Raw genomic sequence first — 70,728 nt, 5'->3', positions numbered from 1 at the left:
GTTCATTCTGTTTCTTGCCAAGCCTTTGCTGAGGCCTGTATTTCACTTTAGACTTGCCACTCTGTCACTTCTTAATTCACCTACCTTAATGCTATTAATTACTGTGATAATTATTGCAAAAAATAAAGCAGTCTGCAGAAGGCAACTATCTTATATCTGTTTAGAAACTTTATCAACCAAGCCAATAATTTATTGAAAAGGAAAAAATCAAGCTTCTTTCACAAGACTTTTTTCCCTGTGAATAGTGTTGACCCCTATTATTTCCAATGACACTCTCTATTGCTGACTTCTATACTAATATTTCATTACTTTGCCCAGAATGGCTGGCTGGCTGGCTTACTGGATGGATGAATTACTTACATTGCCCTAGTGATTTTTTTTAATAATTTACCCAAAATGCAGCATTCCACCAATCTTCTAAAATATTTGCAATCCTCCAAGATTAAGTGGGAGTGGGTCAAAGATCCCTTGAGCCAATTCATTACAGTTCTGAAGATGACAGTTGTCTGGACCTGTTAAGGTAATAATGTTTGTCTCTAGTAATGCTGTTTAATAGCTTCCTTGGTTACTAATGGGATGGAAAGTGCATTGTCCTCATGACATTTGTGCATGGTTCTTCTTGTTTCCAAATTCAGAACAAAAATATTTATTGAACACCTCAGTCCTTTTCACATCATCGTCAACAATTTTACCATTTCCACCACGTGGTTCAAGTGTTTTTGAAGTGAGGATCATCTTAAATGTAAACTAGAGCCAAATGGCGTCTTATTGCCCTGTTCTATTTAATGTACTTGTGGCTGATTTAGGACTTGACTGTTCAAGACTGCAGCAATATGAAAATCCCACTGAAATCCTAGAGGATCTTCAGGGGTGAACTCAACCTCCCAGATGCTATTTGCTGCCAAAATCACTTAAAAGATTAAAATAGGCAATGACTGACACAGCATACCAATTGGCCTTATCGATTTTGTTAAAGCTAAAAATGGCTACAATTCAAGTTTTAAATTAGTCTGAAAGGCAGCACGGTACTTTTATTAAGGCAATGGCATCCTTAAATTTATTTTCCAACAACAAGCATCTTTGATACAATGTTTTTAAAAGCTGGTTTCTATGCACAATCCTTTCTAAGTGTTTCTAATGTTAAAAAATTAACCAGCTGTAGCTGAGAGAGGGAAGAAAATTGCTTGACTGTGATAGCACAGCACGGAAATGTCAGAGAGCTCCAAAAGTGCACTGCAAGTGCCTGATGGCCAGTGACATCACTGCTGCTGCTGTTGTCATCTACAGTCTGTGACCTAATCTGTGACTAGGGCTGTGAAGGGACTGAAACACCTTCATGTGGGCTATGTTACAGCAGGTAGACTTCTCTCTTCCTGGGCACTCCTGGGCTCAAGCTCCTTGCTGCTGTGAGTGCTCCCCACCAGCACAAAATCTCTCCTGCTATTCCCTGTGCAAGGGCTCAGTGGGCACTAGGACTGATACAGCCCTTTGGGTCCTCCAACTCCACCCCCCTTTTCTGTAGGGAAATATAAAATGTTTTAAAGGATAACTGTTTGGGAGGGTTTGTTGGGGTTTGGGTATTTTGAGGTTTGTGTTTTTTTGGTTGGACGGTCGGTTGGCTTGGAGGGTTGGTTTTTTTAACCCAAAGCAGGAAATGCCATCTCTTTGAAAGGTGGTGTGCCCATTTCTGTTTGCAAGGCAGATCTGTAAGGGCAAGGAAGTCTCAGCCATGCCTCTGCATGATCCTTTATCCTGCAGGGTGGAACAAAGTAACCTGGCAAATTATTGGCCAACGCTCTAGGCAGAGTTCAAAATGCTTTCAAGTATTAACTGGAAGTTTCGAAAGGCCTTTTGTGCCACCGGTACAGTATTGTATTGCTTATTTTCCTCCCTTGAAAGACTTGCAGTAGACATTTGCATAGGGTTTGCTGAGCTCACTGTGAGAGGGCACGGCCAGCTCTCGGCAGAGTGTGTTAACCTCAGCTCCTCTCCTTGTCCAGACGTGTCCCCAGCAATCAGCTTATGGCTCAACAACAGGGCCAGCCAAAAGACACACTGGAGGATTTCCTTTTCATCTTCTCCCTGTGCTAATAAGACAACTTGTTATAAATGTGATCATTTTTCTGCTCAGCTATTACCAGTCCAACAAAGAGAGAAATTATTGACCATGTCATCAACCTCAACTATTTTCATCAGCTCTCTCCCCTCCTCAGTTTATTGTCATCTTAGATAAATTCCTGCAAGACATTATCTCTGGTTTACTTTGGGTGTTAAAGGGATCTGATTTACAGCCTTGCCAGGTATACACCAGCTTCTGCTGAATGATTATTTGTATTAGAGGAGTGCTGAGAAGCTCAATGTATAGCACAAAAACAGTACTTAAGACAGTCCCTGATTCAAAATGGTTGCAGTCTACTTGGGAACCAAAGACCAGAGGCAAAGCTGTGAAGTGGGGCAATTCTTGCTTCCCACCTATTGTTGCTGCCTCTCAGTCTCATGTGAGATCTACACATACTTTCCTCAGGATTTTTTTTCTCTTCTTGCATTTTCTTTTGTACTTGAGTTTTGCTGACCATCCAGTGTCAACCACATCACTTGGAGAATCTCTTCATGGCATCTCTCTGCCCTGCTGGCTCTTCTGTTCCCCACCATGTGTTTAAGCTGATGCATATGCAGGCCCAGGTACTGAGAAATGTCTCTTGTAGAGAGTGGGGAAAATAACCCTCGGGAATGAATGAGAAATTAAGATAAAATACAGTGCTAATGAATGTTTCTGCATTCAAAGTTAACTCATGGTGAGTGGGCGGAAAGCTCTAGGATGTTTCTTCAAGATCCCAAGAGCAGAAATTTGGCCTGTAGCAGCTGGTGGCAAAGGCAAGATGAGGGTAGGCATGACTGAGACAGGGATGTGCTGTGTTGTGCCCACTGATGTGATGCAGAACCTATTCTGCATGTCCCAGGACAAAAAAAAAAAAAAAAAGATAGCTAAAATCCTTTAGTGAGATTTAGTAGCATAATCTGTTCTCATCCCTAAGTACCCAGCCTGTGGGCAGGTGTGACCAGCAATGTCTGGTGTGGCAGTCACTGTTTTTTCTAGAGATGCTGCTTGCTGGTTTTATCAACCTCCTTTTCTCTCTGCAACCGCTGCCAGGGAGGAGCAGGAGTCTTTGAAAAAAGGAGAAACCTGCACTAATCTGCTCTGCCACAGGGGAAGGAGAGGCATCAGTCAAAGCTGGTGACTGGATCCTCGTCAGAGCTCCTGCACCCTCTGATATTAGACCTGGCCAGAAAGCTACAACATGGTCCTTCTGACTGCAGTGGTCAGATGTGGTCAGATGTGGTCAAATGCGGTCAGATGTTTTAGTTAAAGCTTTTCCTGCAGAAAATGCAGTTCAACCCCAAACACTGAAGCTGATTATTAACAAAGGGAGTTGTATGGTGCCATTATCTCCCAGCAAGCATCAATCCTATAGGTATAGGTATTGAAAGGGCCCAGAATTTTATTAATCTCAAGAAAAAAAAAAAGTGCAAGATGGTGAAACTTAGTAGAGGTGAGAGGCATTCCGAGTCTTTTCTGGACAATTTAAACAAAGCAGCCTGTGTGTGTAGGAAATGAACAGTTGCTTCATGCTTGGCAGATAATCAAGACTGTGGTCCCTCTCTTTTTTGTTCAAATGTCACTTAGCCTTCCTCAACCAACTGTCTCAACCTCCCACAATTAATTTTTGGGAATTAATTTCACCAGCATGGAAATATCCGGGAACCTGAGTCTTGCTGGGAGTGTTGCAATGAATGATATAGAAATCTGTGCCCAGCTTACCTGAGAGCTTGTTTCAGTCATGATCACTCTGTTTACTTGAAATGAATGGACTTGCTACTCATATATGCCAGCTGGTGGATGGGGTCCGCCGCTTGGGACCCAGAGAGCCACAGCCACCCCAAAGGATGTCTCGCTAGAAACAGCTCCTTGGGGGGTCAGGGCGCTCCTCAGCTGGACAGAGGGGCTTCTCAGCATCGGGCAGAGCAGTGATTTTTCAGCTCAGTGATTTCAGCTTTCAGTGATTTCAGCCCAGTGCTCTTAGCTCATGCCCTTGTGAGTTAGCCCCTCTTTTAGCCGGCCGTGGTGAGAGAGAGAGAGGTCTCGTATGGAATTTCCACAGGTGGTACTTTATTGAGAGGGTACCAGTGAAAGGGATCCAGGGACGAGGAACCTCTGCCAACCAGAGGAAACCCAGGGGTTTTTATGGGACACCAGGGTGGGAGGAAAAGGGTACAGAACCAATCAATTGTAACAGATCTACATAAAATTCTGAGGGGGCCTGTGGGTCTCCAGCCAGGTCGCCGTGGCTAGGAGGTTTGTCTTTGTCTTAGGGGCTCAGGGTGAAGTTGCGAAATTCTTCCTTGACTCCTCAGCTTGGTTCCCTCCAGGGCAGAGCAGCCGGGGCTCCGCCCACCTCCACGCTCAGAAACTCTGAGCTGAGAAGGACAGCCACAAGGAATGTGTGTGCAGTCAGAAAATGTGCATTTTTTGCAGGGTTTTAAGACGATTTAATGAATGTGGAACACATGGCAGTTCATGCACCTGCTGACTAAAGAAGATTATTCTAAAGTATCCTGAAGCTTTTAAGAATCAGCATGTAATGAAGCCACTACTGCATCTCAAAAATACTGCTCTGCTAGTCTCCTGCTTGTGGCTTTTTTTCTCCAGTGGTGCTGGTAATACAACTGTTTTCCCCAAAGAAATAAATATTACTCTGATGAGCTCTCATAAAATGCCTGACAAGCATATAAATCTCCAGCTGATGGCTTGTATGCTATAAATTACTAAAGCTGCCCCTACAGTTGACCCCATCAAAGCAGGCTGGCTCCTCCTGACACTGCTGACCTTCTCTTCCACATTCATAGCATTCTTCCACCACTCTCAAGTGAAGAAAGAGCATCATTAAAGGTCATCACAGTGGAGTATGGTTTTAACTTCACAGGGCAGAAAATGTGTGAATCTCCAAGTGATTCAATAAATTATTCCCTGCAGGGCAGCAAATTATGAACCTTCTCTTCCTGTAAGGCCTTGGCCACTACACTGCATATTACTGAAGACATATTCTTCAATTTAAAGGGAACTATATATTTTTTACATATACCTATTAAATATTTCATCAAAGCTTTTCATTTTTCAGGCAAAAATGATAATGCAAGGAACCAAGAAGATAGTTTCAAGCAGAACTGACATTTTCATTAAACCAGTGGCATGATCAGCAGCCGCTGAGCAAACACTTGTCTACAGAGGCAATAATGACTGCTTTAGAGATGCAACTGTACTGTTACCTAAAATGTTCTTCTTTATAACATCAGCAAAAAAAGTTTATTGGTCTTGGATTTCCAGTAAAGTGCAGGATTTTGCTCAAATCATGCAAGAATGACTTCTTTTCCACAAGTTCTCATTCACCTATTGCTGAGTCTCTAAGTCTTGTCTTAAAAATCCTCTTAGGCAAGGAGCAGCCTTGTGTTGTTCATAAATCAGTGAGATCCTGTTGAATGACAATGTTGGTTTTATTTAGTGCAAACTGATGTTTCATTTTGAACTAGGATTTTTATAATCCTCATGAATTTTCATCAAATGGCCACACTGAACTAAATATGAAGAGGATTTTCCTAAAAATGCAGAAAATTGAACCAATTGGAGAAGTCCTATAAAGAATATTCTGACTAAGTGGGCCCTTGGGAAAAGGTAGAAGAGGATCACCTGCATGGAACAGAATTTACAATGAATGTGTTTGCAAAATAAACCTTGGGCCACATGTGAAAATGTGCAAGTGCATGAGTGGAGTACCAGGGGAGAGAAAGAAAAGAGGTAGTTACTGCAGCAAAAACTGCTTAAGGAAATCCTGCACTTCTGGCATTCAGCCAAATATTCCTGCCTTTGCATTATAATAACAGCAACAGAGGAAGAGGAGAAAGAATTTGTTCATGGTTGGGAGGGCAAAGTACAGGCCTCTGGCCATGTGAGTTGTGTTGTGTTCTCCAGGCCATGTGAAATCATTTTTCTGTTTAAGTAGCCTTGTAACCTTTCTCATAAGAAATACTCACATACATGAAAATTAATTGAACGAATAAGAGGAAAAAAACCCCTGAAACAGAGATGATCTCAAGCTGCCTGTTGTTCCCATTCTCCCACACAGGAGGCCTCAAAACCCTGCTGCTTCTCTTATGAAACCAATCAACTTTCCCTGAGAAGCTATTTCTTTAAATGTGATATTGAAATGGCACCGACTTGCCATAAGGTGATTCCCATTTAAGATGCCACACCATACAACTATGTATAATCTGACCTAATCTCATCAGACAGCACGACATCATCATTGCCGAGCTTTTACTAATTAAACCCCCCCAAAATGAGATCACTTAAGCGTATGTTTTAATTCTTTCTGTGAAGTTTTATACCACACAGATCCTAGATGAGACATTCTGACAATGTTCACACTAAACCAGCTCCATTCTTTTATTGCATTGATAATTCTTGCTGCTCCCCTGCCACAAGTTATGAGGGTCATAAATTAAAAATAGTTGTTCAAATTCCTCTCCGTAAGAAAAATAAAATATTTTTTGTGGGTTAACTGGGGAATAAAAGAAGACGACTGGAGAAGGCCATACTGCACATTCTGAAAAGAAGCGTTAACACAAATGGGGTTTTATTTTAGTAAATTCCATGGTAATAAAATTAAATTTCATGTTGGTATGTAGGACAATGCTGTGGGGGAAAAAAACCCAAAGCAAACCCCCAAGAAAAATTCTCCAGCTAGTGTAAAACAAAGATGCCAAACTAAGGCTGTTCTGGGCAATGCTACCACACTCCAGCTAAGAATCTGTCCCTATAACTGGTTAATAAACAGGTTAAAACCACAAGTATTGTAAAAAGCCGTCTTGTAGAACCATCCAAGTGACAGAAGCCTGTCCCAGTCAGACTGTATCTCTGCAAAAATTTATGCCAGGGAATAACCATGCACATGAATGGTCTTATTGTTTTCCAGTTGACTGGGCAGGGTTGGGGCCTGTTCCTGGCTGTACAGGAGACGAGAATGTTGGCAACCAGCACAACTGAGGTACTGGGCAGAGCAAAGGATTGGTGCTTAGGCAGAGAGGAGGGGCAGATTGCTTTTGCTGGTCCAAACTCAGTTCAGCAAGGTTTCTAGGCAAGCTAAAATTAAGATAAACATCCATATAAAAATAACTAGTTTTTGTCATTTAAAAATCATTAATCAGCAAGAGATGAACAAACAACAACAATAACAACAACAAAAAACCCCAACAAAACAAACAAACAAAAAAACTCCAACAAAACAAAAAAGGAAAATATTTTCAAAATGATACTTAGAAGGTATATATTCAGAAGGAGGATTATTTGTATGCCATGCTGATCCAGCTCATGCTGATACTCAGAACCAGTGATGAAAAGCTTTGGTCTCAGGCTCCACAGGAAAGGGCTCAATCCTACCCTTTTGCTGGCAGCCAACAGCACCTTTAACTGTGTGAAGTACACAGCTCCAGACCTGCAGCATTCTCTTGCAAAAGACCACACCACCATAATTCCTGATTACAGTAAAAATCCAGGCAGAAATCCTGCCCTGAAGAGAGAATGCTGCAGGCACACATCTCCCTGCAGCAGGGCCCAAAGAACTGGCATGGGTCCAATTTTGGCTTTCTGGGAAAGAAAGTAATCACTGAGGAGCAGAATCCATTCGAATGAAGTGGTTAAGAAAGCCTGTGTGACCTACTTGTGAACCTCTCCTGATGCTTCTCAAAGTGAGTTAACAAAGAACAAATGAAATAATCTCAGGGAACAGTGCCTGACAACTACTTCTACAGCCCTTGGATGCAAAATAGTCAGGAATTCAATATCTGCACGTGTGCCCATGAATGTGTGTGCATGCAGCTGTGCACACTGGATTTCAGCCAGCCTGCAAAGAGTTAATCAGGCCACATTCACTTAGCAGTCCTGCACAGCTATATTTGTAAGCTACCTACCATGCTGATATCTAGGCAATAACCAGAATTTTTTTCCCTTAGCTCATGGACAGGGAACACTGCCCTTCAAAGGGGAAGCCACACAGGACATCTGGATCAGGCTATGATCAGTCTGGAACAGAAGTCTCCCCTGCAGCAAGATGCAGCTCTTGTTTGGCAACTCTGTCAAAAATCTCCCTCCCATCAGAGCCTGCCAGCAAAAGCATGATTTATTTCAGCTCCTTGGGGAATGGTGGGATCTTTGTTTTGAAGCAGGGATCTGAAGTGGTTCTGCTCCAGGTTGTGACAGCTGTGGGTTCAGGGTGTCAGACAGAAAGTATTTCAGTGGAGCAGATGACCTGATTCAACAGCTCTGGATGCAGATTGCCTTGTAACCTGTTATTCTGCTGCCTGGACATTTTACCTTGTCTTCAATCTCCTTCTTCACTGGCAATATGAGTGCTCTGGAACAGGGACTGGTCATGACTCTGCATCTGCACAAGGTACAGAGCAGAGAACCTCCTGCCCCCTGGGCCATGCAGGTTCACACAGCTGAGAGCATGTCCCCTGTACCTGAAGGTGACAATGCTGTAGGTGAAGGTAGAGGGATTTGCATGATAAACATATACCCCAAATTTAGTGTGAGCCACTCTGTGCTGCTGCTACATCCAACTTTGTGACGTCTTTCCCCCACTTTTCCTCCTCCCAGCAGGGAGAAGTGGTTTTATGTCACTTCTGTGGTGTTGTGTGTTTGGCTAGCCTGGGGGGTTGAATAGCCCAAGGGCTACACTACCTGCCAAAAGGGCTTGTTTCAATAGCAAAAAAAAAAAAGTAAAACTCCAAGTACAGCACTCAGTACAAGTGCAGCAGCTTGTCTTCCTCATGGACACATGCTCTGACAGGGATTTAAAGATGACAGTGTAGTACCAGGATATGCTGCCCACACTATTTTTTTTTTTTTTGAGGGGTGAGGAACGAGGAGAAGGAAAGACTCCACTTATTACCTTTTTTATTCCTTTTAGATCACTGGAATAAAATAAAGAGGCTGTAATGTAGCATTCAGCCAGGCCCAGGGTATTGGCCCAGACTGCACCTTCAGTCAGGCCAGAAGACACGTGGTGGGAACAGGGACTTTTTTTTCCCGTATAAATGCTGAAGTACTGACTGACTGCTCAAATGAATACACACGGATAAATACATGGTAAAACTGGGCTTGAAGAGAGAGTAAAGCAAACACTAACCTTCTTATAGCAACTTATAACAAAGATTTGCCTAGATGGCAGGCTTGTATAAAGAAGTAAATTATCCTACTTCCTTCGAGGCGTAGAGAGATGCTCTACAGATCAGTTCATAGAGCAGCCTCTCCAGTAACTAGATGTAGTTCAGAAAGAAGTGAATAATATCTATAAAAACTGAAGCTATAGGTCAGTTAAATCAATAATAAAACATCATTCAATAACAGGATGAGCTGGCAAAATAGGGTAAAGTCTATTTTTATTTATAAAGGATTTCTATTACTTCATGGCAGCACTCAATATAAAAGCCTTCAAAGTGCTGTGGAAGTGGCAGCTGCTCCCTCCATCCTCTTGCCTGGTGTCTGAGGGACACAGCATGCTGCAAGGGTGTGGTGCTCTGCTCCAAGCAGAGACCAAGAGCACTCCAATAAAACACAGATGCTGCAGCTCAGCCAGCTTCAAAGACTTTGAAGATAATGGTACCTTGAAATCATCCTGAGGCATGACGTATCTGCCAAGAAAGAAGTCAAATATTCATTAAAGAAGGCAATCATACTATTAATTAAATAATAACAAAGTCCTACTGCTTTTCAGAAAGAGGAGGAAAAAGAAGAAATTCTGTTTTCCTTCCCTCCTTACAGTCCTGCTGTAGTTCACTTCGCCCTTCCTGGCTCCACAGTCTTGCAGCAAAGGTTTAAACCAGGAATAAGTTCCACAAAGTGATGTGACTAATGGGCCATCCCCTGCAAGTGGTGTGCTGGACCTGTGTTTTCCATGCCATCAGACTTTGTTAAGATTACATCCTGGGCCAAAATTCCAAAGTACACACCACTGAAGACACCAAGAAAAGTTCTTGCAGGTGACGGAGAAACGATATGCAACCCCAAATACACAGTGTACAAATGCAAAGCTGTCCTTCCAGCTGGAATAAGAGCCTGGACAAACATCACTATGAACTTGGTGCCTTCCTATAGTCTTCCCTTAGTAGCCTGTGTCAGCTGGAGCCAAGGAACCAGCGTTAAGCTGCTGCTCTTTGCAGCTCCACTGACATCTGCAGGAGCTGGGGCTCTCTTGAGAAAGCTTTACCATGATACTCAATGCTCCTCACAATGGGAGAAAAAGTTGTCATCGCTTGCTGCATTTACTGTTGTTAAGAATTTTCTAGTTACGTACAACTGAAAAGAACTCATAAAATGGCATGTCCTTTCCCAGCACCCATTTCAGGCTGTTCTTCCAAGGTTAGATGCTCAAGATTAACTCACTCCTGCCAACTGCATGTACTGCCCTGCAAGAGGACGAGGAGTGTATGTGGAGATGGATGCCAACCTGCAGCCTGGTGGAGAGTGAGAGAGACTGCTGCTGAGGCTCACTTGGGTGGCTGGAGAGGCTGTGCTGGGACTCGGGCTGGAGAAGCAGCTGGCGTTGGGACTTGGGTGGGAGAAGGGGCTGTGTTGGGGCTCACTTGGGTGGAAAAAGCAGCTGGAGTTGAACCTCCCTTGGCCTGGTGTTGGGTCTGGTCCCAGTGTCTAGCAGAGGCAGCATCTCCAGTCCCACGATATCAAGATTGCATATTGGACCTTCCCAGGTCAGGGATGGCTGCACTCTGGTCAGAGAGGAGCCAGAGGCTCTGCTGGCATTCACTGAGCCCCTCTGAGACCCTGAAGAGAGGGATGCTGAACCAGGGCACGGCACTGACACAGGCTTCCCGCAGAAGCTGTGGATGCCACATCCCCGGAGGTGTTCAAGGCCAGGCTGGATATACCTCTGAGCAACCCGGTCCGCTGGCCGGCATCCCTGCCCCCGGTGAAAGGGCAGATGACCTTTAGGGTAGATGACCTTCAACGCCCCTTCCAACGCAGCCCGCGCCACGGTTGCGTCCCGCGGCGATGCCAACGACGCGGAGGCGGGCCGGCACCTGGCGCTCAGGTGCCCCGCGAGCGCCGGCGAGGCGGCTGCGGGCCGGGCCGCGGAACCGCCGCCTCCCCCGGCCGGGCCCGGCAGGGCTGGGGCCGCCTCCTGACGTCGGGAACCTGCGGCGCGGGGGCGGAGCGGGGCGGGCGCCGGGAGCGGCCCGCGGGGCAGGCAGAGCCGGCTGGCGGGGCGCGGTGCCCGGCTGCCACCGCGCCGAGGGCCGCAGCAGGTAGGGCGGGCGGGGGCCGGGGGGCCGCGGGGCCGGCGCACAAAGGGCTGTGCCGGCGGCTCCCGGCTCGCCCTCCCGGGCGCTTTGTCGGGGCCGCGGCGTGTCGGCGCCGCCCGCGTGTCGTGACACGGGCGCGGCAGCCCGGAGCGGCGGCCCCCGGAGCGGCGGGGAGGCGGCGGGGCCGTGCGGGCTGTCCCCGGCCCCCGCCGAGGCCGCTCAACCCCACCTGCGCGCCCCGGGGCCGGGGAGGCGGCGGTCGGGCCGGGGAGCGCGGCGCAGCCCGGGGAAAATGGAGATCTCCTTCCCCCGGTGCGCTTAGGAATGCCGCTGGGAGCCCGGGAGGTGGGTGAGGGGAAGGCGAGAGCCTGGCGTGTGCCGCTGAATCCTCCTTGCTTCAGCCGGGGAGAGGAAAATGGGATGTTGTGGGAGAGGCAGGCGGAGAGGCCGCAGGAACAGGCTGCTCTCCGCCGGGCTGTAGCAGCGACAACAAACAGGTGTGGCCGGGAGGGTGCCCGGTGAGTGCCGCACGCAGGTCACAGCTGCCGCCCCTCCGCCTGCCAGCGCCGAAAGCCGCGGTGGGAATCGCAGCCTGTGCTGCCTGTCCTGGGGTAGCACAGCGGTGTGGTGTTCGGACCAGCCGTGCGGCGAGCGAGGGCGGGAGGGAGGAAGGATTTGTGGGCTCCCAACTTACATTAGTGTGGAAGTGGGATGAGCAATAGGGAGGTTGGTCTCCTCCCTCCCAGCGCTGGTGTAAGCGCTCCTGGGAATGCGCTGGGAAAGGTTAGAGGAGCCACGTTATGTCACCTCACTGATGTGCTGATCCGCATCTTTGATGATAGGCGAGGCTCAAGCTGTGTAGCACTGTGGTAGCAAAGAGGAAATGTTCTGGAAAAGAGATCTTTGTTGTTTTCTCTTTTTTCCCCTCCACCGTATTTCATCATTTCATTGATTGGATTCAGCTGGATGCTTCAATTTTTTTAAACAATCCTGTCTTCAGATCCCTAGTCTTACTTTGCCGTGGGAATGTTTCCAGGGCTGCAGAGCTCCTGCACATGGCTCATGGGCAGCAGGTCCTGGCAGACACTTCACAACTTCTTGTCACCAGAGATTTAAGACAGGAACACAAGTGCATGAGGCAGCTTTGGGTCCTATGGTACATGGAAATTTGGCAACGGCGGCTACACACTGTTGTACTTGCACACTTCATTAATAGCTCACTGTGTCCTGTGATTCTTTCTGTGTTTAGGATGTATAAAGGTTAAGTGCCAAGCGCCAAAATGAGCGTGACTTCGTGGTTCTTGGTGAGCAGCACTGGCATTCGCCATCGGCTCCCTCGGGAGATGATATTTGTTGGCAGAGATGACTGTGAACTGATGCTCCAGGTAACATGGCTTTTTTTTTTTTTTTTTTTTTTTTGTAATTATTTCTTCTGAAGCTGCACTAGATGCGCACATAATGCTGGGGATCTGTAGAGATACTTGATGCTTCCTTCAAATGACACGTTTTTAAAGAACCTTCTTTTTTTTATCCTGAGTCTCTGTTTCCCTTGAAGACTTCGTGTTTGTGACAGCGCAAGTGAGGTTTTCAAATTGCCATGTCATCAGATGGATAGGATCCGTAGTGGTGGGAGATTAATCAAATAGATTAACTGTCTTGATGCTACTAGAAGCAGTAAACAAAGACATACCATTCTGTCCTGATCTGTGATTATGCTGCTGGGTTTTTTAGCTTCTAATACATGTGGTGTTTACATGTGATTTGAATGCAGGCAGGGTTTTTTGTTTACCTGTTTTTCCCTTTAAGTTTGATTAAATTTTTTATGCTGGAATTTCTCAGGTGTTTTTATCATGGTAAAAAATACTGATGTTTAGCAGAGGAAATCTGTTTTGGTGGGCTGAGTAGGCTGGTGACCTCTTCCCAAAGTAATTGTGTTACTTGGGCAAACTTTCAGCTTCTGTTAGTGCTTTCCATACCAGCATGTGTCTCTGCTGGACCTAATCCAGCATGTCTGAAGTGTTGACTGTGGTCTGATGTTTGACAGCATAATGTAGTAGATGTCACTCCAGACAAATGAAGCTGGAATCTCACAGAGCTTTTGACAGGAGCAGTTTAGCTCAGGAATTTGTAGAAGCTCAGAATTAAATTAGTGCTTCTGCTAGACCCATGCCATGGGTACTTAAGTGCACAAAAAACATTCTGCTGCACCTGCTCGTCCCCCTTTTTGCCCCTTTGTGAAGGTGACAAATGGTCCTGTTGGCAAAATGAGGAAGCTGCCTGCACAATGGAGGCTCCCTCCTCATAATTTCCACTGCTGACCTGATCACAGGTGTGTGATCTACTAAATGCTGTGCTGATGATCTACTGAGGAGGCTGCGTTTGTAGTTACTGCAGGGAATTTGTATGGTATGTTAGTAGGAGGTCTGTTTGGAGAGGTAGAAGTTCTTGTACGAGGTGTACTTAAAGGGCAAGGTGCTGTCTAGCTGTAATAAAATGTCAGTGTCCACAAGAGGAAGGCTTGCAGTGTTTGTCCTGCTCTGCCTGCTGGCAGTGAGTGGTGAGGCTGTGCTGTGGTGGTAGAGTCAGGAGCTCCTGTTCCACAGCAGATGATTTGTTTGGGTTCTCCCATAAATCACACTATCTCTTGTTTCATGTTCCTACATGTCTGGCTGGTGAGGCATGTAAAGGTGAGACATTAAAAATATTTGCTGTATGTCTGCATTTGGCTGCTCAGGAACCTGATTGCCATCTTCTCACATGACTTGGAGGGAGAAAACACACAGTGGCCCTGGTTTCCAGAAATTGTGTGAGTTTTAGGCTACCCTATCTTAATACCTTGTTAATACCTTGTGAAGGAACCTGGGGTGGTGTTTTTTTTGTTTTTTTTTTTTTTTTTTTTTTTAATACCGTCAGCTTTCAGTTTTCTGACAGTCACATCTCAAGCTATGTATTTTAAAATAAAAGTACCAAAATACCAGTTGTGCTTAAAATGCACAGCTTGTTTCTCTGGTTGCTTATGGGGTTAACTGGATGTTGTGGATTGTGAGCCACTCCATACCCAGAGTATTTCATGCCTCTTTGGAAGTCTGAGCTGGCTTGTCAGTGTTGCTTGTGGAGTACCCAACCTTGTGATGCTCTTCATTTGCCATGCACTTTTATACAAGGTAAATGAATTGAGGTTCCTGGAGGAGCCAGGAGTATCTGTGAAATGGTTGTATCTGGGAACTCATAGATGGTGGGTGGCATTAAAAGAGGTTTCCATTATTTCACCAGAGTGAAGGCTCTGGATTGTCTATAAAAGCCAGCAGCTTGTGTTCATGGGGTGAGCTGCATGTGACCCTTTGTAACCATACCGGTCTGCTATCTCCAGTAGTAAAGCTTTTTCTAGACTGACATGTAAGGTCTTGTTTTGAACAGCACAGCACATTTTTTTCCTAGCCATTTGCTTATAAAGATGTTTTCCAGAGCTACCTGGGCCTCCAAATGAGACGGTTGTAGTAAGACTGAGTGCAGAAGAGAAACTGTGAACAGAGACTTGATATCCGGGCAGAATTGTATGTGAGCAGATGGAGGATGAGATCTAAAAATAGACTTTTTCCCTACTGTGACTGTCCATGTCACAAAATCGTTGTGCACACTGGCACAATCATTTGTCTTGGGGGAAGCTTAAGAAGCAGGGCAGTTATCAGAGCAGATGGACAGAGCTCTTGTGGCAGTTGTTTGCACCTTGTAGTATTTCTGTGGTACTGACCCTGAAACTGTATATTCACTGCATGGTTATTTTCCATATATATTTCAAGATATTGGCATTTAATCCTTTAAAGTGCACAGCTGGGAACAGACTGGCAGTGGCAGGGTGACCTGGTCAGTGTTTTTTCATCTCTAAGGCTGTTACTGCTTATTGATTTCATCGTGATATGGTTTGTGGTTCCCTGTTGAGACCATGTGTAACACGGTGTTCAAACATACGACACAGAGATAATCATTGTCCTGGAGACCTACAGTCTTGCCTTTCTCATTTTACTGTTTTAGGAGTGTCTTGTCTTTTGGTATTTTCTTAGAATGTGCTGTCTCAAGGTATCAGATCTCTAAAACAGCAAGAAAAGGATGCCTTTGTGACCAATCAAGCTTTAGTTTTGTCTTGTTCTCTTATTTCATAATACAAGCAGTGGATTTGCTTTCTTATTAACAAAGAGGTGAAGAAACACAGAGTCTTTAATCTTAAAATTGAGTAGGTCTGATACTGGGGAAACATATTCTACCTTGATATCCTCTATACCTACTAAGAGGATTAGAAATATTTTAAATGTTTTTGCAGCCCTCTAAAGCTCCTAGTACAAGTAAATGCGAGATTTACATTGGGTTTGAATGTTAATGCATGGGTGAAAATGCCATGAAATGTAGCTGTAGCTTGGCATGCAGTGTTGCTACCAGAGCCAAGGGCTCAATTCTGCCCTTTTTCTAAGAAAAGTGCTTGATTTCTTCAGCAGCCTGGCTGGTTCTTTCAGGTAACAGTCAACAAACTGCAGGAGTGTGGAGATCTGGACGTTCAGTAACTTGAACTGGTGTGTGTTTTTAATGTGAAACTTGGGGGTGGTAGGAGGTAATGCTCTGAAAAGATCTACTGTTTTTTTTTTTTTTTTTTTAATCAAAAATAAAAGAATTTTGGGACCATCTTGAAGAAAATAATTTTTCCCTCCCCCCAACATCCTTCTTGGGAAATGTAGCTGACATTTTTATCAGCTTTGATCACTTGCTTAATGTGATGAATACCCAGGGGACAAGCATTTTGCAAACTCAAAAATTTCACTTAACTGTTAAAACATTCCCCTCTGCTTTTAAACAAAACTTTTTTTTTGCATTTTTGCTAAATGTAAATATTTAACAGAATGGAAAGCAGTGTCATGGTTTCCCTGTTTTGGTTTGAGAGTGATGTTTACTGGAAAATTTGGGGAATAGAAATGTTTAACCAGTGCTCCCATGAGTATTTCTCTCCCTTTAGAGTGATGCTGTGGGCATGTGATTGTCCTGTGCCAGGTGAGTTTGTACACGAGTGTGAATTAAGCAGGAAAAGGTGCAGGCAGGATGGTGCTTTCTGTTTTATGCCTTTATCCTGTATGTCTTTTGAGACAGCCTGATATTTCCTATCAGGAGACACTGCTTGCAATTGCTTATAACTCTGCTAAACTTCGTAGCTGTTTGGGATAAGATTTATTTTCCAGGCGTCCGCTTTAGGCAGTGTGTTTCTGGATGCGATCATTTATCTCCCTTCTTTGGTCTTTGCTGTGAGCAACTCGGAGAAAAATGCTATTTTCTTCAGGTCAATTATTTAAAAGTATATTTATCCTGTTCTCTGAAGTTGTGGCATTGTAGTAGAGCTGGGTCAGTGAAGCTTTTCAAGAGTGAGTGACTAGGTTGGAGATGGTGGTTTATTGGTTTTTTTCCCTTAATCAATAATCTAAATGTGTTTGACCAAGTTCCAAACCTTTGAATAAAAGCTGGAGTTTGAATGTGGTCAGCAGGGACTTATTTGATAGTATTGCCTTAAGTAATTTCATCTGGGAGTGAGGTTGGCAAGAGGATGGAGTAGAGAGAGAAGTGTTACAGGTCGGGCAGAGAGGAACTGGGTGCAGGTATTCACAAGGCTGTGGTGTAGATGTAACAGCAGCTGTGCTAGATTATATCAGAGTACACCTAACTTGGCATCCTGACTCAGTGGTCAAAGCAGCTGTCGAGGAAAGGGCAAGGAGAAGCCAAGAGTGTAATGATACTTCCAGAATGCTTGTTCAGCCTCTTCACCTGTGTTTCAGGAAGCCACAGGTCAGATCTTTGCATATAGTGGTTGGATTTCTACTCTATAAAGCTTCGCCAAGAGATGAAGATTTGGCCAAGTGAGGAAATACAGTGAGGATTGTGTTTGTGCAGAGTGAGAGGAGGAGCAGCAGGACTTGGAAGAGTGGAGAGGGTGGTGCACATAGGGCAGAAGCCACTCGGAGTGGGCGAAGCGGGCATTACAGGATGTGGCTGCTGAGCAGCATCGCCCTTAGGCCTGAGATGGGTCAAGACTTGCTATTATTCTGGTGTCAGGAGAGAGCTGTGAAAGCTCCTAGCCAAGCATCTGTCACTGGTCCAGATGGGACTTTGCATGCTGCTTATGATACCAATTAGTCAGTTCAAGTGGTAGGGCCTTGTGAGCCGAACATACAAGTTCATTCTGGTGAATCACATAAGGTAACAATACTGAATTTTCATATTTTTAGCTTGCTGTTAAAAAGACAAGGAATTACAAGCATTCTAGGCACTGAAGGAGTACTCTTATGGCTGCTAAGTCAAGTGTTTATAACTGCAGAGTGGTTACAACACACTCGTGTGAAGGCTGCTGAAGGCTGCCTGTGTAATTCTGCCTCTGCCCCTGTGTACATAGGCATGAAGATGCAATCTGTTATTGTGTCGTTCCCGGGTATTTTACCCCGCAGGATCTGTTCTGTGTCTGGTATGCAGGGTGCACGGCGTGCTCCACAAATAATAGAGTGCAAAAATGAGCTCTGCCTGTGTGTGTGACATCTGGTCAAATTAAGGTTTCATTGACCTGATGTCTCCTGCCTTCCCTGGGCCATACTTGATAATACCGTGTGTCTCCTATGTATTTTAGTAAGTGCATACATAAACAAGTGCGCATAGGTGTGGTGCAGGTTGTCTACAGTGTTATGCTGGGAAGAAGCAGATGGTGGGAACCTGGTAGATGATCTTTTTCCTGGTCCTCCTGGGTGGATTCACTACAGTGCAGAAATTGTATCCCTCTGTTCACACATTTCCAGCACTGGGAGCTCCCAGAAGGAGCCGTGAGGAATCTCTGCTGGTTTTTGTGTCTGGACCTTTTTCCCCATGGAAGTGCTGGGTTGAAGTGGGAAGCTGTAGTCAGGACAGGGATATGCCCCACCCATGCTTTTTGCTGCAGTTATCTGGAGGGTGTGAACAAGCACCTAAGTTAGTCCCCTGGGTGCTGGGAATTGCCAAGAGTAATTCGTTAGGTGTCACAAAGGAAGTAAGTGTCTTACAGAAGGGAATGGATCTAGCCTTGGGAAGGTACTGCTTTTTGACAGGTAGTGTTTCCAGGTGCTAGGACAGCAGCTGTGGGAGGAAGGATGCACATCCTGTATTTCAAAGCCTAGAGTTGTTTTTCTTTTGTCTCCTCCTTGTCCCATTGTGTTCTGTTAATGTGCAGTTGATGGGAGGAGGTTATGATGCCTGATGACATACCGGTGTAGGGGGCTGGAGGCATAGCAAGACTGACAGACCTGGGAGGGGAGTTCATTGCTGGAGGTAGAGTCAGGAGAGGGGTGATGGTGGCACTGAAGGTAGGTGGTTGTTGGGGTTGAGAGGGCTTCACGCAGCTGGCAAGTTGCTAGAAGCCTGGACTGCCAAAGGAAGGGTTTGTCCCACTCTGGAGTGGGCGGAGAAGAAAGGGAGATGTATCTTCCTTGTATGAGATCCTGATCCAGGCAGCAACAGCTCAGCTGCACTATAAAAATTCAGGTTTGTGTCCCACCTAAAACAATGCTTTTCCATTTTTCCTGGGTGGCCATATAAAACAAAGGGAGAGCCATTGCATCTGTGGGCAGCATGCTCCCTGCCTGTGGTCAGGATCTGACCCTGGGTCACTTGAACCAGTTCACTTTGGGAATGGGGAACCAGCAAGCAAAAACCCATTTTACCCCTAAGTAATGGGTTAAGTTTTTGTGGGAACCGTGCCAGCCTCCAAATCCCTTTGCCAAGCTGTGGGGATTACAGTTTCATTTTCCTGGGGGATTTCTCTCTTTTGTTCAGTGCCTTGTTTTTTGCCTGAATATTCAGGCCCTGGTTCAGCCACAGATCCGCAAAGTCCATGATTTTGGCTGCAGCAAAGCTGAAGGCAAGGGCCTCTGCAGCCTGGGAGCTGTAAAGCAAGTCCAGCCCCAGGATGAGGTGGCTGCACTTGCTGAAGAGATTTGTCTGCTTAGGCAGAGTCATTAGAAGCTGGCAGCAGCTGCCCCTGGGAGCCATCAGACTGCCACAGGGGTGACACACTTGCAACCAGCCTAGGGCAGGATGGAGCATTCACTGATATTCTGGAAAAGTACTGAAGGGGCCAGTGCACACAGTGCTGTGAAATGCTTTGTGGTGAAAGAGAAGGACCCAGTGTTCACATCTGTCATTAAATGTTATCCAGCTTTGTACTTTAGAGGGGCAAAATTCACATTTCAGGCCAGAATGCAATGGGATTTTCTGTTTTGGTTTGTTTTTTGTCTGTCTGCATTCTAAAGTGGGACACCAGCAGAGGTTTGTATTTCCTTACTGGGACACTTGTGCAGATCACAGTACTAGGCAGAAATGTAACCTGTTCACTATGGAAAGTATTTGAGCAACTGTTTTATTGCATGCTGCCACCAGAACGCTGCAGTTATTTTGTGCCAGAAGTGCACAGCAGACTGCAGTGAGGAACAGGGAAACTGCTCATGTTTGTTTATTTTATCTCCAATACCACGATGCCTCACGGCACTGGCAGGGCTGAGGTCCAAATCTCAACCCCAACCAGTAGGTTTTCATCTATGGTAATTCTCCTGAGAAAAAAAGTAGCATCTGTATCTGCACAGACAGCTGAGCTGCGTCTGCTCCCTGGCCCTGTGGGGAAACGCAGGCTGTCTGCCTGTGTTTCTCCTCCTGCCTTCCTAAGCAGGTCTTTTTGCCTTGTGGATTTTGCTTGGCATCTTTGGAGCTCATGCTTTCATCCTGAGTGCCCTGTTCTCTGCCTGGATCAGACCCTTCACCAAACACAAAGCTATAGGGTATGTGCTGCACACAAAGCGACAGTGTTATTTATGCCTCTCTGGAGATCCCTGCAAGCTTTTGAAGCTGATTTTGCTGATTCAATGATGTGTGCAGGTTTGAGAATCACAAGCAAGCTGCCTGGTTGTATGGCTGATTGGAGACTTGTGATCCAAGGTGTTGGTACCACTGGTACTGGCAGACCTACAGGTACCATTCCTGTATTTTGGACTACTCTGCTTAATATGATCCTGGAAAAAGGAAGAGCTATATATAAAGTACCTCCATCCTCAGTTATGTGCTGTGTCTGCATTTCGTCTACTAGGTATTTAAAATATGATGCATGGTAGATAGTATGACAGAAAAGCAACACAACCTTATATTAGGAAGTGATTTGAATGTCTGGAAATTCCAGCCCTGGATGAGAGCTGAGTGTAGTAACAAATCAATGTACATGTTTTCCCTGCAGAGAAGAGTAAATATTCTTAATCAGAAAAGCACACGTGTTTTCCTGAGAGTTGTTTTTGTTTGATAACAGGTCCAGTGTTGGGTCATGCTGAGAATGCTATGTTCTTCCTTCATTTCCAGCCTCTTGGAGTGTAGCCTTGTTTCTTGCCTGAAGATCACCACTGCTTAGGAGGACACCTCACTTCCTTCTTTTCCCCTTCTCAGCCTCCTCTGAGGTGCTCCAGCTCCAGTTTGGTTGTTTGAATCTCTTTCCCGTAGCTCAGGACTGCTGCTCACCCCATCACAAGTGTTTTTCTGGTGAAACAGATTAACTGCAAGGCTGTACTGGTTAGTTTTTGCTTTTGACATCTAGATATAGGTAATTGAGGTTTCTTATTAACACTTTATTGGAAATTCTGCTGGTGTTTTTTTTTTTTTTTTTGGACCCCTTTGTCTACTCGTGAGGGATCAGTCTTGTCTTTTGTTGTGGATGTCATGTCTGATCATTAAGCAAGATTCAGTGTTTGATGCACGTGTGCATTTAGGCTAGAAGTCCTCTTATGTTAGAAATCCAGTCAACTTAGTTGCAGTTTTTCAATTTATAGGTGCCTGAAATCTGTAAAGTTACAGATGGCTGGGAGCTCTGCACCCATGGGCAGCTCTGTAATGTGTTGACTCAGCTTCTTAAATCACTTTCTGTGATTCAGCTGGTCACTCCTTAGGAACCAGTGGCCTGCTGGGCTGAAGTGCCTGTCCTTGGGCTCACAGCTGTTACCAGCATGGAAACTGTTCAGTCTCCTCATGGGAAGTGGGATTGAGGGAGCCTGCTCCTCCCTGAGACAAAAGCACCATCAACCTCTGGGTTGCTGCTGTCACTGCACACGAGAGCAGTTTATGTTAAATGTGACTGATGTTGAAATAAACCACACCTCAGTTCTGAAGTAAGAGTGACCTTTGGCAAGTCTGCATCAAAATAAATAAGGTGTGATTTTAGTTATTTTAAGTTGAGTTTCCTTGGAGACAGGCCCCTAGGAACTCCTGCTGCCAGTTCCTGTGATGTTTGCTAGCTTAACATAAACAAAACTAAGAAAATTCCTCTCCGCTCCACAAAACCATGAAATTCCACAGAAGTGCAATCTGTGTAACAGTTTGCCTTTTTTCTGATGTGCTCTTAAAGAGATGCTGAGAGGTTGTATGAAGACTGTGGGTCAGATTTTGCATGTTGTTTTGACTCCTTTTGCCTTGGGCTTTCTTGAACACAGCTGAAAGTTCTGTGGAAAGTAGGGTGGCATAAATTGGTTCCTTTGATGACCTCTTCCTGCATTTATGGAGGAGGATATCATGTTGCTAGAATACATGTCTGCTCCCCTGAGATGACCCTCATCTGATTGGAGACCCCTGAGTGGCTGAAATCAGCTGTTGTAGAACACAGCAGACCAAAGGCTGTGCTCACTTAGATCAGGGTCAGATGCAGGGCAAAGTAAATTTTTCAGAGACAGCTGGTTCCCAGAAATAAACTACTTTTTAAGTGACCTGTGATACATTTAAAATCAGATACCAGATCCGCCCCAATTTTTTGTCTGGGTTAGCTTTTTGAGATGGAAACCTTTCTGCCCTTGGAAGGGGGCTAAATGGTTTGTTCTGCCTTTAGAATCTGTTAATCTTTAAATGAGCCTCCATGATGTGCTCTAAAAAGCTAAAGCAAACACTGCTGCACCAGTTAATCAGCATTCCCTTGTATATCATCGGGAGCAGTGACATCCACAATTTTGAGTAGCAGGGGGATGACAGGGAAAACAGACATCTTCTGTGCTGTGCAGGCACAGTCACCTGTGCATGGTTGTCTTTGATTCCAGTGGCATGAAGCATAAATACCCATGGACAGGGAGAGGGGATGGTCATCTCCTTCTGCTTTGGGAGGTGTGGTGAGCCTTGCAGGAGCCCCAGTCCAGAGCACTGCTCAAACAGCCAGATTGTTCTGGGGACAGACTCTGGGCTCACATCCCTCCAAAGGGTGTGAGGGACCATGTGACAGGTCAGGAACAATCCCAGCCTGTGTAGCATCATCTGCTGTGGTACCTGAGGCTGTGCCTGGAGACACTCCTGTTCTCAGGGCCATGTGCTGAGGTGCAGGGCCTGGGCAATGTCCCTCAACTATCCTTACCTGAACCATCCTTACCTCGCACTGCGCACACCTGCCGCAGCCACTTGGGTCATTGAAAAATGCACTGAGGAGCTGCATCTGGTGTGGATAATAAGAGAGAGAAGCAGTAGCTTCACTGTAAATGCTTAAGACCTGCCCTGCCTTGAGGTCAGGGGTCAGACACCAAGTGTGAAGATGGCATGGGGGTGAGGGGTTTGTGTGTGTCCCTCCTGGAGGGCATTGCTGTGTGTTGCTTCTCATATTTAGTGCTCAGCATAGCAGGAGGCACAGGTGGGCGTCCCCAGCCACATTGTCTCTGCCTGTCCCATCTCTGTTTGTGTCTTTGGACAGCTGATTGCTCTCCAAGCAGCATCAGGTTGGCAGCTAAGCAAAAAGTGCTTCCTTTTAAGTCCAGCAGGAATGTGGATAACTGTATTAGTGAGGGAGCTGGAGGCATGGGGTCACTTGCCCCTGTCCTCACTGCCTCTGCATGGAGTGACATGTCATGAATACTGTGAGGGACATTGCAAGGTGGAAGGGCAATCTTCTGGCCAGGTGTGTCCTTGCTTCATATTGGTACTTCAGGGTTACTCTGGAGGATGTATCTCCTGGGCTGATGGATGCTCTGCAGAGGAAAGAGATGGCATTTCTCAGGTGTTGGGTGACATTGGCAGGGCCAGAAGAAATTCCTGCAAATAGTAGCAGTTTGTGTGGAAAAAGCCTCTTTTGTTTTCATCAAGGAATTCCCTGAAACAATCTTTGCCCCTGCATGCTTGCAAGAAGCCAGATAATGGCTTGCTGAGAGCGGTGCTGTGGCAACCAGTGTGTTTATACTTGGCAAAAGGGAAGGACTTTCAGCAAGAACTTGTTGGTTGGTGCCCAGGAGGATGAGGATTAGCTGGTGCCTGGCTGGTCTCCTTCCTCTGGTAGCCTGCCCTCCCTTCTCCTGATCTGAGATACCGGGGAGGTCTCAGTGCTTGTGTGTAAGTGCTGATAGAGTGACTGCTCCCATGCTCTGCCTGAGGTCAGCTTCAGCAAGGATTCAAGTTATGAGAGGCAGCAGGTCTAAATACAGACAGTCTGGTGTCTTTATAGCTGTAACACACCATATTTCAAAGTTATGCGTAGATCTTGTTCTAGCATGTCTTCAGAAGTCTGACACAATGCCTGCTCAAGTGTCACACTCTGTTTTGAAGATAAGGTGCGTTACTTGTGCATTGTGACAAAGCCAGTGGCACCAGATCACTGTCAAGTTCAGTGTTCTCAAACCCAGCTTACAATTTAAATTTTCCTGGAGTTACTTTCTTTCTCATTCCAGGTTTACTAACCTCTCTCTGACTTGGAACACATCCTAGAATTTAAATCAATTCCAGGACATAATCCTGGGAACAGTATAAATTTTTGGGAACAAGTTTGGTTTGTAACTCAAGAAATTTTTTTTCTTTTTCAAAAAGAGGAAGAAATGATCCCACATAGGGGCACCCCTAGTGATGAGGCCATTGGCCTCAGCGGTTGAAAAATGGAGCTCTTCTAGCTCATGCTGGCTCAGATCCTGGCCCCCAGGCTTTCAGTTTGACTGGTTTTGTTCAGTGTGTATTGATATAATTTTCTGAAATTATGGCAGAGTCTTGACAGCCTTCAGCGATTTTTTTAAAAACTTTTTCTTTTCCCTCCTCCATGCAAATTGTGTTTTGTCTTCAAACTCTGCAAACAACCATGGAAGCATTTAGTGCTTATCCTTCAATTACTTATAGTAGTAAATAGTATTTAATCCTTCCTGCTTTCTCTCTCTGTCCCCCTAGCCCATATCAAGGCAGTTTAATGTCTCAGTGTTGCTCTGGATAACAGTGTATCTTTTGCCTGACCGGTCTCACGCTCCTTGTGCTTCCCTTGCCAGTCCCGCAGCGTGGATAAGCAGCACGCTGTAATCAACTATGACAAGGAGAAGGATGAGCACTGGGTGAAGGATCTGGGCAGCTTAAATGGGGTAAGTACCAAACCTCCCAGCTGGCAGGGGGGCCTGTGCTGATTCTGCAACTACTCCTGTGCTCGCTGAATCCTGCTCTCAGACCCTTTTGGGTCACTGCAGCTGTTGGCATGAGTTAAGCCAGACATGCATAATTATTTGCAAGGGCTGAGGTGGAGGTCACATAGAATCTCATCTTGGGAGGGGAAAGCTTTGGTGGATATTGTATTGCTTTTTCCCTCTCTACTGGTGTCCTTGCAGAATGCTTCAGGGCCCAGAAAATCATAAAGCCTCTTGCAAAAAGGGAGGAAATAAATTCAGTTTCGTGGTTGAGATGTTAACTTTAAACTGGTGGAGATTCTGAAGCAGCTGTTCAGCATGAGCAGGGTGACCTTTTGGTGGTTCGACTGTCAGTGCATGGAGTGATTTATGGGATGATGAGACATTTAATTTTGTTGGGGAGAAACTACTTGAAACTGCCTCTTTTTTTTTTTCTTTTTTTTTTTTTATTAATAAAAATTGCTCTTTTGCCAGCCTTGAGCCTGGTTTGCGTGAAGACTGAAGAATAATGTGAGCACAGAAGAGGGGACTGAATCTTAACCCTTGCTCTGGTCTGACATAGGCAGTAGAGCTAGACAACTGAATTCCAGGATATTTAAATACACCATTGTTGTTAAAAATTCCTTAATGTCATAGCATGCCTCTGTTTTGGCAGTTTTTTCATACAAGTGCACCTATTCCTCTGCTGGAGCAGGCCTAAGCTAGATTCACGTAATTGTCTTCCCAGTGGGGGTTTTACTGCAGCCATTGTTTTGGACTTAGAAGCCCTCCTCCATCACAACCACAAAACCACAAGATGAGCCCAGAAACTTGTACAAAAACAGTGGCTAAAGCAGCCCTCAACTATTCTGCCTCTTCTGGCATCTGAACACAGCAAGAATGAGTGCTAAAACTCATTTATCCTTCTCAGCCTAATAGCTGAAGGCATGGAGCCCTGCTGAAATGGGAATATTTCCAGTAACTGCTCTGGACTCTAGCTGGATCCCTGGTTCAAAAGCTATGGTGTTTAACTCACGGTGGTAAAATAGCAGCTGAAGATTCTGCTTGCAAGGGAGGGAAGGCTTGTGCCACTAATTATTTTCTATCTTCACATGCTAAAGCATATGAATTTACAACATTTTAATAGTAGACTTATGCTTAGAGAGACAGTGGAGTAAAAGGGAGTTACAGCAGCACCTGTCTTCTGCAGCTGATCAAACACCTCTGTTGAAAAAGACTTGTGGCCAAACCAAATTTTGCATGCAAGAAACATCTTTATTTGAAAATTGTCACAAAAACTTGTTTTCCCACCTGAAACTGAAGAAACCACTTTTGAGGACCTTGGTTTTAAATCCACTTTCAGAATTTCCTTTTATTTTGTGTTTGAGTTGTCAGCAATGCATTATATGGCTTTGCTGGATAATCTGGTTCATATTAATTGTCAAAGTGTTTTATATTGTTTTTATTATAATGTTCAGGTAATTCTGCAGTCTCTATTCAGTCATTTTTGTTATTAAGGGTAGCATTTCTATCCAGATTAAGTGCTTTAATGAAGTTACTTTAAATAAAATAAACATGGACAAATAGGTAACTATCATAATGGGTTCTTGCAGACTGTTTTGAAGAAAATTCAGCACACACTTATTCCTGTTCCAGATGTGACTGTTGCAGGTTTTTTAAATAATTAAAAACTTTAATGCAAATTGGAATTCTCTGCCTTTTAACTAGCTTCACTGTTTTTATTCTGAAATTACAGGCCTGTTTCCCAGCTCTTCTGTAAATTGCCAGGAAACTGGGGACTGTTGTCTGCAGAGGTTCTAGTTTCCTGCTCTAGCATTTCTTTTTCCTCTGTGGTTAATACTAGGTTTTATCATGCATGTTTGACTTGGCTGAGGTGAGAAGGCAGAAGGAAGAGATTGTGCTGCAGTCATGAAAACATGTAAATTCATTTTCTAGCATAATTTTGTTTCCTCAGCTGCATTTGCATTAACGGCACAAAGCCCCAGCAGCAAGTTCCTCTTCTGGGAGGCTGGGTGAATCCCACCTTGCCAAGTGGGGTAACTCCTGGTGTCTGACTGCCTCAAATCCAGCTGTGGGAATGGCTGATCCCCATCAGCACTCTAGGGCTTCTTCAGCCCCTTCTAATTTTTATTTGGCCCAGATCATTGCAAACCCATTGCACGGCTTTATTTGTGAAAGATGTCCATGCATGCTTGATTTGATCCTCGGTTGGTCTGGGAGAATTATTTCATAGTGGGTCCCCTCAGGAAGCAGAGACATCAAAGCCATTTATTCTCAGCTGTGGAGCTGTGAAATACGTGTCTTGCACCTTTAGAAGGATGTTAGTTTCTTTCAGCCCAAATTAACTGCCTGGAGCACTGGGAAAAGGAGTGTGTGAATTTTCAGCATGAGGGGTTTGGTTATCTTGGACAGTGTGGCCTCAGGTGTCATGGTGATGCTGCTGCAATTTTTCCCATTTCCCTGTACATTTTCATTTCCCCTTCGTCTGTGATAGTCTTTGCTTGTTAAATTATCATTCCTTGGGGCTGACACCAGTCTGGTTTGCCATCCAGCAGGAAGCTGATTCCTAGCTCAGTAATTAAGAGTGTGAGTTGCAACTGTTTGCTGGTTGAGATTGGTGTAGGAGAGCCGAGAGCATTTGAAGTTCCTAACTTGAAGGCACCTCATTTACCTGTTCAAGTCGGGGACTGAAATTGCATTAGCAGTTGGTGTAAAGGTAAACCTCCCTGGAGGTCCCTTCACAGCACCTTGCTTTTAAGCATAATTGCGGGTGCTCTGACTTGCCCATGGGAGCGACTTGCTGGTGTTGATTTTTCCAGGGAGCTTAGCTCCTAGCTCTTGACATGGTGCTGGCACATTCTGAGTACATGCAATGACATCAATGGATGGATTTGGGTGCCCTTCAGGAGCACCATCCATGAGATCCATCACCCTGACACCCACTCCTGTGCTTCTCTCCTGCAGACATTTGTCAATGACGTGAGGATTCCTGACCAGAAGTACATCACCCTGAAACTGAATGATGTAATTCGCTTCGGCTATGATATCCTTTCTGAAGAGGATTGGGTCTCTGGCTTTGTTTGGGATTTGTGCTGTTGGCTGCATGAAGAGGAACCAGGGCTAATTGTGACTACCAAGTAAGGTTTTTGTTTTGCCTCTTGGAGCCTTTGGATGGCTCATAAGCTTGTGTTTCTCTACCATGAACCTGAATCAGAGCACATTAATCATGATCCCTGCTTTTTCATTGGACTTTGGATCAGACCCTGCATTGGCAGTACTGACTGTGGAAGTGCCTGTTCAGTCTCCTCCTAAAGAAAGGTTGTGTTTTTTTCTTTTTCTTTGGGTGGCCACTGTAGCTAGTACCAGCTGGGAACAAACATCGTTCCTATGTTTTTGTGTGAACTAACATCTTCCTATTTATTTTTTTATCTGATTTGCCTTGTTTTGTTAGTCATTTCACCCAGATGCTTTCTTTCATACAATTTTCAGACCTTCAGCCTTCAACATCTAGCTGTGGGGCTTGTGGCCAGACCCTCGACTCTGTATCGATTGAAGTTTGCCCGTGCAAATTGCTTCTGCCACAAAATGCAAGAGTAAATCTCTCTTTAGCAATAGCACATTTCACCTCTAGCAAGGGGAAGCTAGGCTGCCATTACTGCTTTATTTACAGACCACAAATCCTGCTGGTGTCTGCTAAAATACCTTTGCTTTCATCCCTTTCCTTTTTTATCCTGATGTGGCAGTATGGCTAGCTATAAGCATAGCTGTTGACATGCCTTTTTGAGCCTGAAGAGCAATAGTGGTAAGTAGAGGCTCCTGTTGCTGTCTTTTCATGTAATCTCATACTTTTTTTTTCACTTTTTTTTGAGTTGTTTCTATCTGCCAAACTTTGCCCACTCAAGCTGAATTTAGAAGTAGCAAGTGTCTCCAGGTTGGGTTTTTTTTTTTTTTTTTTTTCTTTTCTGGGGAGATGTCAGTTAAAACAGTCCAGACATTTCCAAGAATAGAGGCAGAGACTAAGTTTTACCATTTGGTGGGGGCAGATGTTTGTCTGGAAAACTCTTGTGCATCCTTGACACCAAGGCCACATTCTTGCATCTTTTGCTGTCCCCATGATGATCCATTTGTGCTTGGCCATGCTTTAGGGCTTGAAATACTCCAAACCCTTGAGCCTTACTTGTCTTCCTGTGATCTGGTGTTTCAGCCCTCAGCAGGAGCACTCACTGTTGCAGCCAGGATTGCTTAAACTTATGTGTGTGCCATCCTGGATCTGCAGGAAAAGAGGGTTTTCAGGACCATGGATCATAATTTGGGCCTTGGTCACTGTCGTCTGGGATCTTACCATTAAAGATGGTGTCTTGCTGCACATGGGATGAAATCTATTACAGTCCCATGGGCAACCTCAGTTGAAGCTTTTCTTTACTTTGGTTGTGGTTTTTTTTTTTTTTTTTTTTTTTTTTTTTGATGTAGCTGCTTGTGTATGTTCTGGTTTCTTGGTGTGTGAGGAAATGCCCAGAAGATCTGCTGTGAGCTTCAAAGGGAAGGCAAAAATCAGTGCCTGGAGCATTGGGGGGGTTTTAATGGCTGCAACACCAGTTTAAACTTCTTACAGAAAGCAATTCTCAGCAATGAGCAGCTGAGTTGAAGTATTTAGTCCTGCAGCCTTTTCATGGATATTCAAGTGAAATGAATGATTATACTTATGAACTGCAGAATTTATTGCTCTCAACAGGAAAAATTTAAAGAATGTTGGTTTTAGAGTAATCTTTGTACTATGTACCTATTGCAGCTATAAGGTCTTTCACTGCTTTGCTGTTTTGGTACCACTCTGTTTAGCAGAGCTTTCTGTGCACACTGCAGTCAACTTGGTGTGGATGGCAGCATCTCCTGAGGTCTTGGAGTCAGCTGTGTCCTGTTGCATGAGAGCATTTCTCTTTTCCATTTACAGTTTCACTTAAAAGGCTGTGCAGAGTTTCCCTGCTAGGCCAGGATCACTTGGTTTATTTTTAGTCTAACATTTTCCATCTTTCCTTTTTCCTCCTCTTTGCTTTCTGCTGTGCTGATTGGGTTGTTCATGATGACATTCCAGATGCCAGCTCTTTTTTTTTTTTTTTTTTTCTTTAATACAGCGTTGCTGAGGATTATTGCCTGGGCTCAACCATGTGAATGCCTCCTTTCCTAAGAGGTCACAGCAGTTCATGGCCTGATTTACTTTTCATCTAGAAAACTGCAGTGATGGAAAGGCCCTGCCAGGGCAAGAGAGCACCATAGTCCCAAGCATTAGAGCAAGGAGCTGAACTCTACTGCTCTGTTATTCAATGTATGAGACTGTCCCACCTTGGCCAGGATACTGAGTGGTCTGCCTGAATCCCCCTTCCAGGTGGAGAGGATCAGGGTGTGAGCTGAGCTGGGGCTCCAGCTGCTCCCTGAGATCCTGCACAGAGTTGCTGGTGCTCCTCCAGGCTTCTCTTGCTCAGGTCTCCATGTCTGTTGCCCCTCAGCTGTTGTGGATCTGGCCAGCAAACATGATTTTACACTCTCACAAACTGCACAACAAAGACCATGCTGGGCTGCAGCACAGGCAACTTTTACTACCCTGTGAATTTTTAGACTTTCTGGTTTTATGATGCTGTTTTATTTCTGTGACTAAATGCTAGATTTCTCTGTCTGTCCAATTCCTTTGTATTTTCCTTAATGAATTCTGTACATTCGAATATGTATGTCCTGGAACAAATTCAACACAAAGTCCCAGAAGAAGCATTAAAGGTAAGAGGGGCTGGGTGCAGTGTATTTTTTAAAAAAATCAAAACTTTTCAGTACTTTAGTGATGGTCAAGCAGAGTGAAATATTGAAATACTCTTGATGGCAGTGAAATGTTTCAAAATATGAGGCTCTCTTTGGATTTGGACTTAATAAAACTCTCCTTTGAGGAGAGATACATTTCCCAGTTATCTCAAATTTGATCTCTCCTATCTCTGTGCTAACGTGCAGATCAAGTTCTTTATGTTTCATGACTGCCAAGAAAAAAAGGGTTACTTAAAGCTGTAACATGTTAAAGAACAGCCAGCACATGAACTTGTGGGTGAAGCACAGCAGAACTTACTCCCTCCCAGAAGTGGAGCACAGATGTCTTTTTCTGAGCATGGTGACTTATGCCAGCTCCACCACACCTCCTCAATCAGGCTGAATTTTGCTTAATTTATTCATGTGTACCATCTCATTTTTGCCTTCAAGCTCCCAATTTTTACTTACTGAGCAGTCAGTCCTCTTAGGAGTGAGGTGTTTTTTTAAACACTGCTCAGTAGCAGGTAAGAAATATTTAAGCATCCGCTTTTCTAAGGCAGAAAAGCAACCTTCTCTAGGCAAGAAAGCTATAATGTTCAGCTGTGAGACTGGGCTATCAGTGCCATAGCTCTTGGCTAGCAGATACTGCCTTCTTAGTCCTGGTTCCATGTTTAGCACTTGGTGAGGATAGGAAGTCTAACAGCTAGAACTGGGCAAATGATTCACTGAACTTACTCAGGGATAATCTGGGTGGGTTCACCCTTTTATTAATTTACTTGTAATAAAGCACCTTCTAAATAGCTCAATTACTATGTTTATATGGAACCTGTTTTAAGGTAGAATCACTTTCCTAGCTGGGGAGAGGATTTGGAAAAAAGTAATTAAAATAGATTCCAGTTGCCTTTGCCGAAAACCTGAGATAATGCAGATGAATGCCCTGAAATAATTTATGATGTTCCTTTAAGAACAAAGAGGATTTCAGGATTTGAATCCTGAGTGAAAAATGGCCTGAGTTCTGATTTTTCTCAGTTTATTCTTTACAGGTTTTTCTAATTAGTTATTTTGCAGAGCTAAGTCACAGTGACCTTGTGTACTAGAATTGTCACTTAATGGCTTCCAAACAGGCTATTTCTCCTGTTCTGTAGCTTGTACTTACTGTGCATGGATTTTGTTAAAGGACACAGCTGTGCTAGAGTTGGGTGATCTGTTGGTGAGGAAGAGGGGTTCACTACTGCTTGTGTCTCTGCAGCATGAGAAGTACACCAGCCAACTCCAGATGAATTACAAAGGCACGGTCATGAAGAGGGCGGAGCAGCCCATGGAGCATGGCGTCTACACAGAGTCCCCACAAGCAAAGCTGGAGAAAGGAGAGAGGAAAGCAATTACAGGTACCTGCTTGGGAACCAGTTAATCTGGATTCTGAACAAAGTGCAGCTTGAGCCGTGTGCTGGGTTACGATTCTGACAGTAGTCTTGTGGGTTGCGTTTGGGAGCAGTTCTGGAAGGATCATCTTTCTAAACTCTTGGAGTATTCCAGAGTGTGGGTTTTTAGAGATTCAGTCTACAAAAAAAAATCGGCTGGTGTGATGGCTCCTACATGCCTTGTCGCTGTGTGTGTTCTGGAAAACCTGTGGGCAGAGCAGGTTTGGTAAGTTCTCTGGCACCTGTCTGGTCTATTTTTAATTTCCTAATCGTGAGCTGGTGTTTGAACAGAGAGGGTGACTCAGAGTAGAAAATGTATGGCTGCTGTGGCGTGGTGCTGGCAGGCAGGCAAAGAAGCAGCAAGCCATTTCTTTCACAAAGCCCTGGATGGTTTTAAATGGCTGTATTTCCTAATGTGCCAATATGTGGGATTGTAACCAACTGCCAAACTGCAAGATGTTTGCTTCAGGTTCACTGTTCCCCAGCTTCAAACCTTTTCTATTTGAGAAATTCCCTCTGTTCACCATTTTGTTATCAACTGCTGCCTTCCTTTAAAGATCCTTTGTCAGACTTGGTTCCTCTGTGTTCTCCATTATGGTTTGCCAAGACCTCCCCAGCAGTCTGGTCTCATCCATTTTACTCAAATTCCTGCCTCCTGTGTGTGCTGTCCTGACAGGTCTCTCTCCCCAGTTCTGGTCAGGTATCAGTTCATGGCTTTCTGGAGCTTGCTGGTGCACGGGAGGAACAAATATGGTTTAGAAGCATACTGGTGACATGACTGCCATTGGTTGTCTTGTGGCTTCAGGATGGCAGAGCAATTAGGAAAGCTTTAGGGTTTAGCAGGGAGAGTTGCCCACTTTTGGAGGAAGATTCAGGGATGAGAATGAAGAGAAGGGGATGGGCAGGGAAAAGAGTGAGGTAAACATCTTGGGTGAATTTACCTAGAGACAGGTATGGCAGCTTTCTAGAAAAATGTACAACTTTGGGTAAGTCTCTTAAGGCTTCATGGTAACTAATTGGAGTGGGTTGATTGACCATAATCTCCCATGCATTGTACTCAGGAAAACTGACATAGTGCACTGAAACAGTGTAATGTTCCTCCCTGGTCTCCTCGCTGTCTCCAGCTGTGTGGGGAAGCACATGCACCTGTGTGCTCAGCTCCCTTTTTTTGCCCCAGAAAACCTTTCTTTGTGTTGATTTGGCTGTGGCAGTGTTTGGGACTGAGCCTGACAAGCGTGAACGGAAAGGGATGGAATTGTGGATGATTGACACTGGGGAGGGTGAGAAGAGGTGAACCCCACTGGAGGAAGAGCTCTCTAGCTGCCTTTCAAGGAGCATGAGGTTCTTGGAAAGCTTTGCCAGTAACTGCAACCAAACCAAACCAAACTTTGTGTTTGCTACTGCCTAGTTCCATGAGCACTCAGTTTTTTATTCTTGCCACCTTCCAAAATGCACTCTCATTGATTTTAACCTACATAGCGTAAGCGGTGGATATTTGGAGCACCTTCAAGGCCAGGACATTGAGTGACTCTTCAGCAAGGTGACCCGTTTCTCTTGCCTCTGATTCGCAGACCTGCATTATGTTCCTGTCGTCTTCAGTGGGCACAGAGCAGAGGTCTAAGGCAAAACGGGCTCTGTGTTCTTACTGGGGGCCAGCACTGAAGTATGTCACATGCAGTGGGACTGATGGGCAGAGCTAAAAAAAAATCTGTAAAGTGCTGCTAACCCCACTGAATGACAGAAAATCAGGACTTTTTGTTTGAAGTATTTTGCTGGATTGGACTGAAGCCTGTGCAAGAGCCTGAACATTAAATCAGTCCCTCGCTCTTCCAAAAGCATCTCTGTCACATGAGCAGAATGATCTGTGGATCCCTTTCTCATCTGCCATGTGACTAATTCACCTTGTCCTCAGCTGCACGCAGGCACTGTTTCTCCTTGGTTGCTGGGAGGAGTGGCAGCAATTTGAAATGATTAGTGAAAAGAAGAATGTAGTGGTCTTAGGGGGGGAGTGGGCTTGCTTAGTGGCAGCAGAAAGAGGCTTTAGGAAAAGAGCGGTTTCGCTAAGCCCGTAGGTATTTAGGAATTTGCATTGACTAATTAAAGCAAGGTCTGGGCTGACAAAAGCCTTTAGAAGGATCGGTTCCCAGGGCCCATGTGGAAAAGAGGCAGAGGGAATACAAGCTTTCAGGGAAGAGGTTTAACAAAACAATGTGAACAATTAGAGCTGCTTAGAAATGGGAGGAGGTGAAGGGCTGAGGATGAAGAAATCCAGGGGAGTGAATGGGAAACAGTCAGTTTAGCCTTTATGCTGTTGAATTTGCAGCTTTTGGGTGTATGTTGCCTGTAAGCAGAAAATGATCAGTCTGTGAAATGTTTGAAGCAAGGAGCTTGGTTAATCCTATGGGTTGGAGATGGTTATGAATAAAAGTGTCCACAGTTCAGCTAGTTAATGCTAAAAATAGCTATTAGCTCTCAAGTCTAAAGCCTTAAGTGATCAGGAAGCCAGGTAGAGCCTTGAACTGAGCAGATTTCAAGACAGTCACAATCCCTATTCCCATCTGTTGCTACCTGAGTTGAGGTACTTGATGAGATAAGCTACTTTGTGGTCTGCTGTTCTCAACACGTAGTTAAATCCTCAGGCTGATCTTAATTTTTTGGTTTTTTTTAAAGCTGACACAGCCTGATGGGACTGGGTAATCCTGAATCTGATGACTAACCTCTGAAAATCTGCTGCAGGCCTAAGTTTCCACGGGTGGAGGCTGCTTGCAGCATTCACTCGAAATGGGCATCATCACTTGCAGGAGTAGGACCAATTGCAGGAGCCTCTCCCGGGATCTGTGAAATAGATTTACTCACCAGGTCAGCGTCCATGTCATTAGTAAGTCCTCTCAGCAAAGTGGACGACTTGAAAGTCTTGCTGATGTCCAGGGCTGAGGTCAACAGGCAGCATGGATGCAGGCAGTGGGAGCTGTGCCCAGCTGTGGTTTCCATGGTCTTCAGCTGCTTTTCCCATGAGATCATGGCAGTAGCTATTTAGAAACACAGCTCTGCCCTAGCCTTTAAATTAAGGGAGTGGTGTTATATCTGCTTTTTTGCCTGAATTAGAGTGGTGGTAACTGCAGCATGTTTAAGGTTTGACCATGTAATTGATACAAATACATTTGTGATCATCAGCCTGATTTAAAAGTCCCTGGGATCCGTGTATGTTCACAGCAGGTGCAAAAGACCAGGGCTTAGATTAACCATGCACATATGAAATAAATTGTGTGGCAAAGAGTCAGAGAATTGCTTTATGATTATTCCTACTAGATCTGAATTATCTGTTTTGGAGAGGAGTTAAAAAGCAGAGATGTAAGGAATTAATTTTAAAATGGAGCTAGATCATCTTTTTTTCCCCCAAGGCCTCTGCCATAAGAAACCTACTCTGCATCTTCTGGAGATGGACATTATTATTATTAATAATGAATCAAAACCAGTTTGACTTAAAGTAAGCTGAATTTCTCATGCTTTTGTTATGACTCGCAACAGAAAGCTTCAAAGCTGTGTGTGCTTCTGTGAGCAGAGAATTTTGCTGTTGCTGACTGTGTCTCTCATGATGGTGTGGAACTTTGTGAAGGTTCGGGCAAAGCACAGTCCTCAGTCCTGACCACAGGAGACATCTTCAAGGGAAATCGAACCCCCTCTGTTTAGTGAGAGCTGTGCGCTAGTCTTGAAAGCTCTTCTTCCTGCTTGATGATGGAAAGCAGCTTTAACACAGTCTTTCTCCTTTGCCTTTCATCACCTGGACTATATTTTTGGTTGTGGCTTTGTGTTCTGTGATTCACTTCTCCATAAATACACCCTTTGTATTGACATGTCTCATTCTCTCTTTTGGTGCCTCTCCTTCAGATGATCAATGGTTTTGTATTAAATTTAACAGGCCACATTTCTGTCAGACTGTTGAGCAAATGGACTTCCCTTGTTCTGTCCTAAAACAGCCTTCATTCTTCCTTTTGAGTGACTGGCCCAAAGACTGAAATCCAGGAGCAAGACGTGTGTATGTCAGTTTTCCCTGTATTACACCGTCACTGGTAGCTCAGTATTTGTCTGGCTGAATGCTTGTGCTGACCTCAATTCAGTTATCTAAAAGGATGGTTCTCGGGCTGCCTGCCTGAATTGACGAGCTAAGAAATACTTCTAAATGAATTGGCACCATCTGGGCAGCCTGGCACGGAGTGGAGAGAGGTGGTAACGAGCTGCCATCAATTGGAGGAAGTCTCATGTCATTAAAATGACTGAGCAGTTCGTTTTCACTGGTGTTCCTCCCTTCACTGCTGACTTGAGCAGGCCCTGAGTTTGTCTGCTCTTGCAAGAGCATCCATCTTATACTAAAACAGAAGAGACAGGAGATGGCTTCAGGGTGCTTTGCATGTCTCAGGACACAGGCAGACGTGCTGCTCTGGATGCTGTAGGTCCAGGTTGAGGTTGCTACCCAAAGTGGATCACAGCTGGTGAAGAGCAAAGCCCGCTGGCACAACTGCATGTGTAGCTGCTCCCTGTCCCACTTCTGTCACAGCCATCTGTTTTAGCTGCCTTCCAATCGTGCTTTTTCCCCCTCCTTCCCTTTTTCTACAATATTGTTGTGTTAGGGCTGGAGCTGGGAGAGGTGTCAGTTGTGCTGGCAAACTAGAAGGGACAGAAGCTTCTGACATGAGCAGGGCAACAAATTCATGTAGCTCTTTGTGCTGGTTTTGGCTGGAGAAGAGTTAATTTTCGTCACAGTGGCTGGTATGGAGCTGTGTTTTGGATTTTTGCACAACACAGAGCTGTTAATATAGAGATGTTTTTATTATTGCTGAGCAGGGCTTACACAGAGCCAAGGCCTTTCCTGCTTTCTGTACTGCCACGCTGGCGAGGAGATTTGGGCTGCGTGGAAAGGCTGGGAGGAGACACAGCCAGGACAGGTGACCCAAACTGACCAAAGGGACATTCCAGACCATATCACATGGTCAGTATATTATATAGGGGAAAGAAGGAGGAAGTGGGAGGGAATGTTTGGAGTGATGGTGTTTGTCTTCCCAAGTCACTCTTACATGTGATGGAGTCCTGATTTCCTGGAGGTGGCTGAACACCTGCCTGCCCATGGAAAGTGGTGAATGAGTTCCTTGTTTGGTTTTGCTTCTGTGCATGGCTTTTGCTTTACTTACTAAACTCTCTGTATCTCAATCCATGACTTTTGTACCTTTTACCTTTCTGATTCTTCCCCTGATCCCAGTGGTGGAGGAGCAAGTTAGTGGCTGCATGGGACTTGGCTGCTGGCTGAGGTTAAACTACAACACTCTTCTCAAGTCAGAGATTCAGGCAAAGCGCAGTCCTCAGTCTTGTCCTTACTCTGGCTCAGGATCTGTCTGCCTTCAGCAATAGCCAAGAATGACAGTGACTGTTACTTGACAATGTTATTCAGAATGCAAATTTATATATATGCTCAGTGGAAACAGTAATTGGTCTTAAAATATTGAAACTGTCCCTGAATAGCAAGATACTGACTCCTCAGCTTTCCATCTGTGCTTTTTGCGGTTTTAAAATGAAGTTCCAGTTCATTGTGGAGGTTGGGAGAGGAAAGGAATGAAATGCCACACACACAAATGAGCGGCTTTGTCACAGATGCTGTAACAGGCATTGTAGGTGGGGCCATGTGAGCTCTGTGTAATGTGCCATGAGCAGCTTTCTGCTGCTGTGCAGTGAGTGCAGTGCAGTGCCTCCCATCCTAATGGCCCCAGACCTGTGCACTCTGGCCAGCCTGATGCACTCGGTTTAGGTGTTCCTAGACCTGCCCTGGGGTTTTAACTTAGTGCAGGCTTTTGTCAGAGGGGCAGTTAGGGTAATTTCCAAATACCTATTAGGGCCCAGGGAAATTAGAGACAGCAGAGGAGTTGGATCATTATTCTTTATAAATCATTCTCCGCCCCCCCCCCCCCCCCCCCCCCCCCTTCAGCTTCAATTGCAATCTCAAAGTTCCTCATCAACGGAAGAGGTCTGACCAAAAGTCTGACTTAATCCCCTGCCTGCCTTTTGTCTATAGTAGAAAAGCTATTGGCCAACAAAGGCAGAAATTCCTGTGTTGGTACTCAGATGGGACACAGATCTTTGAGTAGTTTCTGGGAAGACTTCTGTCCTGCAGGATGGGTGTGAGCTCTCTTAGCTCTCTTCTGTCCCTCTGGACACAAAATTGGCTTGGAATAGATCACTGGCATCTTGTAGACTAGGGGGCCTTTTGAATTCCTTTGGGGCTGGGATGTGCTGGAGAGACAAGCTGTAATGAGGCAACTCTTTGCAAGCAGTAACAGCACCCATCCTTGGGAAAGGTGCTGCTTGTGCAACAGTCAAGTGCAGGTGGTCTTTGCATTTCATCTATAGGGTAGTTGATGCCTTTAGGCACAAATTACCTCAGACATCACTAGCTCTTGATAATGGATTTGTGTTAAAGTGTTGATCTTCTTCACCTGGCTTCCCCCAGAAAGCTGCCTCTTGGCCATCAACCCTAAGATCTGGACTGCAAGTCAGAGGGTACAATGATCCATTGTGTGCCCAAAGTGCCTGATGCTGGTGGAGCAGATCCTGCATGGGTGGGGTGGGGTCTAGTGGGCAAGTTATAGCATGAAAAGAGGATGGAAGGTTTCTGCTAGGCTGTGTGACAGAAGCTCTCAGCTCAGGAGAAACCAAACCCTGCCCTGGAGTAAGGTTCACTGACAACCTTGGGAATAGGTTTTTTAATTATTTATCCCCCCCTCTCCCATGAGTGGTTTAACCCATCATCAGTTATGAAATGTATTGCTTGGCAATTCCAATTTATCTTGGTGAGAAATGCTTCCTCCTTTGAACTTTCAAAGGCCACCTACACAATAGGAACATGGTTTATCTTCCATGCACTCTAGGCAGGGAGGAGAGTAATACTTTCAGCCTCTTTTGATCCTCAGTGTGAAGGGAAGCTGCATGGTTAACGTTGGAACATGAACAAGATCTCTTGAAAAGGGCCTGTGGGCTGCATCTGTAAAGCGGAATTTTTGCCTGTGGACTGTCACTGTATGAGCTTAGATATCTGGAATGATCCTAGAACAAAAACATTTGAAGTAGTGGCCACTGGATCTGTGTAGCTTTAGAAACAACAGCATAAAATCAGGCTGCTTTTTAAATTTGAGCTATTTAATTCCCCTTCGTCTCCTGACTTCCTTTATGCTAACAACTGCTTTCTGTCATGTCCCTGCTTTAGCAGGGAGAGCAAAATTGCAGGGCTGTTTGAGAGCTGCTTTGCACAGAGCAGTGTGTGGTTTGAAAACCACAAGCTGAGCAGCAGCTGGCAGTAGAAGCTCAGCTATGGCTCTGGAGCTGGAGCCAGGGTTTCAGACGTGGCCAGTTATGGCTGCTATGAGCAGAGGCAGGAGCAGCCTAACAAAGCTGGATCTTAACCTCAGCCCCTGACCTATCCTGGTGTTTCTATCACCTCTAGATGAAAGAACAAAAGCTACTTTATTTGCTTCTCTTGAACTACAAAAAACCGTAGTATTAACTGCGCCACAGGCACATTTGGTCTACTCTTTTTGTTTGTTGCATAAACAGCCGAGGCCCAAGGCACTGCCAAAACATAACCTTGTTTTCCACAACACAAGGAGTAGTGGATACAAAACAAGGAGTAGTGGATACAAAACGAGGAGTAGTGGATCAGCTCCACTGAGTGGGTGCCAGTTGTTGCAGTGAAAATCTTTCAGGGAGTGCTCACTGAACAGAGAAATAATGTAAGCCTGGCTCTTCTAGAGGAAATTCTCCATGAGCAAAACCTCTGTTCTACAATGATTATGCAACTCACTTGGTTTACTATAAGCTTCAGAGAACAAGAGTTTACTGCTTCTTTATGAAAGTGTGAGGATGTGGTTTTACCATTTTTCCTATGTTTGTAATGCTTCGAGAATTTCCTGTTGTGGAATGTGTATCACTTATAGTGGGAGTGGTAAATAGTGCAAAAAGTCCCTAGCCTGGACACATCCATGGACATGGTGGGGCAAAAAAGAGTAGAGCTAAATCTTGCCAGTTAAAGTGAGGAAAAGAGTCAGATTTCACCTGAATTGCAGGTGAGTTGAAGACAGTTTTGTGGTTAGTGTTTTGTAGTCTGTCCTGCCAAAAATCTTCCACTTTGTGTGTATAATAAGCCTAAAAAGGGACAAAAGCCAGTATCTGGGAAGCACAGCTATGAAAGACAATGAAGGCAGGTGGAGTTAGTGTCTTGCAGTAGAATATGAAAAGGAAGAAAGGACACAAAACAAAGAAAAGTCTGAACATATTATTATGTATAATTTGCTGTTGTTATAACTGTGGTGTAACAGGTTCATGGTCTCATCTGGCCCTGCTTTTTTTTCCTCTTCTGGTGTGCTATTGAATGTGGTAAGTTGATGTTTTCTGTGTTAAAGTATTTACTTATCCTTTTCCTAGAAACAAATACTTACCGCACCCCTCTCTATGGGCAGCCCTCCTGGTGGGGGGAAGATGATGCAAATAACAAGGAGGAGAGAAGGCAAGAGGAACATTATTCAGGTAATGGAGGTAACATGGGGTGGGAGAAGATAGGGGACACAAAATTTTGGCACACTTCAGATATTTACTGTTTGAAGCCATCTTGTTTCAAGACTTTCAATTTCTACTTCTTTTTTGTGCTTGTTTTTGCACATTCCTGTGTGTAAGTTGCTGCTGCTGCAACTGGAACAGGGGAGAATGAAAATGTTTTCACTAAAATATTTTACCTTTAGAAACAACAGTTGTGAAATAAATCACTAGGTTTGTTTTAGAGCTAGTTGTGGAGCTGTATCTGTTTGTCATCTCATCATCCCTGGGACTCATTTAGTCTTAGCACTCCCGTTATTGTCAATCTGTGTGTATGGAAGAGGCATCTTGTTCTCAGTTCTGCAGTAAACCTGATGTTTACTGCAGCATGTGCTCTACTCCACAAAGAAGTGTTTTATTTCAATGCACACGCAGTGTATCTGTTCTCTAGCAGAGAGGGGTTGTGATTAGTAGGCTTTCTAAGTTGAAACAAGTGAATTCAGTACTACTGAAAAAATGTGATTTTATCCTTTTTTTTTTTTTTTTCTGCTTTTGTAGAAAGATCAAAAGATATAAACCAGCATGAAGAGGAACTGAATGGGAATATTTCTACTTATAGAGATGCCCAAGAACAATCTGTGTTTGCCTTCCGGAGAGAGCCAAGTTATTTTGAGATTCCAACTAAAGAATTCCAGCAGCCATCAAAATCTCCAGAAACACAGGTCCATGAGATCCCAACAAAGGATGTTGATGCTGTGGTAGCCCCTGTGGTACAGAGTCATGCCTCTTTCACCATTGAATTTGATGATGGTACCCCTGGTAAAATAAAGATAAAAGACCACGTAACTAAATTTTCACTCAGACAGAGAAGACCCTACAGTAAGGAACCAGCTCATACAGAAGTGATGTCAGCAGAGAGCAAAGTGGCTGACTGGCTTGTCCAGAATGACCCAAGCCTGATGAGAAGGCAGTCTGCAGGAGATGATGTTTACAGTACCAAGAGTGACCTGCCAATTCATGTAAGGACACTTAAAGGTGAGTGAATGTCTTGTCATGTGGACATAGCTCTCTGTTGGCCATGCAAATGCAGCCTTTGATAATAAAATATGAAAACCTTTCTCCTATCAAGGAGAACTGGACTTAATTATCTCTGCTTCTGATTTGCGAGATGAAGAATATTACTTTAATGACTGTTGATATTTTGAATGCAGCTGGCATGCTCTTTACCTGGCTTTGAAGTCATGTGTGGTGTGAGCTTGGGGACACTAATGTGACTCCTCTACTACATCTATATTGCCAGCTCAACAGTAATTGGTTGAAAAAAGATTTTGATTTTTAAATGTCTAAAATAATTTCCATATGGTCAGACAGGCTGATAAACACTGATATTTCAGTGAATGTGATTCTCTTGACTTCTCCTAGCTGATGGAATGACTTTTCTTTTTAACTGTAGTCCAGAGGAGTCTAAGCATGATCATCCTGCTGTCCTAAATCTAAGCTGGTAATGACCAGAGCCAGTTGGCTGGATGACAGAAAGTGCTGACACAGAGACTACTAGTACAGTTGAGATACAGATGGTCCCCAATAGAGGAAATTTTTGTACTTGTAGGAAAAGATTTCTTCTCCTAACCTAAAGCTTCTCTGAAATCCTGCTCTGTTCAAAAACATCATATTTCTTGGACGTGCATCTTGTTATGTGTGTCACTGTGAGGAATTCTTTGGGGATTTTCAGAGGTTTGAAGTAAAGTTTGGAGTCCAGTTCTTAGAGCAGCTGATGAGACTAACATGATTTTGATGCAACTTTGAATATGTTCTGCAAGATTTATGGTTGCTTGGGTGTCTCTCTTTGGCCATCCACTGAACAGCTCAGAGGAGACCAGTGATTCCTGCATTCTCACTGCCTTGCCTCTAGAAAAGCTATTCTTTTGAACTGCAGCTTGAGCTGATGAAGTCACATTGAAGGTTACCAGACCTACTTGTGCTTGAGATCTTAGTTAAATAAGAGCTATACTTTGTTTTCTCTTAAAGGAATATTTGCTTTGACCTTCCTGGAAAAAAAAAAAAAAACCAACCAAAACTCATCATATTATGAAGAGTTTAACATATTACACCTCCAAATTGCTGTTTTGGGTACATATTTTTGGGGAACCCTGTATGGTCATAAAGTCTCATATTCAGCCGTAGGGTTTGGTATGGTGTGGAAACTGAACTACTTTGTTAGCCATTGCTTGATTCTAGTCCTTCCCAATAAGGGACAGCATTGAGGTGCCCCGTTTGGCTATTTAGGCTTCTATTTTCAGTGTACTGTGACTGTGTGATGAAAGGGTTTGTGCTGGAATTTTTTATGTTATTGTCATACTGGATTTCATTGACTTACTGGAGAACATTGTCAGGGGTAGAAGTGTGCTTCAGTGATTTTGCTCTTTCCTCTTGGAGAAAACAAGAGAGTTGGACAGCTGTTGCTGTTGACATGCACAGGAACACTGCTAGAAACTGTCTGCATTTGCATCTCTACAGTCCATAAGGCATGGAAAGTAGCTGAGGTAATTCAGTGTGTAATTTGCATATCAAGAAATCAACACTGGACATTTGATTAAAACATACAGTGTTGGTGGCCTGAGGAGATGATCCAGAGCCTCTGCTCTGGCTGGTGTCATTTATCTACGATAGCTGTGCAACGTGTTCTTCTGGCAGGGCTAATTTTGAAGATGTCTTGAAGGCTACTGCTGGCTGCCTACCAGGTTTGAGTCTCCAGGATCAGTAATGCCCACCACTGGGGCTATCTAAATAACATTTGGTCACTTCCAGCAACAGTGTGGTGAATGTAAAGCCAGGTATCAAGACTATAGGGTGTTCAGGTCTTAGCAGCTCGAGGGGATCTGCATGGTGTTCTGCTGGGCATCCGTGAGCATGGTGCATGTTTTCCTTGTGTCCTCACTGTTTTGCATTCATCAGAGCTCTTAGTCAAGACCTTTAATTTAAGAACTTTCCCTTCCAAGGGTGAAGCTTATCAGCCCTCAGGGCACAATGCAAAGTTTGCTGGCTTTCTTCATTAGTGTGTTAGGACACTCTTCATAGAGTTGACTCCTGGGTTGAATGGACCTTGCATTAAATTCTAATCTTTTACAGTTCACTTGATGTAATAAATGGTCTTCACCCATGAGTCTGGAGAACTTGCCAAGTAGGTTTGAGCAGTTTTCCTTCAAACACGTGGTGTTTTAGTCAGTATGTCTTGCTACATATTACAGTCTAGAGCGCAGAGACCTCTTTCCCCGTTCTCCCGATGACAGGTTCCTGGTCGTTGACTGAGTCGTGTTCTGTGCCTTCACACCTGTTTCCTTCTCCAAAAAAAGGTTTGTTTTTTGTTTTACTTATAACTTTTTGGTTTAATTTTAACTTTTTGTTTTACTTCAACTCACTTTCTTAGAGTCCTGTGCTAAGGTGCTGAGGGGCAGGCAGGCACTTATAGATAGAGACAGTTGTAAAGGCGGTTGTTGCTAACATAAGTGAAAATAATTATAAACTTAGCTTAAGCTTAGTGAACTCTTAGCTAATGATTTAACCTTTGCTTGGCTCGATAGTGTGGTGTAACTCATGGGGGTGTCATGGTGTGATTCTTAAATCTCCAGGAAGAGTAAATAATCCTGCAAATTTACTTTTCTCTTAGCCTCTGGTTTATTTCCCCCTTGTAGGGGAGGGTGATGTGGGTGCTCAAAAATGCATGTACTTGTAATGCACTGATCTGGTCCTTCATCGTGGGGATTTGGTTTCATGGGATGCAGCATGAGGGTTTTATTTCCTGATCCTGCAAAGATATTTCTGCTGTGTAAAAGAGAAAACCCCATGAGATGGTCTTGGACTACAGTAATTGGATAGAATGGCAAAATGATCTCTTGGGGTTTTTTTTCTAATTGAAAAAAAAAAAAAGAAACAAAACATTAGGTATGTAAACCAATTGCCATTACAAAATCAGAAATCCATGAGGTTGAAAGTACTTCTTGAATTCTTTTTAAATAAATAATTAACTTGGTAGCCAACCAAGTGAAGAGGAGGGTCAGGAGAGAGCTGCCTTCTCTTTTATTTCTTCTGATGGGATGCAATCCATGTACCACACAGATGTCTTTGGAGTTTTTCATTCTTACAAAATGCTTTTCTTGTAACTGAAAAGATAAATTTCAACTGAGAGGTAATGACAGGCCCACAACAACTGAGAGTATGAAGGTCAAATCTACATACCTTGTTTCCAGGCAACAGGCACGAGGACGGGACACAGAGCGACACCGAAGACCCCAAGGCGGAGAAGGAGACGACGACGGGTGGGGAGCGTCCGACAGAGCAGACGAGGCTGCAGCGGCAGATGAGGCGGGACCCCCACGAGATGCTGCACAACAAGCAGGCCTTTGTCATCGAGTTCTTTGAGGACACCCCACGGAAGAAGCGGTCCCAGTCCTTCACGCATAGCGCTCACTCGTCCCAGAGCGACACGGATCCGGGGCTGAAGAACAAGGTGGAGAAGCGCAAGAACGCGATGCCAGCGGAGAAGCCAGGAAATTCAGCGCCGCCGTCCCACCTCACAGCCCAGGTGGGCAAACCCACCAACAGCTCCTGCGGGACCCAAAGAACGAGCTCCTTCAAGAGGGAGAAGACGGAGGATCGGATCAACTCTTCAGCCTCCTCTACTCCCAGAGTCAAAAGTTATGGGAGCGTTGGGAGGAAGTCGAAAATGGCTCAGGATTTCATGGCTGAGTACTTGCGTGAGGCTGCTCAGTCTGGGAAGCCAAACGCTGAGAAGCCAGCCCCTGTGCCCACGCCGGTAGCTCCACACGTGGTTATATCCTCAGAACCAGAGCCTGCCTCTGCTCCACCTCCCGAGGTGAAGTCAGCCCAGGGCAGGAGGAATGATGAGGAAGACAGTGTAAGTGAGACAGGCACGTACACCATTGAGACAGAGTCGCAGGACAAAGAGGTGGAGGAAGCACGAAAAATGATAGATCAGGTAAACACTGCTTTTCTGTGCTTGGCCAGTGAGCTGAGGGCTTGGAGGGCCTAAATTAACTGTTGCCATGAAAGGATGCAGTTGGGTGCAGCGTGGCATTATAGTTAAGGATGGAAAATCATCTTGGGTGACCTGTGCTAAGGATAGGCCCCAACAAACTGTGAAGCATATATTTAAAAAATCCCATCAAAACAACAAAATTACAAACAAAAAACCCAAAGTAAAAGAAGGCAAAATATGCCTACGGCAAAGAGCTGCTTGCTTACAAAATGAAATTTGGAAGCAAAAGTGAAAGAGTGGGTTTGCCATTTGTTTAGAGGAAAGGCAACACCTGAATAAAGATCAGGCTGATTGTGCTGACAGCAGTGGCTGGGAGCAGTTCTGCTCTCTAGGACTGCTCCCAAGCCTCTGCTTTGCATTGCATCACCTCCTGCCCACTGTTGTGAAGATGGGAGCTGCAGCCCATCACTGATGGATCATCTCATGGTAGGCCACAGGAAATGCCAAGGGCTGGTGCTTACTAGCCTTTGTGGCAGATGTTTCTGTATTTGGCTGTGCCTGATTGGAAAGACAGTGCTTGCTGTCAGGGCAAGCAGCAGCTGGCTGAGACAGCAAAGGGTGTGAGCTAGGGCAGAGGCAATCCCAGGTGGCTCTGTATTTATTTGTTTGGATTTTGCAGAGTGAATTATTGCCTAAAAACTAAACTCCAGAGATGAGAGAGGCTTAAGAATAACCCACGCAACTAACCAACCGCAGGGCAAGCCAAAGTTTGGCTGATTTTCAGGTTTGAGTCTCATCTGCGGTCTATTATGAAAACAAAACTGCCAAGTTGTTATGAAGATTTAGTGAAATGTAGTCAGGAGGATGGCAAGGTTTAAAGGAAGCCTTAATTGAATGTGGCTTTACAGCTTTGTATACAGTGTTTATGAGCCTGGATCTAGCTTCTCTCTTTTGTTTTTTATTACATTTGTTCCTTACATCTTGTTTGAAATGTGATCAAAAACTTTCAGGGCATGGTCACAGCAAGGTCCTAGTCCTGACATTAGAGACTAATAGTTCTGGTAGGGAAATACGAGGGAAAATGCCACAAAAAAACCCAAAAAACAAAACAAAACAAAAAAAAAAACAAAAAAAAAAAAACAAAAACAAAAAAAAAACTGGGGAGTAGTCTTGGCAGCCATGTGACTCTGGCAGACAAACTGGCCAGCTTCTGTGCCATAGACTTGGTGCAGTGCAGACCTGCCACTTGTGAAACAGCTGATAACTAACCCTTAGTGTTTCTGTCCAGGAAGAAAGAAAATGAATTCTGGACTTGCTTAGGTTCTAAGGTGTCTCTGTTCTTTATTCCTCTACCATTGCAAGCACATTTTTTTTAACAGCAGTGAGAGTGGAGATCTTTATGGTTGTCTCTGTGCAGCCAAGGTAACCTCTGTGGTGGTATCTTCCTCTGAACTTCTTGCAGTCAAGTGAGAGAAACAAGCCCTTCTGAGGCATGAGTCTTGGTCACCCCCCATAGGAAGGGCTGTTTATCTTCAGGGAGAATCTGTCCAACCAGCTCAAACACTCACCTGTCTCAGAGGTGCATCCTTTCCCAGTTCTCTGGCAGTGCAAGGCTGCTTTGCTCAGCCTACTCAAAGCTGCAGTCTGTGAAAGGCACTAGGGATGGAGCTTTTCCATTTTCTCTAAGTTTTCATGAATGAACTGGTAAATAGCTTTCCTGTCACTTACCTAAATTTCTCTGGGCTTTTCAGTGAAAGTTACTGCTGTTAAAGGCAGCACCCCTAAATAATGAGGGAGAGAGGAAAGGTGGGTGTGAGTGGAATTCTATGATTAGGTATACTTAAAGCTACTACTGTGGAGTACAGAAGAATTGTTTGCATGGAAGCATTGGCAAGTGTTTCTGGCCCTTTGGGATCATAATTTGCGTGTGACTAATGTTTCACAGATTTGGATTTTTGGCTAATGTTTTTTCTGTTTTCTTGCATTTTAATATTGCCATGCAAATGTCTTTTCAGGTTTTTGGTGTTCTTGAATCGCCTGAATTTTCCAGAATCTCTTCAGCCTTTAGACCAATAATTAAAGGGGAAAAAGACGACTCTGGTTCTCAGCATCTAATCAGTGAAAATGGCACTAGTCAGAAGTCACCATTGCTCCAGGCAATATCCTCAAAAGCTGTGAATGGGTCTCAGGCTGAATCGCAGGTATGGGCAGTCCAGGTGGATTTCCTGGGATGGTGAAGGTGTAGATGGGTTTTCTGTCTGGATGTAAATGTGATGTGTAGCTTGATTTCCATTTTGAACAGGCTGAGTGATGTCAGTATGAGAGATTTTGTGGCTAGAATTTTGTGTACAAACCCTCTTCCTGACCTTATCTTCCCCACCTTGTTGTAGATGTCTGCAGCATCTCAAGGGAGTCAGAAGTGGGTGTCAAGGTGGGCAAGCCTTGCGGACAGTTACTCTGGCTCTGGATCTGGGTCTGGGCAGGGTGATGGAGGTGCAGGTAAGTCTCATCCAACACTGTGGTTTGAGGGTAGCTCAACCTAAACCAGGATGATAGAAAAAGCAGAAATTAAGGGCATCTGTGTATCTGGCTGTAGGTTATTTTCTGTTGTAGCTACAGTAGTTAGAGATGGGAAGCACAGAGTGAATCGTTCCCAGTGGACTGAAGATGGAGAGAGCTTCTGGTTTGCATTTTGGAGTTACTCAAGAGGTTCTTAAATATTAGATTTGGCATGACTTAAGGGAACCTGGGAAGGAGAAGGCTTGTAAGGCTTTGGGTGTTAACCAGCCCCAAGCTGTGATTCCTTAGACTGCCTTATGATGCCAGATGAGAACCCTTTGCACATAGCCTTGGAGTTAGTTCCTGACTTGCATGTTTTTTTGTGTGCTTCTCCTGTGTCTGGCTGTGCTGAGAATTTATGCTGTTCTGGGGTTTGCTGTTGAGTGGCAGGTTTAAAGGGTGGAGATCAGCATAGAACACTAGGTATGGAGGGAGAGAAAGGAAGTTGAAGAATATCAGACTCCCATCATAACTTGGAAGACACCTTATGGACCCTATGGTCCTCTTGGTGTGTGAGAAAAGGAGCAGAGCTTTTGCAAATGTTTTCAACTTTTTTTGGTTGGGATTACTTGTCATACCTTCTTGCCATGGAGAACTATAGATAGATCCAATAAAGATTAGAAGGTGGCTTTATTTCAGAGATTGTTGCCACTATCTTACACCATATAGAATACCTAACTCCTGGAGTCCTTGTTATATTACCATAGCCAAATAACCAGTTATCCTGGTATTCAAAGGTGGTATCAGATATGGAGGTCTGGCCAGCAGCATGGGAGAAATAGGAACACTCTTTCTATGGGGTGTGTCCCTGCTGATAAGCCCACACATACTAGGGCAGCAAGCTCTAATTCAGAGCCTCTTGATTATTACAGGGTCTTTCTCTTGGGACTTTGTTCTGGGATATGAGTGTAGGAGAACTTGTACTGTGAAAAACACCATCTGTTTAGTCAAATGGGCAGTGTTGCTTAGAATGGCACTTAAAACACTGCATCTCTGATGTCTGATGGCTTTTCATCTCCTTCCTGTGGCCTGATTGATGCTAGATGGCAGCAATGTCATTATCCTCCAAAGTGCTTGTACTGAGAGGTATATTATGGGACAGTGAATCTGACATACTACCTTGAGAAGGGAAAGTGTTGAGCAGTGTGATTCAGCAAAAGGATGAAGTTTAGTGTCTGTATTGATAAACCTGAGGGAGCAGAGACCAGCCAGGCCCTGCAGATGTTCATTTTACATAAAACCTGAGTTCTAAGCACATCTTGTGAAGTGCTTTTGTGAACTTGAACTTTGCAGGATCAAGCTCTTCCTAAACAAATAAATAAATTAGAGGCACAGTTTTACTGTAATTGATTTCTTTTCCACTTAACTCTCTCCAGAAAGCGGGGTACCCCCAAAACCTGGAGAACCAGAAAACTCTGTGCCCTCTAGAACAAGGCGCCTTCTTCCCCAACTCCCACCAAGTGATAAATCAGACAGCCCCACTCCCACGGTGCTGGTGTGCCAGGAGTCCTATTCTGAGGTTACCAAGAGAAGCATTGTGAAGGACCACGGTGTGGAAGCCTATGGCGATTCCAGCAGCCGTCTCTTCATCCAAGAGGACCTGGATCCGGATAGCCTCAGCGATGCCAGCAGATCTGACGATGGCTTCAGCACGGAAAAAGGCAAGAAATATAAAGAGAACAGCAAAATGCTAGAGCAGATGAGGGAAGACAATAGATCAGAGAGCCAGCAGCCAGGAGCCTCCCTGATCTCTCATGTCAGAGCTGTCAGCGAGCCAGTTTCTGCTTCGTTCTATATTGGTGATGACAGCAATGATGCAGGGGTTCCCTCCAAGCTCTCTCTGAGTGTGTCCCACACTCGAGCAGACAAGGACAGCAAGGACCTGGAGTTTTCCTTCAAGTGTGCTGGCACACCAGTTTCTGGAAAGCCACCGGTCAAAGATGTTAATGCTTATATAAACACGGCTGGAAAAGTTGTCATTTCCCTTAATCAGAGTCTTCCTCAAGATCAAGAAAACATGCCAGGAAAGGAAATGGCATCTTTTGTTAGACAGGAAAGTTTTACCAAAGATAAATCAAGCAGTGGTGTTCCTCAAAATAAACTCCCACATATTTCAAGTCACCCTCTGCTTAAAGATTTAGAGGCTGTTCGGTCAACTCGTATGGACTTCAGTCAGGACACTCATCTTCTGCTTAAAGACACTGAAACTGCCTTGGCAGCACTGGAAGCCAAGTTGCTTAGTCAGAGCCAACAGGTGGAGCCCTCAGAAACTGCTGGTCAGCTGGAGGATTCCTTGTCAGGGGACTCAGATGTAGACACGGCCAGCACAGTCAGTTTGGTGAGTGGCAAAAACGTCCCAGGAACTGCCCCAAAACGCAAAGCAGTCGCAGGCCTGCAGAAGGAGAAATCTTCCTCCACGCCATCCATCCAGGACCAGTGTGGGCAGCCCAGCGCTCGGGACAGGCTGACAGAGAAGAGAAAAACACAAGCACCAGAGGCACCAAACCGAGCAGAGGCTGCCAAACGCTTCCAGATGAAGCGGAGCACTGGGACTCGAGGGTCGCTTGACTTCACAGATGACGAGAGAAGTTCAAACTCACCCTACCTGCCAGTCCCCGATGCGGTTGTGTCTGACCACGAGCACCCAGTAACCCGGCCTGTTCCCAGGAGGAAACCTTACACTCAGGCCACCAAGGAGGACCAGAGCAAAACGACCTCGAATGTGCAGAAAATCCAGCAGGTTCTCACCCGGTCCAACAGTTTATCCACCCCACGGCCCACAAGGGCCTCAAAGCTACGCCGTGCCCGGCTGGGAGATGCTTCGGACAATGAATGTGTGGATGCTGAGAAAGCAGCCTCCAACTCGGACGCCACTGCTCAGGGCACCAAGCAGCCCACAGAGACCAAGAAGCTCTCCCGGCTGGACATCCTGGCCATGCCCAGGAAACGGGCAGGTTCATTTACAGTGCCCAGTGACTCGGAGATGGCGCAGTCGAGGACGGGGTTTTCGGGTCGCAGCGCCGAGTCCTATCGGAAGACGGGCATTTCGGAGGTGAGAGCTGCAGCCAGGAAAACAACAGCAGCTGCCTCTGCCAAGCAGCCTTTCAGCAGGACCCGTTCAAGCAGTGTCAAGTATTCCTCCTCATCATCCTGTAAGTGCTCCTGCTTTATATTTTTCCCTTCTTCCCCTGTTTCTGACTTACAGGCTGCACATGGTTGCTGAGGATACTAATCAGTATCAGCAGCAGTGGTGGTGCCTTGATGAGTACAAAAGTCTGCATTAACGAGCAGCGCGGATGTTGAGATTTCCTGTGGGTTTGGAGACAGCAGAGCACCCTGATACTCAATGAAATCGTATTGTGGTGATGTCTGTGAGGGTGCTACAAATAGCGTTTTTTTTCTTTCTCAAGTGATTTTGTTGTTTGAACAACCAGTTGCCATTTTACAGTTGGCCATAGTTTCACTTAAAAGATAGACTTTAATGACCTTCTAGTGCTACTGTGCTAACAGAAGAAATTCTGTTCTGTTTTACTTGTAAGGTTCAGAGTTTTCTCACAGACAGCGTATATTGGTGTTGATGACAGCTGATGTCCAAGGTGGCAGGTTTGAAGGCATCTGAAACAGGAGAACAAGAAATAAATGTCCCTGTGTTGTGAAAGCTATTCCCTTGTTCTTGTAAATGTAAAGGCAGAGCTGGACACTGCAGGTTGACTGCCCCAAGAGATAAACAGTTTTGTGTATTTTCACTCACTTTTGCCATAGCTAAGGCAGGTTCACAGTTGTGATTCCCACGAGGCAGCTGTGTGGGAACTCCATCACCCTGTAGTTGAGCACTCAACAGACCCTTGAAATACCAGCATTTGTTATATTGAAATCAGCCTTCAGTTAAGAAGTGGAACAGTTCAGATGACAATTCTGGGATGGTAATTAGTAATGAGAGATTGTCCCTGAAACCTCTGGTGTGAGTGCAGATCTCTCCCTGTAGCCCTTAACCTGCCATGGATGTGGCAAAGCAGATGTGTTTGCTTAGGATTTTAGGAGTGATTGGAAGCCAAATGGACAGGAAGAACCCCTTTGGATGGATTTCTCATTCTTGTTGAGAAGAACACTATTTTCAGCAGTTTCATTATTTTGTAAGGAGTCTTGGCATACTGGATGTGTCCTTTAAAATATTTTCATACAGCTGAACCATTTATCTCTCTTTGCAGTATTCATTTTTATTGCATGCTAAAAATGTTATTTGCTGCTTGTTTTGATTTGTATTGTTTTACTGCATTCAGCTTCACCTTTCATTTTAGTGATTTTTTTTCTTACGCACTTGTATATGCATGTAAATCAGAAGGTGATTAAGCTAAAAGAGTATGTACAGTCTCTTCTCTCGCCTTTTTTTGAGATGATGCTATTATTAACTTTTTGTTAAACAATGACAAATTTAAAGCAAGATAATGTGGTCACAGTTTTCCAAACAGGAGGTGCTGTTTGCACTCCCTCTGCCTTTGGACCACAAGCTTCACATCATTTGGAGGAAAATGATAAGTGTTGGCCAGTTCTTTATTTAAATGAATTGGTTTTTGATTTCCACAGCTCTGTAGCAGCATGCTAATACCTTTCCTTGTCCATAGTTGCAGCAGATGATGCTAATCCTTCCTCTGAATTAGTTGCTCTTAAAATACTAACCTCCTAATTTCTTGATAGGATTGTGAACCTTGTGCAAGCTCTAAGTACATGCTGGTGTATTTCAAGCTTCATCACGCTTGCTGTTGTGTGATGCATGCTCCTGTACTAATGCTGTTGTAGCAAATCAGCAGCTAGAACTCCCTTCCTGCAACAAGAGTGACATGTTGTTTAACTGGACTATTGCACTGTGCCATCAAGACTTAGCATGATACAACAACCCTTGAAAGCTTTGAGTGTCAAGCCAAGGGGCAGATGTGGCTGATTTATTCCAGGAGTTCTTAGTGTTTAGCTAACCACAGGACTTCCCAGCTCTCCCAATGGGAGGAAGTTAATCTTGCTAGTGGAGGAGAAGTATGAACTGTCTGCCCATGAGACAAGAAATGCCAGTGTATTGTTGAGCCATCTGAAGTAGCTTTCTGTGAAAGTCACAGATAACATCAGAATAATCCAAGTTACCAGTTCTGAAAGCTAAAGGCCTATCTCCCGTGCTCCTCTGTGTACACAATTTGTTTATTCAGGGTAATTTAAAATACACTGAGGGAGCTGATTCTGATTTCCCTTGGCTTACAGAGATGGAAAATGAGTCGCATAATTTTAAAATTACTGTTCAGTGACAGGGTGACCTCTTGATTCTAAAACTGCATTACAAAAAAAAAAAAAAGATGCAACTCTATTAATTGAATATGAGCAAATTTATTTTATATATATATATATATGTATATATGAAAACCCTAAGCCAAGGCATTGTTATAGGTATGGGTGAGATAGCAATGTCTAGGACTTCTTTCACTATACAGTAATTGTCTATAGTTTCTACCTGCATCTTACACGCCAGATTAGTTGGCTTTGTTTGTATGATGCTGGGCTTAATTCACATGAAGTGTTTCAGCATTAGGATTGTCTTGGTAACACAGTGGAGTTTTTCAGTGTTGTAATTCTAAATAACTTGTCTGGTTCTGTGTTTGGTGGGTCTCCATTCTTCAGGGACGGACAGAAGGGAATGAAGCAGTACCCATAGAGAATATAGTGAGGCAGCAAACATTGGGAGCGCAGTTTTCAAATAAGGACACCTTGACATTTCCCAGGCAAGGAAGACCTGCACAGATCTTCAGAACAAGTTGGGATAAGTGGGCAGCTTCCACTTGGCTCCAGGGCTTGGAGCCAGTCCTGACTGTGAACACGTTCTTGTCGAGTGTCATTAATGGTGAATTGCGAGGCAGGAGGTGAACACAGAGTATCGACTCTTGTAAATAGCACCAAGCACCACAGTCCACTCTTCACTCAAAAACCCCTCCTTCTGCTTGTACTTGAAGCTAATTAGAAAGGTATCTGCAGGCTTGAAAATTGGGCTCTCTTTAGAAAAGGACTTCTGTGGGACTGTGATGGGTCTGAAATGTGTGCTACTTATACACAGAGCTTCTGTGCATGGAAAGCCAAGTCTGTAGTAATGATTTACTACAGTGAAGGCGTTAACAGAGTCATTATGATTTTCCATTGGAATTTCCCACTCCAAATCTGTACAGTGAGTGGGAGCCATAGAGTGGCTCAACTTTGAAATAAGCTCGGAGAATTTGGTGTTTTAACTTAAGATCTGCACAGAAACTCTCCTTTCCTTGTGCTCTTGGGCTAGTTTTGTGTTACCTTTCAGCCTTTTGTAGTTACTCTTGACTACTGTCCTTGGTCTGAAACCAATTCATTTTTTATAAGCATCAAGGCGGAGACCACAGGGTTCAGATTACACTTCTACTTCGGAGGAGGAATATGGCTCAAATCACAGCTCCCCTAAACACAAACGCTCCCATACTTCAACAGCCACACAAACCCCGAGGATACGTGGCTCTGGGCTGGGAAAGCAGAAGCACAACGGCAGAGAAACGGATGATGATGAAGATTTTGATGACAACCCTGACCCCTACAACTTCATGGCGCAAACAGCAGAGATAGCAGAAATAGCCAGGTGAGGTGGGGCTTTATCTGTTAAGCTACGTGTTGAAAATGTGTTGTTTTCTCCTTGGTGTTTAAATCAAACCCAAATCTCGGGGTTAGAAGGAGAGGCTCTCCTGTTGTTTGTGCACTCACATCTCTTTTATATATGAACATTGACTTGGAAGGTTCTCATGAACCTTTACAGCCTGGATGTGCTGGTTGTACCTTGTATCTACAAAAGGCCAAGGGACAGGGCATTGTTTCTTGGTTTGTTTCTTGTTCAAGCTGTGGGAAGTCTTAAGTGTTTATACCTGCATATCTCTGCTCTCTGCTGGGAGTCACAGTGTGTGCATGTGCCGTGGTTGGTGTGAACTCTCCTAATTTTCTGCAGAGGAAGTCAAATGGATTAGGAAAGACTGAATATGTAAACTGTTGAAGCTGCGTTGCCTGAAGCTGGTGAGGGAGCAGTAAGAAATAGCTGCAGGGCAGAAACCTCTGCTTGGCACAACTGAATCTGAACCTGTCTAGACCTTGTATATAAATGTGTTGTTGCTTAGCTTGCTGTCCCTGGATACGGTACATGCTGTGTACTGGTGGTCTGTTGGTTGCCTGGAGGACCTCAGCAATAAAGCAAATAGATTCTTTTTTTAAACAGTGGCATTTGAGGTTTGTCATCTCTAATATGCAACTGTGTTATGCCAACTTTCCAGAAATACTGGTCTTCCATTGTACTGGCCATACTTGAAATACTTTTGCCTGAGGGAGCTGCCTTGCGTCTGCTTTTGGCCACATTGCCCTCACCACTGCTGCACTCACCTCAAAAGGGCTTTTCTTGCCTGAAAGTTGCTCTCAAGCTGCTAGAAAGTGTGTCAGCCTTCAAATCAGGCTGCCCTACCTGTGCTGCACGAAGTGTGTGTGTCTGTATGAGATGCCAGCTTCTCCCCCAGCAGCATTCCCAGCACCGGGGAGCAGCTATAAATAAAGGGTTGCGTCAGACTCGTCTGGCGCTGCACCATGCAGGGCTCTGTCACAGAGCCTGCCTGGTAATTGCAGTTCTGATTTCCCTTGCTGCTCCTGAATTAACTGGGAGTGGTTTAGAGGAGTCAGGGAGAGTTAAAAGGGAAAATGCCACTTGTTTATAGTACTGAATCACATAGTAGAAGTGTTTGGTGGCAGCTCTGTCCAAACCAGCACAGAGAGGGGTTACCTTATGCAGGCAGCTCAGCATGCATTTTATTAGTTCAACTATGCATTTTCTTTCCAAGGAAATGTTTTGATGAACTGACAGGTTTATCACATTGCTTGTTTTCCTTGTGGGTCCCTTCCAACTTGGAATATTCCATAATAGCAGGGTTTTTTTTGTTGGGTGGGGTGTTTTGGGATTTTTTTTTTTTGGTTGATTGTTTTGGATTTGGTTTTGTTTTTGTTTTGTTTTTTCATTAGAAGAGGACAGTTGTTTCAGATGAAGCTAACCAGCTGTAAGATTTTTTTTTTCTCTTGGAAATTTTCCTTTAAAATTACTACAACAGCTACTTCTGACCTGAAGTTTTTTAAAGCTCTACTACCAACAATCTTGAAACTTAGGAACTGGTTTTGAGCTCTAGAGCAGATAGAGCAAGGGGCTGCCAACACTGAGTATTAACTGGACACCTGTCAAGGGGCTTGAAGTTTCAAGACTTGGTTTCTGAAAACCAGATCCCTCTTAAGTATGCCATGCTTGCCCTCCTAATCCCTCAGCTCTTCTAGAGAATTTGGACACATATTGTGATTTTCAGTCTACAGACCACAAGAAAAAAAGAAAGAGAAATTGAAGTTTTTTTCTCTAAGTAAAAAAAACACAAGATTTTTTCTGTATGTACTTTTTAATAGAAAACAAAGAAGACCCAAGAAGAAAAATTAACTGTATTCTATTAAAACAAGCAAACAAACAGACAAGAGAGAGAACTAGAGTGGATGGGTGGGGGAGCAACAACATAAAATTTCTTTATGGATTGTCTCCTCTACTTTCTGTAAGCGTGTAGTCACTAGAATTTGCTTTATATCAATTCTCCACTTCGAAGCTGGATTCAGGAAAGAAGAGGATTTCTTTTGTATGCAGCCAGAATGTTCCTCAGCACCCTGCCAAGGTACCCCAAAAAACCCTGCTGGCCCTAGCCTCTGCAGAAGTTATAGTTCCCACAAACCTTTTGTGGCTCCTCTTTTTATATTTTATGAATATGAGGCATTTTGTATTCTGTGTCCTAATGGTTCTGCTTTGTTGCCTGTGCTTTAGGCTCAGCCAAACCTTGGTGAAGGATGTGGCCATCCTTGCTCGAGAGATTCATGACGTTGCTGGAGATGGGGACTCCCAGAGCTCCTCGGGGACGGGGCCAAGCACCTCCCTCAGCTCTATGCCCAACACTCCAGCTTCCACCATATCCGCGAGAGAAGAGGTAAGGCCAGGAATCACAGGAATCTCTGCCTCTCAGTGCTAGTAAGTACATGGGGCATGGTTGGGCTAGGAGTCCAGAGCAGCTTCCCCCAGTTGCTGCAGCACTGAAAAACCTTCATTCCCTGTACTCCTAAAAAGCACCACCAGAAAGACCAACTGCAGCCTATTTAGGTTGCTCTTTGGTTTGCCCTCTGTGCCTCAGCCAGCCTTGCAAGATATGGGAATCATATAATTTCCTAAGGTCTCAAGGCTTCTGTTTGCACACTGGGCCTTGAAATTTGCATCTGAGGAGCAGGATGGAGGGAATGTGTTGTGCTGCTGTGCCAGGAGCCAGAGCCCTCCTCTTAGTTCCACACGAGGCACTGACAGTGTGTGCTGGCTGCATTCTCTGTGTCAGCTGTGTGTTTTGTACCTCTGCTGTGCCCTTCCTGCCAGGACTGTTGAAATGCTGTGGAGGTGTTGCTCGAATCCCTTCCCTCCGAGTATTGGTGGAGGAGGGCAAGGACTCTGGGAGCTGGGCAAGGAGGAAGGCAAGTAGCTTGGGAAGTGCTGTCCCCCAGCCCTTCAGTGAAGCTGTGGCTTCCTCCCAAACTGTGTAGCACAGTTGGTCTGCACTTGGCTGGGAAGGAGAGAGGGAATTTCTTAATTTGGTTCACAGTGCTGCAGTATAGGGACAGCTTAGCTCAAATTTGGCTACAAGGTCACCAGGAGGCTTCAGCTGCTAAAGCAAAATCGCCTTTGCTAGTATTTAAATCCAAATTCCCTCCTGTGTGCCACCAGTGTGGGCTTAAAAAATACCAGCTCTCAGCTGCTCAGATGGTTCCCCTGGCCCCCTGTTGTCTTTGACTGTTTTGAGAATTGCAGACCCATCCCAGGCAGGGTTCAAAACTGAGACCAAACCTATTACTGTGCCAAGAGAGTCCTTGGAGACCCCGTGACCCTGCTGTGATCAGCGCTAGAGGTGCAAAGCAGAAATTTAGGGAGATACCCAGAGGATGAAGTGAGTGTGGCTGTGGTTCTACTAAACTGAGATCAGCTGAAGCCTGCTCAGGGAAGGGTTTGTCCCAGGGCCTATTGGATCCAAAGTGCACGAATGTTTCACAATGACTTCGAGCTGTGAGATAAAGTGTTTTATTGCTTTACTTCCTTGCAAGTGCCATGCCTGTCAAGCTGCCTTTTGTATTAATCTTTTCAAGCAGTAAAGATGACATGTCTACTGCACTTCTGACTTGCAAATGAAACATTTTACTCAGCTCCCACTTGCTTGCAGAAAAGCAGGGGAGGAAGAGCAGCATCCCTGATTTTGTTTTTTGGAGTGCCACTGAAGACTTCAACTATAAGTCAGCTCATACAGAGAGATTTTTCCAGCTGCTAGAGGAAGACACCTGCAAATTATGTTGCTGTTTTGCAGAATGACAGACTTCAAAGTGTGATGCTGAATGGCAGAATCACAAACCCAGGATTGCTCTGACCTGAGTGAGGGTTTCTCTGTGGCTTTGTAGTGCTGCTGTGTGGGACATGCCAGTCACTCCCTCACAATAGTGAGGAGAGCAGATTCAGGACTGTCACACTGTAGAGAATACTCCTGGCAGTGCCCCCTGCTAGAGCAGTTTTTGAGATCTTACAGTGGTGTAAAGGATGAAGCACTGATGGGAACCTGTGAAGACAGATCAGGAGCCATAGCCTTTGGTGTGCTCAGGCAGTGGCTGAAAACACTCTCAAGGTTTCTACTAAGGCATCTTCTGAACAAGAGTGGATATCAGCATGATTTCAGCAGGGCCAGCATCTGGCAGGCCATTTGAGTTACACCCGAAATGCCACAGTGTCTCAGTGTTGCTGGCTTACCTTGTCCATAGCCAAAACAGGTTCCATCAGCAGGGTTTTCTGCTGCCAGTGCTGAGATGTGGAGCCAGATCCTGAATAGATTGGGATTCTAAACAGTGCAGCTTGGGGATCTTGTTATGAATACCAACAATATAAACTGATGTGTTTTAATAAAGAGTCACCTCATCTTTGGTGGTTGTGTAACATAGTCAGTATGAGTGTTGGTAGGACAAGAGGAAATGCTTACAGGAGTGATGGAACAGAAAATATGAGAACAGAACAGGTCTTGTACAAAAATCTCCTATGATGGTGGAGCAGGTGCCGTCCTTACCTTGTTTTCAGCTGGTTGTGCTGAGACCTGCTCACTGTAGGAACATCTCATTCCCTTCTGACACTTTTGCTGCTGCAAGCAGCCTAACTTACTGTCTCTGCACTTGATGAAAGGAAGCTTACTAGCTAAACATTTTGGCTGTTGTGCCCCTGCACCATAATATCTCACACCTGCTGCCTGTGTATAACCCAAGTGCTGCTGCATAGTGCGGAGAGCCTGGACCTTGGATGGCACATGGTTTCTTCACAAAGAGCTGTGTGCTTTGCCAAGCAAAGAGCCTCTTGGGCTGGATGTTCAGCCCTTTCCCAGAGGGCTCTGGATTTCACTCAGCACAGTAACACTTTGGAGTAACTGGGGAGCTGCCTGAGGCCACCTCAGCAGAACTGCTGGTGACCAGGATCTCCCTGGGTTTCAGTGCATGGTGGGAGGTGGGCACCAAGTGCTGGTCCTCAGGAATGTGCTTTTGGGAATGTCAATCTGAAATAACCCCAAATCCTGTGTTCTCTGATACTTGCTGTCACAGTCATTCACTAGCATTGATCTCTTTGTTTCTGTTTTAACACAGATTGCTCGTAGATCTTTTCGGCTGGCATATCCATCTCAGGTGCACTTTCCATCCCATTATTTTTGTATCTCTGTCTTGTCACTGTTATTTTCTTCCCGTTCTTTTAAAGTTGTTGTCAGTAAACCCAACAGGAGTAACTGTCCTGTCATTTCCGTTCTTCCTGTTAATTATTTGCATTTTTAGTGGTTTTGTATTGCTTTTTCATCTCTTTCATGTGTTACTAAATGGTTTCTAATTAATTTGAGTGTGTCTTTAATGTTGCATTGATATATTAAAACATAAGATATGGAAAAACAGGGTCCTTTTGAGTTCTAGCTAAATTCAAAAAAGACAAAGATGTACCTTTCCATACATGCTCAAGACTGAAAACTTTGAAGTAGAATAGGCCCACAGTTTTGTAGTATGACTCCAGTGGGTAGGCCCTTGCAGGATTGGGGTCTAGTAATTTGCTTATGAGCCCATACCTGTCTGAACAAGACTTTAATGAATCAGTGTTCCTCTTGGGCCTGGCTGAAAATCTACAATACCTGCAGTGAATGCCTGTGAGCCTACTTTCCCTACTAATTTTTAATGACTCATTACTCGTTATTTCCAAGTTGGTGCAGCACATTCCAGAAGCAAGTCTGAACTACCAGAAAGTGCCTCCGGGATCAGTGGAACTGAAGGATTTCGACCAAAATATGAATGATAATAGAGAAGAGGATCCCTCAAGAAAAACAAGGACAAGAAACCGTGAGGAGGCAGGCCACCTTTTTATTTACTTTATATATGACATTGTTTTAAGCTGCTGTATGTATACTTGTTCTTTGTAAGCTGCAAAAGGACGCTACTCAAAAAAACCCCAAAAACCCACACTTTTCAGCAACCCTGATGTGTGGGTACAGAAACAGTGTTTAAAAGGAAAAAGAGGGACAGAACAACCCCTCTTGCCAAGCAGTGACTGGAAGTTTCCTCTCTTGTGTAAAATGCCAGTAAAACTTTAAGTTTAGTCACCTTTTTTTGGGAGGACACATTAAGTGTCAGAGCCTTCTTAGGCTATTTCACTGCTATCTTAAGAGAAGAACTCAAATATCACAATTTTGAAATCTGAAGCACTGATAGTTTAATGGCACCTTACTGTTCTGCAGCTGGCATCCTGGTTAGAGCTGCTCATGGAGCAGCAGTGGCAGGATCTGGACCTTAGGAGGGTGTGTGTGACTGCAGTGTGTGAGCATTGCTCCCTCCCACATTCGCAATTTGATGCAAATTTGATTCTTCTGGGCTGAGAGAGCAGGGTAACCTGCAAATCACTGGGGTAATGCTTGAAAGGTGAGAAAGCCTGGCCTGCACTTGAGGCTGGGGATGGTGTTGGGAATGAGGGGTGTAGTGGAGTGATGGTGCCAGGGGAAGGAGGAGAAAGCTGCTGTTCCAGCACTGGCTGTTGTTCCTGCTTGCTCTCTGCCTGCCAGTTGTGTTGGGAAGGAAGAGCTGGGGCAGAGGCTTCAGGGAGGCAGTGCAGGCAGGAGGGGGGAGCTGCCTCTCTGGAGGTGGTGTGTGACTCACACAGGCACATACAAGGGACCGTGGGCTGAGCCACTGGTGCTGCTCCTGAACTGTGACTGGTTTGAAGCAACCAATCCCTTCCTCTCCTGTAGAGAAGTGCCAAGGCTGGATAAAAGGTGCAGCTTCAGAGTGCCTCCAACTTGATGTGGGCTTTTCTGGCAGAAGCCTGGAGGCTTCTATATTTGGGGTTTAATAGTATTTTGTTGTTACTTTTATTAAAGCGGAATGTAACAGGGTGGGATACCTGGCTGTGAAGGTGGTTTGAACTCAAATGTGTCACTTAGGTCTTTTCAGCAAGACTGCTTGTGAGTCTTCTTGCATTGTGATTTGACTTTTTGGGTTTTTTTGTGAGGTGTGTAAAGTCTTAAGTGCTGTTCTTTCAGAAACGCTTAAATGCTTATGTTACTGCAAACAACTGGTGTCTCTGTCTCTAGAAAAAGTCTGAACAAGTTACTATTAATCTTTTTGCCAAAGTGCTGCAATAGAGCTGCACATCATCTTAATCTCCCTTGAACTTCAAGTATCATCCACACAAAGTTGTTTCAGTGGAGATCATTTACTGTACAAAAAATTCCTGTTTTGTAATACACCGCTTTTGCTAAAAGTTCTCCAATCTGTCCTCATATTTTAGGTAATTTTTGACAATCTGATGTTGAACCCAGTGTCCCAGTTATCACATACAATCCGTGAAAACACGGAAAACCTTGCTGAAAAAATGAAGTAAGTAATTTGTTGTCCCTGGCCTGAAATATTGACTTGCTGGTGAGCTTGTTGACTTGCTACTTGTGGAAGATATTGTACTGTCATCTTGGAAAGTTTTCTAATCAGGATGCAGGGAATCTAGATGTAGGAAGTTGTGTGTGTGTAGTGAACCAGAGGTAATATGATCATTTGCTATCACTTTTCCTCATATCTTTGGCCTTTGGAATTTTAATGCTGGATTTGTAATGCTTGTTGATGCCTTGACTTTGAAATGCTGCCTGTGCAGGAGATACAGCAGAAAATCAGTGGATTGTCTTCTTTTTTTTTTGTGTACCAAGGCTCTTGTAAATATGCAGGTTACCAAGCTTGTGAAATCTTTTCAAAATTTGTTGTTGCTCTAGAGACATCAGTTAGGGAAGGATTTTGGATTGTTCCTAAATCAGCTGAAAGGAGCTTTGTCCAGCTGCTAGACCACTAATCTCTTTTGTTGCCACATTTTGTGCTAATTAAGTATTTTAAACAAGTAGTTTTTAATGGCATTTTTAAGATCTGCTCTACTTTTTGTGTTACAGGATTCTGTTTCAAAACTCAGAAAGGACCTGGGAGGAGATGGAGGCCAAAATCAATTCAGAAAATGAAGTGCCAATTCTGAAGACATCAAACAAAGTAAGTCTATGCAAACAAGTAAAATACTAAAGACTTCCATCCATGCAAGCTTTGTAAGAAACCAAACCAACAATCTCTGACCCTTCTCAAATCCATTTCTGAAATTCCTGGTCTATTTCTGTGTGTTGAACTGCTGGGTTTTGTTACTGTTTCAAGTGTGACAAAGTGAGTTCCTTCTGTGGTTTTTGTTTCACCAGTCTTTCCCAGTTCCATTGCAACTGATCTTCAGAGACTGGGTTTCCTAACAGATGTTGAAGTTCAGGGTCATTAGGCCTCATTTAAACATTTACCAAAGAGTCACCTGCCATGTGGTTGCCACAGCTTCAGTTGCAGACAGGTGTTTCTCGTGAATGTTTGTTTTCTTCACTGTAACTTTGACATTAGGGCAGTAAAAATCCTCCTCAGGGTGAATTCATTCAGGTGATTCAGCTTCAACCTGGTGTTTGTGCTCTCATGACCTTTCATTGTCCTTGAAGGGAATTGTCAGTAAGGATTTAAGTACAATAGTGGACCCAGCAAATATGATTAATGCTAAACAACCTTGTGCAAGACCTGTGTAACTTGGTGCTGCAGCAGTATAAATGTGGCCAAATGCCTTGTCTGGTCTGGGAGTTGAGTTTACAAATACCTTTGTGTATTTCATATTAAGAAGGAGCCTTTGTAGAGGCTCCTCATATCTAAAGGCCACTGTGGCTGTGGATAGGGTGGTGTAGTAGCACTTGATGACATGATGCAGAGCTGGCTCCCTGTGCACTGACCAAATGCACCTCAGTACAGTTTTTCTGTTAAATGAGCAAGGTTGAATCTTTGACTTTGAATCTTCTTGATTAGATAAGGCAGAAGGAGTAAGACTGGATTCCTTTCTCTATTGAGTACTTTGTTGCTTAATTTTCCATTCTGATGCTTTTGTTTCTAGGAAATCAGTTCTATCCTGAAGGAGCTCAGGCGAGTTCAAAAACAGCTTGAAGGTTGGTCATCTGAAACGTTCCTGTTGTCTCTGAACTGCCAGTAAAATAAAAAAAAATAAAAAATACTGTACAAAATACTGCACAAAATAAAGTAATGTTGGCCTGATTTGTCAGAGAAAGCTGGGAAAGGATGCAGAAGTTCAGGTTGTTACCACAGTGCTCTCTGATGAGTGCATAGAGAATTAACAGTACATTTATCTTACACTGCCAGTTTTTAGGAAAATTTTTGATTATTGAAATGCAGAAGCTGTTGCTGTGGAAATGCTTTAAGATAATTAGCATATTCCCATAAGATAAACTGATGCAGGAGTGTTCTGATGAAATAATATTTAGCAGCTCTTTCAGCCAGTACACTGTGCTATGTTTTTTGGACTTGAATTTTGCACATAGATCTCTGCATTAGAAAAAGCAGGAGAAGCTCTTGCATCATCTAAAAGCATAATAAAGGCATATAAAAACATCCAGGCATCTTTTTGGGCTCCTCCTAAAAGCTTTCCATTTGGCTGCTGTAGTTTGTCTTTCCCAATTTAACTAGCGAATCCACATCTCTTCAGTCTGGGAGAAGTTTTGCTTGTTAAAGCTGTTTTGACTTGAAGGTACTAATGAGGAAAATAACCTGACTAAAAGGAACAAAAGTACTGCATACAGTTCTACTGCCTTCAAAGTGAAGGTATCAAACTTCTGTTTGGAAACTTTGCTGACTGCTGCTAATGTGATTGTATCTTTTTTTTTCCCCTTTTTCCCCAGTCATAAATGCTATCATTGACCCTACTGGAAACTTGGATATAGTCGCCAGTAACAAAGCATCTTCTGCTGCTAAACAATCTACAGCCACTAAAGTCAGGACTGCTAACAATTCTGGGTCCACACTGGAGACTTTGTCCCTAGCACAGATGAGAAGCTATGCTCAGAAATCGAACTGTGGGTCTTCTAGCTTACAAGATTCGAATTTCATTCCAGATGGAGAGAAATATGTGATCTGATACAATATTTTGTATTGCTACTATACTGTAATCTACTGTCACATTAGTATTGTGTATGAGTGGTTTGTGGACAGTTTGTGTGGAGCAGTTGTTTAGATTGCTAACATGTTGCACAAAAAAGAAAAATCTATGCTGTGAGGGTGAATGGAAAGTCTGTGTATGCCTTTTAAACAGGACTAGCACTGTGGAGCAGCACATATTCAGCATAGAGGCAAACTGATTTTTACAAAATTACTCACTTATTCTTCCAGTGTGCCATAAGAAAACAGGCTCTGCATATTTCCCGTTCAATACTGCTGAGGCTAAAGTGTTCTTGCATTGGCCTGTGTATAACTATTCAGTTGCAATGAGGCTCAATTAAAAAAAAAAAAAAAAAAAAAAAAAAAAAAAAAAAAAAACAGAAAAAACCCCACACACCTTTTTTGATACTATATTTGTTTGGGTTTTATTTGATTGAATTTTTTGAAGTGTACAAGTGAGGCATTACAACTGTTGGAATCAACTTGCAAATCCAGCAGAATGATTGTGCAATATCATGGGTTTCTGAGAGAAACCTTTACTGCAGTTGTGTAAGGTTTTCTTCCAGCAGTCATAAAAAGACAACCACACTGAAGTTGTGCATCTGTTTTTCAGTCCAAAACTCAAAACAAGACAGAATAAACCATTTTGGTTTTTTTCTCTTGGGAAAGTATAAAAGTTAATAATGATATGAATGTAAAGACTACTGATACAGCTACTGTTTATGATAATATTTCAGACCCAAAGTTTGGGGTAGGTACAAAAAAACAGATTTTACAATTTAGCTTGCCAAATTTTCATGCTTTTGGTACAAATGCTGTCTTTAAGCTGCTTTTCTTTTTTAATTTAAATATACAGTCTTTTCATAATGAGCTACAAATGCTCTTGGCTGGGCCAAAGACTAAGATGTTTGCAGTTACCCAGTTGCAAAGAAAACCATCTGTTCCAATGGCTTATGGAATAAACTTAATTACACAGTTGCTGTGAACTAGTGCAATCACTTGACAGCACTGAAAAAATAATGGCTTCAGTGTAGCTCCACCATTATGGCTAGTTCTGTTATGAATTTTTTTCCCAATGCAAAAGTGCTTGCAAAGGCCACCATTGTGGTGTTCCTCAGAAACTATTCAACAGTGTCAAGCACTTGGTACATTTGGTACTTTTGTCTCTGAATTTAATTTTTGGTCCGTTACAATCCTAGAAACACTAAGGTTGTATACAGTTGTTTGAGCAGTTTCTTATTTAACAAAAGTTGGGGTTTATGTTCTGTCTTTGTGTTAAACGACAAAACACTAAGCAATTTTTGTTGCTTTAAGAGCAAAAAATTTGGTTTTGAGGGGATCTCTTCCAGATGTGTTTGCTCCCTGTTTTTTCTGTCTTGTATCGATTCCTTTTTCATTCTTCCAGGTCAACAAATAGTAATCAGGGAAAGAAATTCTTTTGTAGCTGTGGAGGATACATTTACTGGGAAAGGTGAGCAGATGAGTTCCACTTTGCCCTCATACAGTATGTAGTTTAACCAGTGAAAATGGTTTCCCAAGCTTGACTGCTTCTTGTGTGCTGACTTTATATTTTGGGGTGAGTAGTGAGTTCCTTAGTTAGCTTCAGTAGTTACCTGAGCTTTTCTGCTAGGATGTTGTAACAGTGGGAACCTGTTAAAATAATTTAAATAAATAGGAATGCTCACAAAGCGTTTAACCTTACTAGTGAAGAAGGTGATTGCTTTCCTGGTGGAGCCAGTGAGAGCTTTTCATCAATTTCAGCAGAGACAAGATCGGTCCCAAAATGGGAGTACATCAACACGCCATTAGTTTATTTTTGAGCCTGCAAGATGCTGGCTGGTAAATAGTAGGTGCAGATATCCTTCCGAGATTTCCAGTAGGCTATAAGCTCATCTGCTTGTGTGGAGATGCCCTTCCATGAAGAAATTTGCTGGATTTCACGTAGATGAATGCAGAATAAAAAAAATTTGCCCTTGATGTTCTGCCTGTAATATATGCACTCTGTGAATGTGTTAACTCAGTTGTTGATTCTGATCTCTCTTTTCTTGAAATACCTGACTGTGTCCTTGGTGAATATCATAAGTGGTGGTATTGTTCCTGACATATGAGACAATTTTTCAAGCCCTTCTTAGTTAGGGTTTGAACTGACCAGGTGCTACCCCAACTCACTAGGAGTTGAAGGACCTTCACAGATAAGGTGTTGCTGTTAGTTTCAGTTTTGCTGTAGAGACAAGTGAATTACTAAGCCGTACATCTGACTTCTCTGATTATTTGTTATTTCCACATCTTCATGGCTATGTGCAAGTGGATTCCGTTTCTCTGCAATGTGTCCTTGATGGGACTTCTGTTTACTTTCACCTGAAAATTGCTTGATTATTCTTTGATTCTTGAGCACATCAGGGAGGGTTTTTCTCCCTTCGTAGCTCTGTTCTGGACTTGAGAGCGAGCCCACAGACACCTTAAATCAACCTGCAAAATACAGTACCTCTTCAAGTGACTAATGAGGGTGCAACAATCAGTGTCTCTTGATAATTTGGAAATGAGTGTGAAGGCAGGGAGGATGCACAGCTTGATTTATTTGTGGCTCAGCCAAACTGTAAAATGCTTCTGTGTCCTGACACGATGCTCATTCTTGGATCTTTGCATTTGAAAAGGTTTTGCAGTCAACAATGAAACGCAACATACATTTTCTTGTGTTCACTGCTTCTGAAGTACTGTGGTTTGCACTTGTCTGCTCCAGATAAGCCAAAGAGCTGTCCACTCCTTTGCTGATTGTTGGTTCTTACAGTACTGTATGCAGCCATAGAAACATGCCTGTGTGACTCCAGTGTGAACCTGACCCATGTGTAGTGGTATATTTGGGGGGCCCAGGATCAGTACACGAGATTCCTGCTGGCTTCCATGAGCTGTGGATGGGCCCTGCATTGAGCTCTGCAAGGGTGACACTGCCCTGTGTGTCACTCCTGTGGCCACTTCGCTTTCATGTGTTTTGTGTCTGACTAAAGCAATGTAACGAAGGGTGGGATTTTCGAAGTCGTGGGGAAGCAAGCGCTCAGGTCCTTTTGGTTTTTCCATATGCCTTGGGTGCCTGATGCTCTGAGCACCTTCCAAAATCCCAGCCCTCAGCTCTTCCACTTTACTTGAAAACTTTTCAGTTCGACGCTTTCAAATGTAAAATCCTGTTATTCTGTTCTGATGGCGTGAATGTAAATTCCTGTGAGGGTGTGTAGGAGCTTTGGGAGCGAGGACCCAGCTGGATCTATGGTGGTGTCATGTTGTGGTCATGCTCCAGGAGGAAAGAACGTCTGCATCATCGAGTATTCTAGTAAAGGTACAATTAGTGGAATGTTTACATACAGCCTACTGACAAAAAACAGAGACAAAAAAAGAGACGATTAAAAAGTGTAAAGTATTTAAGTGCAAGACTCTTCTAGTTTTTTCTTGTTTTGCAGATCACACTAGCTATTTTTGAAGTTGGTAAATGTGTATAACTTTTGCAAAGACCAGACAGAACTACCTGTTCACTTTCAATGTGCCCCGTGCTGAATTGTGCCTATTTCACTCTCTTGCTGTTGTTATGCTGCTGATTCTGCTGTTCTGAACTGTTCACTGGATCATTCCATTTGCATGCAACACAAATGCAAGCTGAGCTGTCTGAGAGTAAAGCTGAAACACGTTTGTATAACTTGAATCGATTAATGACTTTCTCTTTTCCACGCCCTCTTGAAATGCTGTGTATAATTTTGATTTGTTTCTTCTGCCCTGATTTCTTTCCACTTTTGGGGGTTTTTTTTGTTTGTTTGTTTGATTTTTTTGAACAGTAATTTATTTTTGTTTGGATTATAGGCAGTATCTGTACATTTTGTTTCAAGGTGATATTGTGGATGTCTTTAAAAAACCAAATTGTTATTTTATATAATTTTATCATAAAGTTGCTCTAATAAATCATTCTTTTATCATGTGACAGTGATGCTGGATTTTGTGCATTCATTTGGAGGAGGGATGTGTGTTTGGATTGTTTCAACTGCCTGTTCTCACTGGTGTTAAGTGCAGTGCACTGGCAGAATTGTCAGCAGCTGAAGCCTCACAGCTCAACTGGATCAGTCCTGGTGACACCTATGGCTAGGGCAGATCCCTCTCCAAAGAGCAGGAGTCCCCTTATTCCCCCAGAACTTCTGGGGTTGAAGTCCCTAAGTCCCTTTCACATGAGGGTGGCATATCTGACTATGGTATGGTGATATTTAATTTTCAGTGGTTTTTTTTGTTTCATTGCCTTGATTAACATGGTGGTTGAATCCAGTCTGGAAGTGATCATTCCTCAGGAGATATGTGATTGCAGATACATTATTAGGCTGCCTTTTTTTTTTTTTTTTTTTTTTTGCCTTTTTTTTTTCTCTCTCACCTCATATATATAGTTTCTGTGTCTGTGAAATAGTTCTTGATGTTTTTCTTCATACCACCACTGTCCTCCTTCCCTCCTGCAGTTCTGTCTGAGCTTTGCATCCTTCCTGGCACTTAAAAAATAATGTTCATTCCTCCTTCTCCTCTGCACTGTCTTCAGCTTCCCCAACCCTGCCTGGTGCCACATGGGACTCTGCATTAGCACAGCTCCTGTAGGAAGCAGAACACATGTAGCTGATGAAAACACGGCATTGTTTGCCAGCAGTAACTAAGAGGAAAAAAAATATTAGTCCCTAACTAGAATCACTGGGAGATTTTCCATCCCCTGGTTACTTATCCTTTAGATACTTGAACATGGAAATCTTTTACATTTAAAAGTTTTAGGGAGGGCTTTTTTGTTAGGAAAAAAAAAAAAAACCACAAAAAAACCCCCACAAAAACTTATGCCTCTGTTAAAAAGCCTTCTGAAGCTTAGTTTGTGTTCTGTGTCTGCTGAGGTTTTCTGTGTTGTGTATGATGCAGGGCAGGATTACACAGTAACAATATTGCCTCTCTCCAGGCTTCCTTGACAGTACAGAGCAGTGTTTGAATCGGGATGCTGTGCAAAGGGTCCTTTTAAATCAGCAGTGCACCCACTTCATTAATTTTTAACAGTTTGATTGAATAAACATAAGAGGCAGTGGAACTGTGTCCAAAACTATTTAAAACATAATGAAAGCTGCTAGAACTGAAAAATGAAGGATAGATGGGAAAAGTAATGATCTCCTCTGTGCATCTTCCTGCTGAGCTTTCAGCTGCAAGTCTGGATCTTCGATATCCTCAGCTGCTTTGGGAAATAGAGCCTGGTTCTCCACATGTGCATAGCAGGGAACACTAGAATGTTTTGCCTTGAGCAGCGTTTCAGGATCCTTTCTCAGAACAAAACTTTTAATTCTTTGGAGGAGACACGTTCTCTTTTTTGGATATTGTGTGAAGATCCAGGAGTAGACCTTCCTGCTGGGTTGTGCCCATGTGATGGTGGGAGAGCACCATGTCTTCCTCAGCTAGAACACCCTTGGGCTGTTGAGCAAAGCCCTGCTGGTCCCAGCTGCTGAGATGGGGTTGGTCTCGGGCAGCAGCTTGGGCAGTTTGGCTGTGGGGTGTTGCCTTCCTTAATGGGGTGCAACTATTTGGGTGAACCCTGCAAAGACTCTGAGCACCAATACATGGGAACTCACCTGTCCAGTTACCTAGAAAAGGTGTGTTACTTTAGTGGATTGGCTGCTGAGCTCTTTTATTGATGTGAGCTGAGCAAGAGAAGCCAAGAACAATTAACATAAGAAAGTAGCACTCATTAGGACTCTACCCTGATGAAGCCTTTTCTCCTCTGAACAGAAAATACTGGAAGTACTTTACTTGCCAAAACAGTTGGTAGCAGAAAAGGGTTTGTTCAACACTATAAATGCTTCTTGTCAACATTGAAATAACAGCAAGGAAAAAAACCCACCAAAAACCCCAAAATACGGCATCCACCTGGTACCTGCAGACACTTCCCAGACAGGAGATCCAGAGGCATAGGTGAGGTTTG

General features: G+C 44.1%; 1 protein-coding gene across 5 annotated transcripts; it reads left to right on the top strand.

Annotated features, from left to right (window-relative positions):
* The first annotated feature begins 11,322 nt into the window (after nt 1-11,322).
* On the top strand, nt 11,323-68,726 carry CEP170B (centrosomal protein 170B). 5 transcript variants are annotated; one of them, XM_066321662.1, is made up of 19 exons: nt 11,323-11,376; nt 12,623-12,758; nt 24,666-24,755; nt 27,759-27,837; nt 30,502-30,560; nt 31,828-31,966; nt 40,463-40,564; nt 41,129-41,605; nt 44,818-45,566; nt 47,582-47,767; nt 47,957-48,065; nt 49,502-51,277; nt 54,510-54,759; nt 57,001-57,160; nt 60,476-60,619; nt 62,053-62,141; nt 62,696-62,789; nt 63,706-63,757; nt 64,505-68,726. In XM_066321662.1, the coding sequence occupies exons 2-19, from the start codon at nt 12,654-12,656 to the stop codon at nt 64,738-64,740; spliced, it is 4,896 nt and encodes a 1,631-aa protein (XP_066177759.1). In that variant the 5' UTR covers nt 11,323-11,376; nt 12,623-12,653; the 3' UTR covers nt 64,741-68,726. The 5 variants fall into 5 exon arrangements, with proteins under 5 accessions (XP_066177759.1, XP_066177755.1, XP_066177756.1 ...); XM_066321658.1 differs by lacking the exons at nt 11,323-11,376; nt 12,623-12,758; nt 24,666-24,755; ... (3 more) ...; nt 63,706-63,757; nt 64,505-68,726 and adding exons at nt 43,861-43,923; nt 59,880-59,918 and having other exon boundaries at nt 30,508-30,560; nt 60,476-61,221; XM_066321659.1 differs by lacking the exons at nt 11,323-11,376; nt 12,623-12,758; nt 24,666-24,755; ... (3 more) ...; nt 63,706-63,757; nt 64,505-68,726 and adding exons at nt 43,861-43,923; nt 59,880-59,918 and having other exon boundaries at nt 30,508-30,560; nt 49,502-51,281; nt 54,517-54,759; nt 60,476-61,221.
* Nucleotides 68,727-70,728: the final 2,002 nt, after the last annotated feature.

The sequence above is a fragment of the Sylvia atricapilla genome, chromosome 6 (assembly GCF_009819655.1).
Source record: "Sylvia atricapilla isolate bSylAtr1 chromosome 6, bSylAtr1.pri, whole genome shotgun sequence".
Taxonomy (NCBI): Eukaryota; Metazoa; Chordata; class Aves; order Passeriformes; family Sylviidae; genus Sylvia; species Sylvia atricapilla.
This window is presented reverse-complemented; position numbering and strand designations above follow the sequence as displayed.

Bases quoted from the DNA above. Each gene is read 5' to 3' on its own strand.
- CEP170B (XM_066321662.1), top strand. From the start codon at position 12,654: ATGAGCGTGACTTCGTGGTTCTTGGTGAGCAGCACTGGCATTCGCCAT. The intron at 41,606-44,817 runs GTGAGTGAATGT...CCTTGTTTCCAG, and splicing joins TCATGTAAGGACACTTAAAG to GCAACAGGCACGAGGACGGG. The intron at 48,066-49,501 runs GTAAGTCTCATC...AACTCTCTCCAG, and splicing joins GCAGGGTGATGGAGGTGCAG to AAAGCGGGGTACCCCCAAAA.